The 72,089-nt window shown below is 45.3% G+C and overlaps 2 protein-coding genes and 1 pseudogene across 3 annotated transcripts; 1 reads left to right on the top strand and 2 right to left on the bottom strand.

Annotated features, from left to right (window-relative positions):
* Nucleotides 1-30,036: 30,036 nt before the first annotated feature.
* On the top strand, nucleotides 30,037-34,226 carry LOC109757796 (uncharacterized). The gene is made up of 5 exons (XM_020316632.4): nucleotides 30,037-31,757; nucleotides 31,873-32,023; nucleotides 32,929-33,076; nucleotides 33,159-33,404; nucleotides 33,769-34,226. Exons 1-5 carry the CDS (start codon nucleotides 30,149-30,151, stop codon nucleotides 34,030-34,032), a joined length of 2,418 nt encoding a protein of 805 aa, XP_020172221.3. The 5' UTR covers nucleotides 30,037-30,148; the 3' UTR covers nucleotides 34,033-34,226.
* Nucleotides 34,227-34,512: 286 nt separating this feature from the next.
* LOC109757805 (peroxisome biogenesis protein 16) lies at nucleotides 34,513-38,622 on the bottom strand. 2 transcript variants are annotated; one of them, XM_020316649.4, is made up of 8 exons: nucleotides 38,337-38,622; nucleotides 37,830-37,887; nucleotides 36,114-36,327; nucleotides 35,686-36,008; nucleotides 35,308-35,573; nucleotides 35,145-35,212; nucleotides 34,994-35,055; nucleotides 34,513-34,893 (listed from the first exon to the last, which is right to left on the bottom strand). In XM_020316649.4, the coding sequence occupies exons 1-8, from the start codon at nucleotides 38,403-38,405 to the stop codon at nucleotides 34,832-34,834; spliced, it is 1,122 nt and encodes a 373-aa protein (XP_020172238.1). In that variant the 5' UTR covers nucleotides 38,406-38,622; the 3' UTR covers nucleotides 34,513-34,831. The 2 variants fall into 2 exon arrangements, with proteins under 2 accessions (XP_020172238.1, XP_020172231.1); XM_020316642.4 differs by having other exon boundaries at nucleotides 35,308-35,576; nucleotides 38,337-38,619.
* A 28,844-nt stretch (nucleotides 38,623-67,466) lies between these two features.
* LOC109757854 (G-type lectin S-receptor-like serine/threonine-protein kinase At2g19130) lies at nucleotides 67,467-70,048 on the bottom strand (annotated as a pseudogene).
* Nucleotides 70,049-72,089: the final 2,041 nt, after the last annotated feature.

Below are 72,089 nucleotides of genomic sequence, written 5' to 3'. Positions count from 1 at the left end.
GGGGCTAGAAGATGGTGCGAGGGGCCGAGTGGAGGGAGACTATGAAGGAATGCACAAGTGCGAGATCGATATTTAGAGAGAGGGGGCGAACACGTGCGCTGTTGCGCGCAGTGGCGGAGCCATGAAAAATAAATGAGCTAGGGGGCCAAGCATTGCTAATCCTTTATGAGGAGGGTCAATTCATGAACTTAAACCATTTTTCGCAGCAATTGTCTAATGATCACATTCATATTAGCCTCGATATATAGTGATGTTAGGGGGGGAGGGGGCAGGGCCCTTACTGCCCCCTGTCTTCGCCATTGTGCACGCGTCTGAGAGATGAAGCGGAAGGCATGGATGATGAGAGGGGGACGTTGGATATATAATTAATGTGGGTGTATTAGCTATATATGTTAATCCTATATAGAGAGATATAGATTGATCGATGTGGACGTGGGAAATAGGTTGAGACCTCACTGGATATATCGATTGATCGGTTTGTGTGGAAAACTATGAAAGACCTAGCTATATACACACATACATAGAGGAACATCGATCGTTGCGCATGCACGCGTGAGAGATAAAGAATGTCCGATATGATGAAGAGGGGGATGTGTGTGGGTGTGTGCCTTCATGGGAGACCGACCTGAAGAAAAAGATTGTATGCGTGCGATGGATAATGCCGACTGGTAGTGTGTGTGTGCATGCATGCACGAGAGAAATTTAGTGGTACAATTATAAAGAGAAGACTACTATGTGGGTGTAAAAGAATAGGTGAGGTCATAATCAATGTAAAGTTGAATTCAAATATTTGAATAAGAGATCCTGATGTTTGAAATCCATGCATGCATGAATATAACGGAGATCTGCGCGGTGTGGTTTGGAAACGAGCATTGTAATGTATACACATTGAACAAGGTCAGACTGATTTGAATTTGAGATACCAATGGCAGACATCATTTGGCCACGTCGCATCCGTGCATGGACACACTATTCTAATTGGAGATGATGGGCGGCTTTCGCATCACATATCTATATCTATACCCCTATATATATATTATATTTTATATTTTTTTATATTGTGTGCGGGTAACTTTAACTTTGAAAGATGGTCGTTGGATGAGGCGAATCCGATGGTCCAAAGATGGCAAATTTGAGCACTACTGGCCATTGGATATCATCTAGATTCCACCAGATTTCGCCACATGTATAATCTAGAAGCCATCGCCTGCCCGTGAGAGATATTTCGAGGTCTCTGCGTGGCGGCGAGCCCTCTCTTTTTTTCGCAGCCTTGGTTGCCGCTCCCTTGTTACGAGTAGTTCTCGACCTAGAGCTCTGCTCACCGGCCATGGCAACGATGGACGAAGAAGAAGCACTTATGAGGAGGAAAGGTAGAGTCATTTTCGGTTAGGTAGTTCCCCTTTTTATAACCTAAGTACTAGCACTAGTACTAATACCTGCATAGTGGGAACACGTTCAGGTTTGGTACGTACTAGTAGGTGTGAGCAGGCTTTCGAATGTGATGGGGACAAGGTAAAGATTAATTGATGGCTTTGGTTTCGAGGCCCGAAACGGCTCCCGATGAGTTTAGCGGAACATAAATTTCAAGTACTACACTGCTCAAATGCGTAAATATTATGTTACTGTCAAAAATTGCCACAAAATACGAAGGAGATCAATGGAAGTACTACTAGCAACCCACGATTTAACTACTCGCATGCGCGCACTGGAGTAATAATGTCTTTCTTCCGCCCTCACGTCCACTAAATTTGCATGCGCTGTATTAATTGACCATCAATGAAGTGAACGACTTTACATGCGTCAAATTATCACATGGGGTGGATCTTGGTACAAAATTGTGTCCGCCCGTGTACCCGCGCGTGTGTGCGAGGGAATGAGTGTGTGCGTGGCGTGCGTGCACATCTTCGCTTCGTGCATGTACAACCAGTATGGCTCAGGGAGGACGAGTACATTCTTCTGGAACCAGCAGCATGTCACTGTGATCAATCCACGCAAGGAGGTCGCGACAATGCCTCCACATGTGCCATGTGGCTTCACGAACTGTAAGAGAGACACTGTGTAGCGTGCCATTGGTATTCTAATTTACGTGTTTTGCACATACTCAAAGTACTAGTAAGGTACACGTGCATTGCACGCTTCAGATTTTGCAACCAAATTATGAATAAATACCACACTATAGCATGTAAGCTCTGGGTCATATATGCCTGATGTAGCCCTTCGTTTAATTCTTATAGTTCATCTCATTAAAAATCAATTAGTTTATATAAAAAAGCTAAGAACGCGGGAATAGGAAAAACATGGGATTATAGTGGAATGTCGTCTTGAATCCTACAGGATTGTACGAGTGTTTGATTGTGCATAGAAAAACTCAGAATTCTTTCAAAGAGGTTTGAGTGGATGGGACGTTTCCTATGAAATCTAGTGCAAATGAATCATATGGAAAAATTCCTATGGTTTACAATCCTACGAATCAAACAACCAAGATAGGAAAAATTCCTAACGATTAGAATCCTCCAAAATTCCTTTGAGAATCCTTTGAATCAAAGAAGCCCTTAATCTATTTTATGATTCATGGAATTGTGCGTTGTAAAGCATAAAGTAAAAACAAATAATGGCAATTCAACTAGAAAAAAGTTTGGGCAGTTATGATACGGAAGATTCTAGAACAAAAGAGAACCACTGTTGTTTTGAGGTTTGTGCATTATGCTTAAGTTCAACCATGGAGTCTGCTAGATTGTACATGTGGCAAAATCCGGTGCGGGGCTAGAAGATGGTGCGAGGGGCCGAGTGGAGGGAGACTATGAAGGAATGCACAAGTGCGAGATCGATATTTAGAGAGGGGGGCGAACACGTGCGCTGTTGCGCGCAGTGGCGGAGCCATGAAAAATAAATGAGCTAGGGGGCCAAGCATTGCTAATCCTTTACGAGGAGGGTCAATTCATGAACTTAAACCATTTTTAGCAGCAATTGTCTAATTATCACATTCATATTAACCTCGATATATAGTGATGTTAGGGGGGAGGGGGCAGGGCCCTTACTGCCCCTATCTTCCCATTGTGCACGCGTCTGAGAGATGAAGCGGAAGGCATGGATGATGAGAGGGGGGCGTTGGATATATAATTAATGTGGGTGTATTAGCTATATATGTTAATCCTATATAGACAGGTATAGATTGATCGATGTGGACGTGGGAAAGAGGGTGAGACCTCACTGGATATATCGATTGATCGGTTTGTGTGGAAAACTATGAAAGACCTAGTTATATACACACATACATAGAGGAACATCGATCGTTGCGCATGCACGCGTGAGAGATAAAGAATGCCCGATATGATGAAGAGGGGGATGTGTGTGGGTGTGTGCCTTCATGGGAGACCGGCCTGAAGAAAAAGATTGCATGCGTGCGATGGATAATGCCGACTGGTAGTGTGTGTGTGTGTGAATGCATGCACGAGAGAAAGTTAGTGGTACAATTATAAAGAGAAGACTACTATGTGGGTGTAAAAGAATAGGCGAGGTCATAATCAATGTAAAGTTGAATTCAAATATTTGAATAAGAGATCCTGATGTTTGAAAACCATGCATGCATGAATATAACGGAGATCTGCGCAGTGTGGTTTGGAAACGAGCATGTTGTAATGTATACACATTGAACAAGGTCAGACTGATTTGAATTTGAGATACCGATGGCAGACATCATTTGGCCACGTCGCATCCGTGCATGGACACACTATTCTAATTGGAGATGATGGGCGGCTTTCGCATCACATATCTATATCTATACCCCTATATATATTATATTTTATATATTTTTATATTGTGTGCCGGTAACTTTAACTTTGAAAGATGGTCATTGGATGAGGCGAATCCGATGGTCCAAAGATGGCAAATTTGAGCACTACTGGCCGTTGGATATCATCTAGATTCCACCAGATTTCGCCACATGTATAATCTAGAAGACTCCATGGTTGAACTTAAGCATAATGCACAAACATCAAAACACAAGCACTTCTTATTTGTTCTAGAATCTTCCGTATCAGAATTGCCCAAATGTTTTTCTACATGATTTGCCATTATTTGTTTTTAATTACTTTATGTCTTACGACACACAATTCCATGAATCTTAAAATAGATTAGCTTTCTTATAAAAACTAGATGATTTTGAATGAAATGAACTATAAGAATTAAACGAACATCTACATCATGCATATATGACTCAAAGCTTGCATGCCATAATGTGGTATTTATTCATAATTTGGTTGCCAAATCTCATGCGTGCAATGCACGTGTACCTTACGCTAGTCTAAATGGTGTTTGTGTGTGTGTTGTGCGTGTTGAGGTGCAAATTGTCTTTTTTTATACACGTTAAGCTTGTTCTTCTGAAATTTCAAGCCGCGCCATGTTATGCCGAAAATTCAAGCTAGCGTCTCTGTCTATCGTGCTGCGAAACTCCCGCCTCTTCAACCCGCGCCTTGTTAGCCCAAAATATTTAAGATATATCTTTGTCTCGTTGTGCTCCGACAACTCCCTCCATCTCAACCCGCGCCTTGCTATTCCGAAATTACAACGCACGTGAAAACTCCCACCTCCTGTGAAATCCCGACACACGAAATGCCCGTGGTACCCCTGAACCGAAAGAACCGCCTCAAATTGGTGGGGGTACTTTCGTAACTTACCCCACATTTCGGACAAGCGCGTCTCTAAGCGATGGTTCCCCACTGCCATCCCATCCGCCCACCCATTCATACACCGAGGCCGCGAAAACCCGCGACAAAACCCCACACCCTGCTCCGTCCGCCACCCAGCCGGAGCCTCTTCCCCGAGGACGTCGTCCACAGCAACACCTCGACGTCCCTCATCCACCGTACCGGATGAGGATCCATCGTCGATCTCATCGTCCCGCCGGTTTAGCCGCCCCGTCCTCCACCTCCAAGGAGCTTCCCCGACGTTCCCCTCGTCTTTCGCGCCACCTCCATTCCCACACCGCCGTCTTCACCTGCACCACCGGAAGAGCATCATCAACACCGTTTCCTCGGATGAAGCTGCGGCCTAATCGGCACCACCAAAGAGGTTGTACACTAATCGCCGCATTTTCTTCTTGATTCGATCTCACGGTGCTGCCGGCGCTCGGTCCCGAGCCGACACGGCGCGGCTCCATCCACGGCGGCGTCGCCGGCCACTTCCTCCACGGTGTCGCTCCCTCGGCGGCGACGTCCACATCAGTAGGAGCTGCTACTGCTTTAGCTCTCGCTCGCGTTGCTGCTCTGCTCTTGCTCTCGATCCCCTGCCTGGTCTGCTCTTGCTATTGCTCTTGCTCGCGCTGCTGCTCTTGCTCTTGCTTGCGATGCTGCTCTGATTTAGCTACACTTCAGTCGACTGAATCGACTTTTGGGTCAGTCGATTTTCAGGGGGTGGGGGGGCTCGCCGGGGTGAAGGAAGAACCAGCCGCAGTGGGGAGGGGGGCTCGCCGGAGAGGTACCCCACTATCTATCTTAGGGTTCAGGATGGGGGCGTTGGTCGCCGGCGGTGGCGGGGCGTTGGCGGGGCGGTGGCGTGGGGATCGCCGGAGAAAAAGCTCGGCACGGGGGGGGGGCTAGAGGGATGGCCGGGGCGGCGGCGGACCGGTGGTGGGGAGTGTTTTCGGGGCGGGCGGGGCGGCACACCGCGGGCGGCGGGGGGCTGCTGTTTGGCCGGTGGTGGCTGGCGGCTCAAGGGGTGGAGGTTGAAGATGAACCGCAGGCCCTTGATTTCGTATCCAACAGCTGCAAAATTGACTGACCAGAGATGAAAAAGTCAGTCGACCGACGTGTAGCCTCACCTTGCTAGTGCGTTCAGTTTCGACAGCAAAATTCAGTTTCGACAGTTAAGTTCAGTTTCAACAGTTAAGTTCAGTTTTGACAGTTAAATTCAGTTTCGACAGTTAAGTTCAGAGATGAGCGGCTGATGTATTTTACATCTAGCACTTTGTGGTTATGTATTTTACGTCATGTATTGGAGATGCTATTAGAATTCCACTCAGGTTAACGTTGTTTGTTGTCTCTCTTGTCCTGCTTCAGCCTCGGCGTCGTACAACTCATCGGAGCTGCTCCAACGACGAAACCCTCCATCATAGCGGAGCAGTACCTCGGGCTCCATCTCCAGACGCCTAAGATCTTCTTCCCCTCCTCCGACAGCCAAGTCAGCCGGAGCATCCTCACCGGCCAACCCAATCACGCCGAGATCGACATGGCTTCGCCAAAGAGGTTGTACACTTGTTGCATCTCTTTTTTACTCTACATGTTATATATATTGTCCACTGAGCACTCGTAGTAACGGGAAATACGATTATTTTATCCTACTATATGACAAGCAGTGAGGTACCAGGCAACTTAGCTATCCGTGATGGACTCTCTTGAACGCCATCATTATTTATCTCTGCGCGTTTGAGCTGTGCATTTGTCGATGGGCCTGGGAGTTGAGCTAGTATGGCAGTGGCCTGGGTCCAAAGTAATAGAAGTAGCACAAAAACATTTTTTTTGTGTAGGATTTTCCTTGCTCAAGCCTGCCTACTAGAATCGCCAGTGCTTGAAAGGAAAAGTGAATGAAAAACATCGGAATTGGAAAGTTTCCTATGGTACTACTTTTCATGAATTTGGTGCAAAGGAATGGAGCAAAGGAAAACTATAGGATTTGTTCCTTTAGTGTCTCCTTGAAAGAAAAACCGTAGGAATTCTAATTTCCACTTCTCCTCCTTTTCATATTCCTATTCATCAAGCACAAGACTAAGAGATAGTAGCATAATAGAATTATAACCGTACATTTTCTTGTGGTTTGACTTAATCTCACCATGCTTTTTTACATCCTGTGATCTTCCAATTGTTGTGAATCAAACACCCAGATTGGCAGAAATCCTGTGTTTTTAAATTCTCTGTTTTGCACGTGCATTCCTATCATATTCCTGTCTATTTCCTATCCCTGCATTGTTAGAATCCTCAAATTCAAACAAGCCCTTACTCAATTACTTCTGTTACAGATATGTGTCAAAGAAAACCTTGTGTGGTTTGTCCTGCTCCTGCGGCGCTGTGTTCCACCCCAGCTCAGCTGCTCCAACGATGGAAGGGTTCACCACAGCAGGGATCCGCTCTCCAGACTGTCTTTCACCGCCTCAGATCTTCTTCCCCGCCGCCGGCAGCCACGGCAACTGCATTACCATCATCAACTGAGTAGATGACCTTGAGGACTACACGGGTCCGCAAGAGAGGTCGCACTCTTCCGTGTCTGCTTACGTTATGCGTCGCTTAATATGATGACATGCTACATTATCGTCGTGTTCACCTATTAGACTCCGAGTCAGGTCCAAACTAATGCTGAAACTTGAGTTTTTAAATGGTTGTGGGGTACATATTGGGGCAGCAATCAGTACTATCTGTCTACTATCTAGTTAATCTCCGGTGTCTACTATGAGTTTCATGTTGGGTGCAAACAAACATTAAAGGAGCCATTATCTGTATTTTTTAACTAAAGCTATTATCTGCCTGCTATCATTGGTTTTGGGTCTATCCACAGTTTGCTACCATCACTCTGGATTTGTGCATGCACTCCTTACATAATCTCACTATGTTTTATTCCTATGCATGCCAATTATTGTACACAATGGAACTGATCATGTAGAGCAAAAGAGACGAGCCTTGCGTGGCAATAAAATTTCATGCAGACGTCGTTCCATGGTGGGTGCAAAGGAAGCCCCCCCTCCACCCATTTCGGATCGTAATCAAGAGGAAGATAACTGTTCTGAGGGGGATTCAGAAGGAGAAGACCACTCCTATTTATCCCATGAGGTCTTCGCTCTAACTTGGCATGCTGATGTTGGTAATATCATGCATATGGTGCCTTGCATTGCTTACTGTATACATTAAAGATGTCATCTGCTTAGTTTAGACATGCTTTGTGTCAATGCCATCTGTTTAGTTTCTTTATCGTATATGTGAATCATGCAATGCCATCTTGTCTAGCCAGGCATCACATATGTGAATTTTGCAATGCCACCCTGGTTAGCCAGTCATCTTATATGTGAATTACATCATGCCATCATTTTTTTATTACGTGTTAAATTTGTCAACAATTTTAGTACATTCAATTACTCTTCCTGTGCATCAGCCATTCGGCACGGTCATGGAAAAATCTGGAGTGGAAACAAGGTCTTCAGAGCAGACAATGCTATCTGACGAAGCGCATGTCTTGCTGATTATCGATAGCTCCTTAGAGGAGGATTCAGAGACAGATGACCAGTCATATTCCCCCCCCCCCCCCCGAGGTGCATGCCCTAACTTGGCAGGGTTATGTTACTCATATCGTGCGTATGGTATCTTGCATTGCTATGTCATTTGCTTAGTTTAGACATGCTTTGTGTGAATGCCACCTGTTTAGTGTCTAATTACCATATATGTGAATTATGCAATGCCATCTTGTTGCAAGACATTATATATGTGAATTATGCAATGTTATCTTGTTGCAAGGCATTATGTATGTGAATTATGCAATGCCATGTTGTTTAGGCAAGCGTCATATATGTGAATTATATCATGTCGTCCTTTTTTTTGTATTTCTCATTGCTTTTGTCGACAATGTTTGTATATTCAACTGCTCTTCCTATGCATCAACCATTTGAATTGGTGATGGAGAAATCTGGAGTGAAAACAAGGTCTTCAGAGCAGACAATGCTACCTGCTGAAGCAGATATCTTGCTGGTTACAGATAGCTCTTCAGAGGAGGATTCAGAGGCAGATGACCAGTCCTATTATCCCCCTGAGGTGTATGCTCAAACTTGGCAGAGTTATATTACTCATATAATGCATATGTTGTATTGCAATGCTTAGTTTTTACATCATATACACAATATTGAATGCCATCTCCTTAGTTGACACATCATATATGCGATTGCCCTCTGCTCACTTCCTTAGTATATAAATCATATATTTGAATTATGTCATGCCATGATGTTTACATAGACAGCATGTATCTGAATTATGGCATGCCAACCCATTTTCTAAAGACATAATATAGTTATATCATCTCATCCTGTTTACATAGTCATCATATTTTAAATTATGTCATTCTATCCGTGAATTATATCATGCCATCATGTTTCCATCGACGGCATGTTTGTGATTTATGGCATGCCAACCACTTTAATAGACACATCGTGTAGTTATATCATGTCATCCTGTTTACATAGTCATCATATTTTGAAGTATGTCATTCTATCCTGTTTAGTTAGCCATCATACATGTGAGATTGTGTCATGCTATCCTGTTTAATTAGCCATCATATATGTGAAATTATGTCCTGCTATTCTGTTTGCTTAGACAACATAAATGTGAATTATTTCATGCCCTGTTTTCTTCCCTACTATCCATTGCACCTTCTATCTTACAATGTCTGTACATTCAATTACTTTTCTTGTTTATCAGCCATTTCAATTGGAGGGAGTGATGGTAGTATCTGTGGGAGTAAAAACACGGTCTTCAGAAAAGATCGTGCTACGTGTCGATGCAGATAGAACCACGGTTGTACTTGCCCAAGAACCAGCCCCACCACACATAACCCACACTCATGCAGATTGTACCCCTACCCAGTTGGATAGAGAACCAGCTACACCCCTTCTAACCCCAACCCCAGCAGATAGACACCCAGTTCCCGTTGACACAGCACCGTCTCCACCACAGAGCACCCAAACACGAGCAGTTAGTAAGGCAACTGCAGTGCCCAAATCACGAGGACCACCACTCCGAACCCGAAGTCAACGCTTAAAGCAGAAGAAGAATTGTTCTCAGGTCAGGTTCCGTAGCTATGGTTCATACTACTTTGCTCTTGCATCACTGTATTTACTGATACCAACTAATTTCAAATTTGAAGGATGCAATTGAAACTCCAATGGCGCAACAGGTATGTTTTAAACCTGTTTCTTCAACGTGTTTGGCTGTTTGCTGTTGTAACTTGCTCTATGTTGATTTCAGTTTCAATTGAATAAACAGTTATGTTCTCATTCCATGCACATTACAAGTGTTGTTATTGCTGTGTAGTTTCCCACACTTATATTCTGTCTATGCTGCTTTGTCTTAAATAGATATGATTCGAACTGTATCTATCTTGATTTGGCAACATAAACTAGAATGATATAGACCATACAGTGACCATACTACATAGATATATGTTTGTTTCATGCTGTTATCATGTCCACCTTACTACTGAACTGGTTTACCAAAATGAGTTTCATATACTACATTGTAAACCTGAGATGTGTTTGTTTGTTTCTCTTTTAGAACGTGGATAAAATATTGGAGAAGAGTACCCTGTTATGCAATGGTAAAGGAAGTAATGCAGATAAGGTTCAAGATAGTGAGACATCCCTATTGGTCTCCAAGAAAGCTGATAAAAACTATATTGAAGACACTGAGACAACCCCAAAGTCCTGTCTTGATGTAGTGTTCGAGTTACTGGCTACCACTGCTGGCACCAGCTCTTCGAACTCGTTGCTTGAATCGGTTCGGCTTCTTGAGTCTCAACTTCAAGTTGAAAGACATCGATCAGATGTTATGCGATAGGACGCCGAAGGACTGATGAAGTCCCTGCAGAATTCGGATGCATACTTTCTGGTGCAATAGCAAGCGCTGGAGGACTTAAGCGCCAAACAAGAGAAAGTTAATAAGCTTGCTAAGCATCTTACCAGCATTATGGGTACCCAGGATATTGTTTCTTGAGCTCTTCTGAAGTGGTTTCAGTTCTGGACTTGTTTTGCTGCGGTGTTTATATGCTACTGTGTTCCCTATATTTGCACTGGTGGCGAACTTTGATGCCTAGTGGATGTAATATGTGTAATAGCCGTGATAGCCTAGTGTAAGTTGCTTGCTTATTTATTTCCTTGTTGTCTTGTTTATTTGTTTGCTTGTAGTCAGTGCAGTTCTTTTTCTGCGGTTTGCTAGTGGCTGCAATAACCTATTTTTTAAAACTAGGCCACAATAACCATGGGCTAATATTTACTGTAGTGACACTGGGCCTCCTACGGGCCGTAGAAACAGTGGGCCTTCTACGGGTCGTATAAACAGTGGGCCTTCTATGGGCCGTAGAAACAGTGGGCCTTCTACGGGCCGTAGAAACAGTGGGCCTTCTACGGTCCGTAGAAACAATGGGCCTTCTACGGGTCGTATCATCAATGGGCCTTATACGGGCCGTATGATCGATTGGCCAAACATGGGCCAAATAGACCGCATTCTGGCCGTAAACGGGCTAGAGTTGGAATCGTTCGTTCATGGGCCGACCATAACGGGCCATCGTTAATAGGCCGTATTTGATGACGCTATGAAAACGGCCCAACGTATTAACAAACCACAAACGGGCCAACTGTAACGACGGGCTGAATTTGGCCCACAAGCAGAAAATGACAGTAATGGGCCGTAAGTAAACGAATGCTGGAAAATAGCCCAAGAATAAATGGGCTCTGAGAAGGCCGAAAGATAACATGGGCTGGAAACGGCCCAACGGAATAACGGGCCGTTAATGGGTATAAAGTGATATACTGTTCATTACGGGCCAGTTTCACCACGGGCCGTTAATGGGTGTAAAGTAATACACTGTTCATTACGGGCCAGTTTCAGCACGGGGCGTTAATAGGCCAAGAGTTACATAGGGCCTCATATGGGCCGAAAGACGTCATGGGCCATATATGGGCCAGAAGTGAAAATGGGCTGGAATCATATTGGATAGCCCAGATGACGCTACTGGGCCTAATTCGAATAGGGCGTAACGGGCCCTGGGTTAGCGGGCTGTAAATGGGCTATATGCGAACAGGCCGTTAACAGGCTTTCCATGGGCCGGCCCGCCAGCTTTTGACCAAGTCAAACGGGCCGGCCTTTTCATAGGAATGGGCCACTGTTGGGCCGTGCCACGTGTTGACGTATCATAGGCGCCTTCTGTCCAATGAGTGGATGACATCTGTCCCAGCGATGAGCCAACACGTGTTTCCTCCAGCCAATGATGATTTTACACATGGAAAATCCCCATTGGTCGGGGCTGTTAACGGGTTATCGGATCCAAAACCCGACTCGATAGCTTAACAGCGTTCCGTTACGGTGGATGCCACGTGCCGGTCACCCTTGACGAAAGCACTTCTGTGACGCGCGATTTATCGTCATGGAAGTGGACACTTCCGTGATGATAATTTTGGTAATGTCATGGAACACTTCTACGATAGCACAGGTATGACTATCTTGATTCTATCATAAATTTGTCATGGATGTACATGCATGACAAAAAACGCGACCTATTGTGACAAACACGTATCATCACGGAAGTGTATTTTTTCTGTAGTGCTTTAATCGTTCTGTAATGCATCATCCCGCAACTAACTCATTAGTCACATTGCTTGCAAGGCTTATAGTGATGTGCATTACCGAGAGGGCCCGGAGATACCTCTCCGACAATCGGAGTGACAAATCCTAATCTCGATCTATGCCAACTCAACAAGTACCATTGGAGACACCTGTAGAGCACCTTTATAATCACCCAGTTATGTTGTGACGTTTGGTAGCACACAAAGTGTTCCTCCGGTATTCGGGAGTTGCATAATCTCATAGTCATAGGAACATGTATAAGTCATGGAGAAAGCAATAGCAGTAAACTAAACGATCAAGTGCTAAGCTAACGAAATGGGTCAAGTCAATCACATCATTCTCCTAATGATGTGATCTCGTTAATCAAATGACAACTCATGTCAATGGCTAGGAAACTCAACCATGTTTGATCAACGAGCTAGTCAAATAGAGGGATACTAGTGACACTATGTTCGTCTATGTATTTACACATGTATTATGTTTCCGGTTAATACAATTCTAGCATGAATAATAAACATTTATCATGATATGAGGAAATAAATAATAACTTTATTATTGCCTCTAGGGCATATTTCCTTCAGTCTCCCACTTGCACTAGAGTCAATAATCTAGATTACACAGTAATGATTCTAACACTCATGGAGTCTTGGTGCTGATCATGTTTTGCTCGTGGAAGAGGCTTAGTCAACGGGTCTGCAACATTCAGATCCATATGTATCTTGCAAATCTCTATGTCTCCCAGCTGGACTTGACCCCGGATGGAATTGAAGCGTCTCTTGATGTGCTTGGTTCTCTTGTGAAATCTGGATTCCTTTGCCAAGGCAATTGCACCAGTATTGTCACAAAACATTTTCATTGGACCCGATGCTCTAGGTATGACACCTAGATCGGATATGAACTCCTTCATCCAGACTCCTTCATTTGCTGCTTCCGAAGCAGCTATGTACTCCGCTTCACACGTAGATCCCGCCACGACGCTTTGTTTAGAACTGCACCAACTGACAGCTCCACCGTTCAATATAAACACGTATCCGGTTTGCGATTTAGAATCGTCCGGATAAGTGTCAAAGCTTGCATCGACGTAACCATTTACGACGAGCTCTTTGTCACCTCCATAAACGAGAAACATATCCTTAGTCCTTTTCAGGTATTTCAGGATGTTCTTGACCGCTGTCCAGTGATCTACTCCTGGATTACTTTGGTACCTCCCTGCTAAGCTAATAGCAAGGCACACATCAGGTCTGGTACACAGCATTGCATACATGATAGAGCCTATGGCTGAAGCATAGGGAACACTTTTCATTTTCTCTCTATCTTTTGCAGTGGTCGGGCATTGAGTCTGACTCAACTTCACACCTTGTAACACAGGCAAGAACCCTTTCTTTGCTTGATCCATTTTGAACTTTTTCAAAACTTTGTCAAGGTATGTACTTTGTGAAAGTCCAGTTAAGCGTCTTGATCTATCTCTATAGATCTTGATGCCCAATATGTAAGCATCTTCACCAAGGTCTTTCATTGAAAAACTCTTATTCAAGTATCCTTTTATGCTATCCAGAAATTCTATATCATTTCCAATCAACAATATGTCATCCACATATAATATTAGAAATGCTACAGAGCTCCCACTCACTTTCTTGTAAATACAGGCTTCTCCAAAAGTCTGTATAAAACCATATGCTTTGATCACACTATCAAAACATTTATTCCAACTCCGAGAGGTTTGCACCAGTCCATAAATGGATCACTGGAGCTTGCACACTTTGTTATCTCCCTTTGGATCGACAAAACCTTCTGGCTGCATCATATACAACTCTTCTTCCAGAAATCCATTCAGGAATGCAGTTTTTACATCCATTTGCCAAATTTCATAATCATAAAATAGGGTAATTGCTAACATGATTCGGACAGACTTAAGCATCGCTATGGGTGAGAAAGTCTCATCGTAGTCAACCCCTTGAACTTGTCGAAAACCTTTCGCAACAAGTCGAGCTTTGTAGACAGTAACATTACCGTCAGCGTCAGTCTTCTTCTTGAAGATCCATTTATTCTCTATAGCTTGCCGATCATCGGGCAAGTCAACCAAAGTCCACACTTTGTTCTCATACATGGATCCCATCTCAGATTTCATGGCCTCAAGCCATTTCGCGGAATCTGGGCTCACCATCACTTCTTCATAGTTCGTAGGTTCACCATGGTCAAGTAACATGACCTCCAGAATAGGATTACCGTACCACTCTGGGGCAGATCTTACTCTGGTTGACCTACGAGGTTCGGTAGTAACTTGATCTGAAGTTTCATGATCAACATCATTAGCTTCCTCACTAATTGGTGTAGGTGTCACGGGAACCGGTTTCTGTGATGAACTACTTTCCAATAAGGGAGCAGGTACAGTTACCTCATCAAGTTCTACTTTCCTCCCACTCACTTCTTTCGAGAGAAACTCCTTCTCTAGAAAGGATCCATTTTTAGCAACAAATGTCTTGCCTTCGGATCTGTGATAGAAGGTGTACCCAACCGTCTCCTTTGGGTATCCTATGAAGACACATTTCTCCTATCTGGGTTCGAGCTTATCAGGTTGAAGCTTTTTCACATAAGCATCGCAGCCCCAAACTTTCAGAAACGACAACTTTGGTTTCTTGCCAAACCACAGTTCATAAGGCGTCGTCTCAATGGATTTCAATGGTGCCCTATTTAACGTGAATGCAGCCGTCTCTAAAGCATAACCCCAAAACGATAGCGGTAAATCAGTAAGAGACATCATAGATCGCACCATATCTAGTAAAGTACGATTACGACGTTCGGACACACCATTACGCTGTGGTGTTCTGGGTGGCGTGAGTTGCGAAAATATTCCGCATTGTTTCAAATGAAGAACAAACTCGTAACTCAAATATTCTCCTCCACGATCAGATCGTAGAAACTTTATTTTCTTGTTACGATGATTTTCCACTTCACTCTAAAATTCTTTGAACTTTTCAAATGTTTCAGACTTATGTTTCATTAAGTAGATATACCCATATCTGCTCAAATCATCTATGAAGGTGAGAAAATAACGATACCCGCCACGAGCCTCAACATTCATCGGACCACATACATCAGTATGTATGATCTCCAACAAATCTGTTGCTCGCTCCATTGTTCCGGAGAATGGCGTTTTAGTCATCTTGCCCATGAGGCATGGTTCGCAAGTACCAAGTGATTCATAATCAAGTGATTCCAAAAGTCCATCAGTATGGAGTTTCTTCATGCGCTTTACACCAATATGACCTAAACGACAGTGCCACAAATAAGTTGCACTATCATTATCAACTCTGCATCTTTTGGCTTCAATATTATGAATGTGTGTATCACTACTATCGAGATTTAATATAAATAGACCACTCTTCAAGGGTGCATGACCATAAAAGATATTACTCATATAAATAGAACAACCATTATTCTCTGATTTAAATGAATAACTGTCTCGCATTAAATAAGATCCAGATATAATGTTCATGCTCAATGATACGTCTCCAACGTATCTATAATTTATGAAGTATTCATGCTATTATATTATCCATCTTGGATGTTTTATCGGCTTTACTATGCACTTTTATATTACTTTTGGGACTAACCTATTGACCCAGAGCCCAGTGCCAGTTTCTGTTTTTTCCCTTGTTTCAGTGTTTCGCATAAAAGGAATATCAAACGGAGTCCAAACAGAATGAAACCTTCGGAAAAGTTATTTTTGGAAAGAAAGCAATACGGAGACTTGGAGTGCACGTCAGGGGATCAACGAGGAGAGCACGAGGCAGGGGGGCGCGCCCACCCCCCTGGGCGTGCCCTCCACCCTCGTGGGCCCCTCGTGGCTCCCCTGACGTATTTCTTCCTCCTATATATACCAATATACCCTAAAACCTTCGGGGAACAGAATAGATCGGGAGTTCCGCCGCCGCAAGCCTCTGTAGCCACCAAAAACCAATCGGGACCCTGTTCCGGCACCCTGCCGGAGGGGGGATCCCTCACCGGTGGCCATCTTCATCATCCTGGCGCTCTCCATGACGAGGAGGGAGTAGTTCACCCTCGGGGCTGAGGGTATGTACCAGTAGCTATGTGTTTGATCTCTCTCTCTCTCTCGTGTTCTTGAGGTGGTACGATCTTGATGTATCACGAGCTTTGCTATTATAGTTGGATCTTATGATGTTTCTCCCCCTCTACTCTCTTGTAATGGATTGAGTTTTCCCTTTGAAGTTATCTTATCGGATCGAGTCTTTAATGATTTGAGAACACTTGATGTATGTCGTGCGTGGGATAACCGTGGTGACAATGGGTTATTCTATTGATTCACTTGATGTATGTTTTGGTGATCAACTTGCGGGTTCCGCCCATGAACCTATGCATAGGGGTTGGCACACGTTTTCGTCTTGACTCTCCGGTAGAAACTTTGGGCACTCTTTGAGGTTCTATGTGTTGGTTGAATAGATGAATCTGAGATTGTGTGATGCATATCGTATAATCATACCCACGGATACTTGAGGTGACATTGGAGTATCTAGGTGACATTAGGGTTTTGGTTGATGTGTGTCTTAAGGTGTTATTTTACTACGAACTCTAGGGCTGTTTGTGACACTTATAGGAATAGCCCAATGGATTGATCGGAAGAATAACTTTGAGGTGGTTTCGTACCCTACCATAATCTCTTTGTTTGTTCTCCGCTATTAGTGACTTTGTAGTGACTCTTTATTACATGTTGAGGGATAGTTATATGATCCAATTATGTTATTATTGTTGAGAGAACTTGCACTAGTGAAAGTATGAACCCTAGGCCTTGTTTCCTAGCATTGCAATACCGTTTACGCTCACTTTTATCATTAGTTACCTTGCTGTTTTTATAATTTCAGATTACAAAAACCTATATCTACCATCCATATTGCACTTGTATCACCATCTCTTCGCCGAACTCGTGCACCTATAAAATTTATCATTGTATTGGGTGTGTTGGGGACACAAGAGACTCTTTGTTATTTGGTTGAAGGGTTGTTTGAGAGAGACCATCTTCATCCTACGCCTCCCACTGATTGATAAACCTTAGGTCATCCACTTGAGGAAAATCTGCTACTATCCTACAAACCTCTGCACTTGGAGGCCCAACAACGTCTACAAGAAGAAGGTTGCATAGTAGACATCAAGCTCTTTTCTGGCGCCGTTGCCGGGGAGGCTAGGTAAGCGGCACTCACACCCCGTCAACTAAGCAGTTTTTGGCGCCGTTGCCGGGGAGGTGAGTGCTTGAAGGTATATCTTTAGATCCTGCAATCGAATCTTTTTGTTTCTTGTTTTATCACTAGTTTCTTCTATAAAAGAAAACTACAAAAAATGGAATTAAGGGTGCCTCATATGCTTCATCTTTTTAATGTCTTTCGTGAAAATGATGGGAAGGAAAATTGTGCTCAAGTACTAGAAGAAGAATTACATAGAATGCTTGGCATAAAATATGTGAATGATGAGCATGATTGCAATGTTTTTGGTATGAATTCTTTGAATACCCATGATGCTAATGATATGCAAAGCCACAAGCTTGGGGATGCTATGTTTGATGAAGATGATATGTTTAGTCCCCCAAGTTTTGATGAGCAAATTTATTATGATGAAAGCATGCCTCCTACTTATGATGATTATTGTGATGACACGTATGCTATAAAGAATAAAGATAACCATGAAAATTGTCATCATGATTTTAGTTAATTGGATTATGCCTCACATGATAATTATTTTGTTGAGTTTTCTCCCACTATTATTCATAAGAAGAATTTTGCTTATGTGGAGAGTAATAAAAATACTATGCTTGTAGATCATGAAAAGAATGCTTTAGGTGCTGGTTATATGGTTGAATTCATTCATGATGCTACTGAAAATTATTATGAGAGAGGATCATATGCTTCTACATATTGCAATAATATCAAGTTTCCTCTCTATGTGTTGAAAATCTTGAAGATTTGCTTGTTTTGCCTTCCTATGCTAGTTGATTATTGTTCACATAATTTGTTTGCTCACAAAATCCCTATGCATAGGAAGTGGGTTAGACTTAAATGTGCTAGTCATATTCTTCATGATGCTCTCTTTATGTTTCAATTCTTATCTTTTATGTGAGCATCATTGAAATCATCATGCCTAGCTAGGGGCGTTAAACGATAGCGCTTGTTGGGAGGCAACCCAATTTTTTATTTTAGTTTCTTGCTTTTTGGTTCTGTTTAGGAATAAATAATACATCTAGCTTCTGTTTATATGTGGTTTTGTGTTTTAATTAGTGTTTGTGCCAAGTAGAACCTTTGGGAAGACTTGGGTGAAGTCTTTATGATCATGCTGTAAAAAACAGAAACTTTAGCGCTCACGAGATTAGCTAAAACTTTTTACTGGAGAGTGCTATTTAGTTGATTCTTTTTGCAGATGATTACTAGACAAATTCCTCAGGCCCACCAATTTATTTTAGAATTTTTGGAGTTCCAGAAGTTTGCGTTAGTTACAGATTACTACAGACTGTTCTGTTTTTGACAGATTCTGTATTTCGTGTGTTGTTTGCTTATTTTGATGACTCTATGGCTAGTAAAATAGTTTATAAACCATAGAGAAGTTGGAATAAAGTAGATTTAGCACCAATAAAAATAAATAATTAGTTCATTACAGTGCCATGAAGTGGTGTTTTGTTTTCTTTCGCTAACGGAGCTCACGAGATTTTCTGTTAAGTTTTGTGTTGTGAAGTTTTCAAGTTTTGGGTAAAGATTCGATGGACTATGGAATAAGGAGTGGCAAGAGTCTAAGCTTTGGGATTCCCAAGGCACCCCAAGGTAATATTCAAGGACAACCAAGAGCCTAAGCTTGGGGATGCCCCGGAAGGCATCCCCTCTTTCGTCTTCGTTCATCGGTAACTTTACTTGGAGCTATATTTTTATTCACCACATGATATGTGTTTTGCTTGGAGCGTCATTTTATTTTGTTAGTATTTGCTTGCTTTTATTTAGAATAATGTTTTGCATCTCTATTTTCAATAAAAATGTCAAGGATAGCCTTTACCATGCTTATTTTGCAAGTATACATGTTGCTGTTTCAAAACAGAAAGTTTACCGCTGTTGCAAAAATTCCCTAGAAAAGTCAGAATGTGATAAAATGTTGAAACCTTTTGCATAATAAGCTCTGATAAATTTAATAGAGTGGGAATTTTCTTTCATAATGTTTGGAGTTAGGGAAGTATGATGAATCTTGCATTCCTTACAGACTGTACTGTTTTGGCAGATTGCTGTTATCTTTGCATATGTTTGCTTGTTTAATGATTCTATTTGAGAATAGGAGTATTAAATATGCAGAGGCATTTAGTATGCAATGTTGAATAATAATTTTAGTGATTTGCTACAGTATAGTATGATAAGGTTTTTGCATTGGTTTATACTAACTTATCTCACGAGTCCTTGTTGAGTTTTGTGTGGATGAAGCTTTTGAGATTTAGGAAGACCGTGATATGAGAGGAATTAAGGAGACACAAAAGCTCAAGCTTGGGGATGCCCAAGGCATCCCAAGATAATATTTCAAGAAGTCTCAAGCGTCTAAGCTTGGGGATGCCCCGGTTGGCATCCCACCTTTCTTCTTCGACAATTATCGGTTAGTATCGGTTGAGCCTAAGTTTTTGCTTCTTCACATGATGAGTGCTATCCTTGAAATGTTGCTTTATTTTGTTTTGCTTGCTGTTTGAATAAAATACCAAGATCTGAAATTCTTAAATGAGAGAGAGTCTTCACAAAGCTACATAGTTATTTAACTACTCATTGATCTTCACTCATATCTTTTTGGAGTAGTTTGTCATTTACTCGTGTGCTTCACTTATATCCTATGAGTAAATGGTTGAATGATTTGAATATCATAAATCTGAAATTATATATGTTTCATATGCCTTTCCCATGGGGAGTAATGACTTTACATATAAGAAGTAGAGGTGGTAAATTTTTTGAAGGTTAGCAAACATTTTATTGGTCACTTGAACAATTCATGAAAGAATATTGAAGGAAGAGAGATTTCACATATAAATATACTATCTTGGACATCTTCTATGATTGTGAGCCCCATTAATTATTTTCAAACCTGAGCAAATTAGTTGAAGTTGGACAAGGAAGACAACATAATGAGTTATGCTTGGGTATATTTGTATAGAAGTTATATTGTTATGGATCCTCTAACATGTGGTGCTTGCTATTTAGAATCCTTTGCTAGCCAAAATATCTGTACTAAGCGAGAATACTGCTTGTGCATCCAAATTCCTTGAACCAAGTTTCTTCCATGTGTGTCCACCATATCTACCTATATGCGGTATTTACCTGCCGTTCCAAGTAAATTTGCATGTGCCAAACTCTAAACCTTCAAATAATAATCTGTTTTGTATGCCCGAATCGCTCATGTAGCGACTAGGGACTGTCAGTATCTTTCATGCTAGGTGGGTTATTCTCACGGTGAGTGGACTCCGCTCATCATTCACGAGAAAATGGCTAGTAACTGGGATGCCCAGTCCTATGATCAAGAGATCAAAAACAAATTCGCAAATAATTTAAACAAAACTCCCCCAGGAATGTTGATAGTTGGACGGCACCCGTTTTTTCGAACAAGCCGTGGAGTGTGAATGTTGGTGGAGGGGAATTAAAAACTTTACCTTTCTGCGTGGGAACCGCCTATAATGTATCTAGTATGGAAGATATTGGGAACTCTTGGTCGTTATGTTGACAATGAAAGCATACCTCTCAAAATTATTTTCATATTTGTTTTTGCTTCGAGCTCTGGCACCTCTGCAAATCCCTGCTTCCCTCTGCGAAGGGCCTATCTTTTACTTTTATGCAAGAGTCAGTAGTATTCCTTCTCATTCCAACCTACTCTTTAGTTGGCAAGCATCATTTGATGGAAAGATCTAAGCATATATGGCCATTCAAATATATTTGATCATGAATTATTATTGTTGACAATTATCTATATGATAAATAAGTTGGGAGGCGAAACATTAAGCCCCTATCTTTCTCTGTGTTCAATGGATGCTATTTGTTCTAAAAATATGCTTTGAGTGGTAGCAATCATGGAAGACTAAAAGATAGTTGAGTATGTGAAGTTTGCTGAATCAAAGTTCTGACATAGACTCTTCCTGAAAATAAGATGAATTGTGATTGTTTGATGACTAATAACACGGTTTGTTAGTTTTCAAGAAATTTTATGATCTATACTTTAACATGTGAATAGCTTGTTACTTGATCATGAAAAGTTTTATGAGTTGAACTACTGTTATGACATATAATGATGCTAGAAAAGGTGATTGAAATTATCATTGATCAAACTTATGCACCTGCTAGCATTCACACTTCATAAATTCTTTCTTTTATCATTTACCTACTCGAGGACGAGCAGGAATTAAGCTTGGGGATGCAGATACGTCTCCAACGTATCTATAATTTATGAAGTATTCATGCTATTATATTATCCATCTTGGATGTTTTATGGGCTTTACTATGCACTTTTATATTACTTTTGGGACTAACCTATTGACCCAGAGCCCAGTGCCAGTTTCTGTTTTTTCCCTTATTTCAGTGTTTCGCATAAAAGGAATATCAAACGGAGTCCAAACGGAATGAAACCTTCGGAAAAGTTATTTTTGGAAAGAAAGCAATACGGGAGACTTGGAGTGCACGTCAGGGGATCAACGAGGAGAGCACGAGGCAGGGGGCGCGCCCACCCCCCTGGGCGTGCCCTCCACCCTTGTGGGCCCCTCGTGGCTCCCCTGACGTATTTCTTCCTCCTATATATACCAATATACCCTAAAACCTTCGGGGAACAGAATAGATCGGGAGTTCTGCCGCCGCAAGCCTCTGTAGCCACCAAAAACCAATCGGGACCCTGTTTCGGCACCCTGCCGGAGGGGGGATCCCTCATCGGTGGCCATCTTCATCATCCCGGCGCTCTCCATGACGAGGAGGGAGTAGTTCACCCTCGGGGCTGAGGGTATGTACCAGTAGCTATGTGTTTGATCTCTCTCTCTCTCGTGTTCTTGAGGTGGTACGATCTTGATGTATCGCGAGCTTTGCTATTATAGTTGGATCTTATGATGTTTCTCCCCCTCTACTCTCTTGTAATGGATTGAGTTTTCCCTTTGAAGTTATCTTATCGGATCGAGTCTTTAATGATTTGAGAACACTTGATGTATGTCTTGTGTGGGATAACCATGGTGACAATGGGTTATTCTATTGATTCACTTGATGTATGTTTTGGTGATCAACTTGCGGGTTCCGCCCATGAACCTATGCATAGGGGTTGGCACACGTTTTCGTCTTGACTCTCCGGTAGAAACTTTGGGGCACTCTTTGAGGTTCTATGTGTTGGTTGAATAGATGAATCTGAGATTGTGTGATGCATATCGTATAATCATACCCACGGATACTTGAGGTGACATTGGAGTATCTAGGTGACATTAGGGTTTTGGTTGATGTGTGTCTTAAGGTGTTATTTTACTACGAACTCTAGGGCTGTTTGTGACACTTATAGGAATAGCCCAATGGATTGATCGGAAAGAATAACTTTGAGGTGGTTTCGTACCCTACCATAATCTCTTTGTTTGTTCTTCGCTATTAGTGACTTTGGAGTGACTCTTTATTGCATGTTGAGGGATAGTTATATGATCCAATTATGTTATTGTTGAGAGAACTTGCACTAGTGAAAGTATGAACCCTAGGCCTTGTTTCCTAGCATTGCAATACCGTTTACGCTCACTTTTATCATTAGTTACCTTGCTGTTTTTATAATTTCAGATTACAAAAACCTATATCTACCATCCATATTGCACTTGTATCACCATCTCTTCGCCGAACTAGTGCACCTAGCTATACAATTTATCATTGTATTGGGTGTGTTGGGGACACAAGAGACTCTTTGTTATTTGGTTGCAGGGTTGTTTGAGAGAGACCATCTTCATCCTACGCCTCCCACGGATTGATAAACCTTAGGTCATCCACTTGAGGGAAATGTGCTACTGTCCTACAAACCTCTGCACTTGGAGGCCCAACAATGTCTACAAGAAGAAGGTTGCGTAGTAGACATCACTCAACGCTGGCACCAAATAACAATTATTCAGGTCTAAAACTAATCCCGAAGGTAGATGTAGAGGTAGCGTGCCGACCGCGATCACATCGATTTTGAAACCATTTCCCACGCGCATCGTCACCTCGTCCTTAGGCAATCTTCGCTTAATTCGTAGTCCCTGTTTCGAGTTGCAAATATTAGCAACAGAACCAGTATCAAATACCCAGGTGCTACTGCGAGCATTAGTAAGGTACACATCAATAACATGTATATCACATATACCTTTGTTCACCTTGCCATCCTTCTTATCCGCCAAATACTTGGGGCAGATCCGCTTCCAGTGACCAGTCTGTTTGCAGTAGAAGCACTCAGTCTCAGGCTTAGGTCCAGACTTGGGTTTCTTCTCCTGAGCAGCAACTTGCTTGCCGTTCTTCTTGAAGTTCCCCTTCTTCCCTTTGCCCTTCTTCTTGAAACTAGTGGTCTTGTTGACCATCAACACTTGATGCTCCTTCTTGATTTCTACCTCCGTAGCCTTTAGCATCGCGAAGAGCTCGGGAATCGTCTTATCCATCCCTTGCATATTATAGTTCATCACAAAGCTCTTGTAGCTTGGTGGCAGTGATTGAAGAATTCTGTCAATGACACTATCATCCGGAAGATTAACTCCCAGTTGAATCAAGTGATTATTATACCCAGACATTTTGAGTATATGTTCACTGACAGAACTATTCTCCTCCATTTTACAGCTATAGAACTTATTGGAGACTTCATATCTCTCAATCTGGGCATTTGCTTGAAATATTAACTTCAACTCCTGGAACATCTCATATGCTCCATGACGTTCAAAACATCGTTGAAGTCCCGGTTCTAAGCCGTAAAGCATGGCACACTGAACTATCAAGTAGTCATCAGCTTTGCTCTGCCAGACGTTCTTAATGTCGTCAGTTGCATCTGCAGCAGGCCTGGCACCCAGCGGTGCTTCCAGGACATAATTCTTCTGTGCAGCAATGAGGATAATCCTCAAGTTACGGACCCAGTCCGTGTAATTGCTACCATCATCTTTCAACTTTGCTTTCTCAAGGAGCGCATTAAAATTTAATGGAACAACAACACGGGCCATCTATCTACAACAACATAGACAAGCAAAATACTATCAGGTACTAAGTTCATGATAAATTAAAGTTCAATTAATCATATTACTTAAGAACTCCCACTTAGATAGACATCCCTCATAATCATCTAAGTGATCACGTGATCCATATCAACTAAACCATGTCCGATCATCACGTGAGATGGAGTAGTTTTCAATGGTGAACATCACTATGTTGATCATATCTACTATATGATTAACGCTCGACCTTTCGGTCTCAGTGTTCCGAGGCCATATCTGCATTGCTAGGCTCGTCAAGTTTAACCCGAGTATTCTGCGTGTGTAAAACTGGATTACACCCGTTGTATTTGAACGTAGAGCTTATCACACCTGATCACCACGTGGTGTCTCGGCACGACGAACTTTCGCAACGGTGCATACTTAGGGAGAACACTTATACCTTGAAATTTAGTGAGAGATCATCTTATAATGCTACCGTCAATCAAAGCAGAATAAGACGCATAAAGGATAAACATCACATGCAATCAATATAAGTGATATGATATGGCCATCATCATCTTGTGCCTTTGATCTCCATCTCCAAAGCACCATCATGATCACCATCGTCATCGGCGCGACACCTTGATCTCCATCGTAGCATCGTTGTCGTCTCACCAACTATTGCTTCTACGACTATCGCTACTGCTTAGTGATAAAGTAAAGCAATTACAGGGCGTTTGCATTTCATACAATAAAGCGACAACCATATGGCTCCTGCCAGTTGCCGATAACTCCGTTACAAAACATGATCATCTCATACAATAAGATATAGCATCATGCCTTGACCATATCACATCACAACATGCCCTGCAAAAACAAGTTAGACGTCCTCTACTTTGTTGTTGCAAGTTTTACGTGGCTACTACGGGCTGAGCAAGAACCGTTCTTACCTACGCATCAAAACCACAACGATAGTTCGTCAAGTTAGTGTTGTTTTAACCTTCAACAAGGACCGGGCGTAGTCACACTCGGTTCAACTAAAGTTGGAGAAACTGACACCCGCCAGCCACCTGTGTGCGAAGCACGTCGGTAGAACCAGTCTCGCGTAAGCGTACGCGTAATGTCGGTCCAGGCCGCTTCATCCAACAATACCGCCGAACCAAAGTATGACATGCTGGTAAGCAGTATGACTTGTATCGCCCACAACTCACTTGTGTTCTACTCATGCATATAACATCTACGCATAAACCTGGCTCGGATGCCACTGTTGGGGAACGTAGTAATTTTAAAATTTTCCTACGCACACGCAAGATCATGGTGATGCATAGCGACGAGAGGGGAGAGTGTGTCCACGTACCCTCGTAGACCGAAAGCGGAAGCGTTATGACAACGCGGTTGATGTAGTCGTACGTCTTCACGATCGACCGATCCTCAGTACTGAACGTACGACACCTTCGTGTTCAGCACACGTTCAGCTCGATGACGTCCCGCGAACTCATGATCCAGTAGAGCTCGAGGGAGAGTTTCGTCAGCACGACGGCGTGATGACGATGTTGATGAAGTTACCGAGGCAGGGCTTCGTCTAAGCACCGCTACGATATGACCGAGGTGGATTATGGTGGAGGGGGCACCGCACACGGCTAAGAGATCAATGATCAATTGTTGTGTCTTGGGGTGCCCCTTGCCCCTGTATATAAAGGAGCTAGGGGGAGGCGGCCGGCCAAGGAGGATGGCACGCCAATGGGGGAGTCCTACTCCCACCGGGAGTAGGACTCCTTCTTTCCTAGTAGGAGTAGGAGAAGGGGGAAGGGAAGGAGAGAGGAGGAAGGAAAGGGGGCGCCCCCCCTCCTTGTCCAATTCGGACTAGAGGGGGAGGGGCGCGCAGCCTGCCCTTGCCGCCCCTCCTCTTCTCCAATAAGGCCCAATAGGCCCATTACACTCCCCGGGGTTTCCGGTAACCCCCCGGTACTCCGGTATATGTCTGAAACCTCCCGAAACACTTCCGGTGTCTGAGCATAGTCATCCAATATATCGATCTTTACGTCTCGACCATTTCGAGACTCCTCGTCATGTCCGTGATCATATCCGGGACTCCGAACTACCTTCGGTACATAAAAACATATAAACTCATAATACCGATCGTCACGGAACTTTAAGCGTGCGGACCCTACGGGTTTGAGAACTATGTAGACATGACCGAGACACGTCTCCGGTCAATAACCAATAGCGGAACCTGGATGCTCATATTGGTTCCTACATATTCTACGAAGATCTTTATCGGTCAAACTGCATAACAACATACGTTGTTCCCTTTGTCATCGGTATGTTACTTGCCCGAGATTCGATCGTCGGTATCTCAATACCTGGCTCAATCTCGTTACCGGCAAGTATCTTTACTCGTTCCGTAATGCATCATCCCGCAACTAACTCATTAGTCACATTGCTTGCAAGGCTTATAGTGATGTGCATTACCGAGAGGGCCCAGAGATACCTCTCCGACAATCGGAGTGACAAATCCTAATCTCGATCTATGCTAACTCAACAAGTACCATCGGAGACACCTGTAGAGCACCTTTATAATCACCCAGTTACGTTGTGACGTTTGGTAGCACACAAAGTGTTCCTCCGGTATTCGGGAGTTGCATAATCTCATAGTCATAGGAACATGTATAAGTCATGGAGAAAGCAATAGCAGTAAACTAAACGATCAAGTGCTAAGCTAACGAAATGGGTCAAGTCAATCACATCATTATCCTAATGATGTGATCTCGTTAATCAAATGACAACTCATGTCAATGGCTAGGAAACTCAACCATGTCTGATCAACGAGCTAGTCAAGTAGAGGCATACTAGTGACACTATGTTTGTCTATGTATTCACACATGTATTATGTTTCCGGTTAATACAATTCTAGCATGAATAATAAACATTTATCATGATATGAGGAAATAAATAATAACTTTATTATTGCCTCTAGGGCATATTTCCTTCACAAAGTTCCTCCACGAAGGATGAAGCTTAGTGATGATACCTCCGGCAACAAACTTGTCCGGTGGCATACAACTGAAGTGCTCAAGTTCTCTAGCAAATGACTGTATCTCATGAGCTTTCTCAACCACGCAGCACTCTTCAGTCATCCTGTAATCATAGAATTGCTCCATGATGTACAGCTCAGTGCCAGCATCCGAGACCCCAAACTTGGCCTCGAGTGCATCCCACATGTCTTTTCCATTATCAATTGACGCATAAGCATCAACTATGTTCTCACCAAGCACACTCAAGAGAGCAGCCTTGAACAGAGTATCTATTTTCTGAAAAGTTTGTGCCTGATGAGCATCAAGCTCTCCTTCAGGTTTGCCAAGAGTGGCGTCATAGCAACTCATGGTTTGAAACTATAAGACTGCTCTCACGCGCCACCTCTTATAGTGGATACCCTCAAACATAGGAGGTTTCATGGAAGCAGCAAAACCACTCGGGGTAAATTGCCTACAATAAGGTTTTTGGATTGTTGGAAATATGAGCAATTTACCGAATGATTTTATTAACAGAAATATTAGATAAAGCATGACTAATATAGCAGAGATAAAACAAGTCATGTAATTTGACAGAGAGAAGGTAAATAGCATCTGCACATATGAACTAGAACCGAACACATCTAGAACGGACACTAGAGCAAGAAGTTGTGACAGAACCTCTAGCAGGAAAAGTATGAGAACGTACGGAACGGGAGCAGATGCACCGGTCTTGGGGTCGGTGTCCTCGCCAGCCATGTCATCGAGGAGGTTGTCGACGTCGGGGAAGAAGTCGTCGAAGTCCGGGAAGTAGTCGTCGGAGTCCGGGGCGTCCGTGACGAAGAAGTCAGTAGTCGCGCTGAGCGCTCCCCAAAAACCTTATCACCCTTCTCCCGTACAGGACTCAAAAGGTGCGGTTTTGGAGGCCTACTGTCCCGACCTGCGGTGCACGCCGCAAGCTGGGATGGGGAAGAACGTAGCAGCAGCGCAGTGCTCATGAACTTGTAGCGAGAGGAAGAAGAGTTTCTGGTGCGTCTCTCTGAGAGGAGCGACCTCCCTTTTATAGGCGCAAGAGCAGGAGGCGAGAGGCTGCGCCGGGAGCTGAAGAGAACGAGGGAGACGAAACGAACAGGCAGCGAGCGAAGTGGTGCGCCGTTCGTATTCAATCTCCACTATAGCAAAAACGTTTCAGCTTCCGCGTGACCTTTCGTATACCCGTCGTGCGTGGTAAAAATTTAGACATCGGCTCGTTCCCGCAACCCCCGGCGCGTCGTGACGAGGCGTGGCATGGCGAGGCGGGCGGCGGAGGAGGAGCGCACGTGGATGTCCCTCTTGTTCTCATCCTCATACATGTGGAGAAAGAGCCTCCCTTATAAAGAGGTCCAACTCCCTCTAAACTAGCAATGTGGGGCTAAACTTTAGTTCCACCTCTTGCCTTGCACGAATGGGCTGCGTGGGCCCAAAATAGACAAAATTCCAGCACTAAACATGATCAATAAAATTTGGGAAAATGCTCGGCTTCATCCGGCTGATTTCTTGAAAGAAATCTGCCGCATCCGCTGGGTGGCACACGTCCTGGTGTGGACCACACACCGGTTGAGACCCGCTCACCTCCAACCTTATCTCTTAACTCTCTTTCCTACCTTTCTCCTTCACCTATATCTCCCTCAAATTGTCAAGCTCTTCGCTGCTACTCATGGTGACCTCAATTGGTGCTGGTGAAGGAGATATGAGGGGCATCTAGGTGCTTCAGGGGAACACCCGCTCTGCTGCGATGGAGGTGTTGGGGACGGGGGAAGCACCATGCGTGTCGCCGCCGTAGCCTACGTGCTTCATCGGTCCATCTTCAGATACATCAGGCGAGCTACTCACTAGGATTGCAACATAACCGGTGTTGCGGAAACATGGTCAGTGTTGTAGAAACAATAGTTGCTTCAAAGACATCCCTCGTGCTTCAACAACAACGGCAGAGCTGCAAGACAGAGGTAACCGCTACGGCGGATTGTTTCTGAAACATGGCCTATGGTGCAGAAGTCCATGAGACTACAAAAATGAATCTGCAACACAATCTTTGTTGCAAATGTTTCCGCAACACAAGCTCTGTTGCAAAAAAAATGAAGACAGAAAAATAAATTCCGCAACACGAACTATGTTGCAAAAATATCCCACAACACAACCTATATTGCAAAAAATACAACAACGAGATAATCCGTGTTACAAGTGTTTCTGCAACAAGGTCCCTGTTGCGAAGTAGAGAAAGACGTGCATCCGCTCAATTTATCAAATCCGACGGCTCGTGAGGCGGCGGATCTTTTAAAAAGATCCTCTGGCCGACGCGTAGCAGCCCCCTAAAATTTGTCACCGCTAAGTTTTATTTTTCAAATCCAAATACTATGAAAAGTTCAAAATAAAAATTATCCAAATATCGAGTTCAAAATTTGGCCGAAATTTATACATGAAAATATGAAATGCAAGCGGGCGCATTTGTTTGTGGCAGCCTGGTCTGCCAACTGCTCCGTTGCCTTTTCTCGAGAGTCCTCTCAAGTCTGAGGCGCGGCGGTGTCGTCATCGTCGCGTCAGTTCCAATTCCAATCCGAACCCCAGCCATGCCGCCGCCGGCCAGTCTCCCGCCGCCGGCCCCCGCCGGCACGCCCCTCGCCGACCTCCTCGAGCCCGCCACCTTCGCGCCCCCCGCGCCGGCTCCCCCGCCTCCCACCCCCGCCGCCATCCTCTCCGCGTGGTCGCACCTCCGCAGCGCCGCTCCCTCCCCCGCGGCCACCCTCGCCGCCCTCGAGACCCTCCACCTGCACCGCCGCTCGCTCCGTCTCAGCTCCGCGCACCTCGAGCTGCTCCTGCCGCTTCTCCCGCTCCACCCGCGCCTCGTCTCCCCGCTGCTCGCCACCTGCCCGCGTCTCCTCCTCAACTATTCGCTCCCCTTTGCCCCCCTCCCCCTCGCCCCTCGGCTGCTCCTCCTGGGGACGCTCGCCACCGCCAAGGGCTCCAAGAATTCCACCAGCAATGGCACCTCAGGGAGCCCCAGCACGGGGAATCTCGGGAGTGACCATGGTAGCGACGACCCCGTTGTGTCTGTGAGTCGCATTCTAGAGAATATGGAGCAGGGCAGTGAGAGCAGCGATGGTATTGACCACCTCGCGCTTGCTGGGATTGGGCATGCCCTGGCATGTGCAGATGAGCTGCACTTCGGAAGGATCCTTGTGTCCCTGGTTAGGATTTGCGGCAGGATCGGGGATGTGGGCGTTGGTGTTAGGGTGCTTAAGCTGGTGGATTGGCTGGTGTCGGGGTTCGTCGGGTCGAGGATGATGCGCAAGGTTCAGGTTCTGTTCGAGGTAATTTCACCAGAGAAGTGTGAGAGTGAGGGTTATGTGCTGTTTCCGGCGGTGATGGCGGCTTGCGGTGGACTACGGGCATTGAGGGTTGCTTCGGTGAGACATCGGTTGGACTTTGCCCCAAAATTGAAGGAGGCTCCTGAACGGACCATTTGTTTTGCAGCTCGGAGGGCAACTGTAGATGAGAGATACGACGATGATCAGCGACATGTCCTTCTTCAGTGTGTTGCATTAGGTTTGACACAGTGTGGGCCGGTAGCGCCTAATGATTCAGTGTTAAGGTGTGTTCTTATGGCACTGCTGGAGGAGCTCCTTCCTCTTCCACGTCTGCTTAGGATCTCAGTCAAGAGTCCAGATGGAAATTCAGCTGAGCTTGCCAAAAATCAGGTCAAGCAACACCAGGATAGTGTCCTGTTCAAAGAGGCAGGGCCAGTGACTGGGGTTCTGTGCAATCAGTATTCATTTTCTGATGAGAAGACTAAAGATTATGTTGAAACTCGTGTATGTGAATATGCGCAAGAGCTGTATCATCATCTTCGTGCAGCAGTGTTGCTGCACCAGGCAAAACGGAATGGTTTGCTTGCGGAGATTGATAAGATCGCTGAGGCGGCATTTTTTATGATTGTAAGCTTTGCGGCAGAGGTCGCGAAACACAGGTTGGATGCAAACTCCTCAGGGGGGTTCCAGCCAGAGGTTGCTGTTAGGATCTTGGTGGAATTCTCTTTTGTGGAACATCTGAGACGTTTGCGTCTTCCAGAGTACACTGAAGCAATCCGGCGTGCTGTTGTTGTTAATCAGGATAATGCGGCAGCCAGTGCTTTATTCGTTGAGTCAATGCCTTCATGTGCTGAATTGACAACCAAACCAGGTTATTTAATGCCACTCTCCTAATCTCCTTGTGCCAGTATGATTAAAACTTCTCATGTGTTTGCTTGGATGTGCTTGCAACTGTTGATTAAAATGGATCTTTGGTATTATTGTAGATTTACTAACCTTGGATGGAACAAGATATATCTGTTACGCAGATGAGGTTCAGACGTCACGCATCTTGTTTTATCTGCGGGTTATGCCTACTTGTATTAGCCTTATTCCAACTCATCTAATTCGGGATAAATTAGCTCCGGTCATATTCCTGTATCCTTTATAGACACCACTACTATTTGTCTTACTATTTATTTTTGATAGAATTCTATTTGACACTAGATAAAAATGTGCTTACCTATTTGGCCCTGGAAACAAATTCTTCCTTATTTGGCACTCGGTCTAAATTTCTTCCTGGGGTTAAACTGTCTTTTCAGTTCTCACTTAAGGGCCTGTTTGGGACTGCTCCACTCCTCCAAATCCACTTTGGAGCAAATTCACCAAGGAGTTGCAGCTTTACCAAAGAGCAGTTTATCATGTTTGGCTTCCAACTAGCTTCAAGAATGAGAAATTTGGTGGGAAAAGTCTATTTGGCTGGGTGACGTGGGGAAATAAAGCAAAGGGGTATCCACTTATTGGTGGCAGTGGTGGGTTATTTTCCCCCAACTCCACGAGGACTCTTTGAACTAGAGTTTTTGGAGCACCCCATGAAGAGCTTCACGATAAACAGGGAGTTGTACCCTAGATTCTAGTTTTTTTTGCGGAGCGGGACATCGTGGAGCGGAGCAGTCCTAAACAGGCCCTTTGCCGCTGCTGCTGTACAGGCTAGAGGTCAGGATTGAGATTGGGAGGGCAAGTTTTTTTTTTTACTGCATAATTTTTGTATGACTCTAGGGAGAGCAAGTTAGGTCGTTGTTCGGGACAGTTTGGTTCCTGTTATCTTTTTTTTCCCAGCATTATACATCAGGGGGTAAAACCATCGTTTCAGCTCTCATTTAACACTGTTAGTAGCCAAAATGACGGAAGTGACACATTAGGGGAAAAACCGTCGTCAAATAGGGATTTCCAGGGCCAAATAGGGAGGCACATTCTTATCTAGTGTCAAATAAGGAATTCTCTGTTTTTTTCATTGGGTTATCTTGATTTACAAAATTGCCCCCCTTAATGCAATTTGGTAGATATATACAGCATTCAAATGAAAAAATAACACGTGCTGCGCACTCGGTGATGGTATCATTCCTGTCATCTGGTAATGATTCTGATCAGGACGATCGAGTGGCTTTGAAAGAGCAGCTTGCCTTTGACTATATCAGGAGATCCTTGGAGGTAGTTGGTTTGAAACCATTTTTCGTATTTTCTGTTCCTGACCAGGTGACTGACTAATTTCTCTACTTTCTTCATTTAATAGGCTTATCCTGGGGTAACTCCATTTGAAGGATTAGCGTCAGGAGTTGTGGCGCTTGTTCGGCATCTTCCTGCAAAAAGCCCTGCCATTCTTTTTTGTATCCATAGCCTTGTTGTGAAAGCCAAAGATCTTTGCACTACTGCGATGATTCAGGACAGATCGTTGTGGAGGTCATGGGAAGAGAGCACAGAGCCCTGTAAGAAAGTATTGGACTTGTTGCTGCGGCTCATCTTCCTTGTCGATATTCAGGTAAGATAAGATCACAATGTTCTTATTCTCTGGTTTTGTGTAGAGCAGTAACTTCTCTGAAATACGTATGGGTTGGTGGTTATCTCCTTTATGACATTCAGAATATGGCTAATCAATCCGCGAGGACACAAGGAACCTTTTTTCCCAATAGCAGAGACATTACAAACATCATTAGCTTCGAAACCCTGTCGAGTTTTTTCATGCGCTAACCTGATTGCTACAAAGATGAGTTGGACCATTGGAGCTTGATATTTGATAGCCCCAAATCACATTATTCCATGATTTCCTACTACGCATGCAGCACTGCTACCTATAGAGACTGCAGATTTTATTCCCTGAACACTCTTTTCTCCCGTTTCTGCAGTCATTCTCTTATCTGCTCAAGGAGCTGGCGGAATTTGTCACCTCACTGCCAAAGGAAGGCCAGGATGTGCTCCTCGATGACATGCACGCCCACGTCGCAGAATCTGACGATGTTGTACGGAAGCCTGTGCTCGTGTCGTGGTTGCAGTCCCTATCCTACATAAGCTCACAAGCTGATGTTCGTGAATCTCGCAATAACGCGAAAAATGCTCGATCTGCGGGTGGGGTTGAGCTGAGCCTGAACAGAACTATTGCACGCTTGTGACACTATCTTGCTCATGCTTGTCGAGCTTGATCATGTTGTACATTAACAGTGCATAGAATAGAATGAGATAGATACATGTTGCAAGTATAGTACTGCCTTTTTCATATTGACATCATGCTGGTACGTATTTGCTTGTCTGATTCAACATTTTGAGATAAATGTTGCGATGACAATATGAGAGATTTGATGATTCATGTTCCTTGAATCTGAAATGCTTCATGGACATCTCCAGCCAAAGGATGATCCATGCTAAATCCAAACACAAATCAAGTTGAGATACACCGCACATTATCAAGATGCATCACCAACAGAAGGAAGATTCAGTTATCTCCAGTAAGGATCAATGAGCAAACGAGGGGTCTTTTCCTTTTACTTCTCTCAATATATGAGGGGGAAAAATCAATGATCAAACACCGACAATTTAGTAGCATACCATAGATAGAGAAATGCCAGATCACGTCACAATCAGAAACTTCACAGTTTAAAGAACGAGCTTATTATGATTTTCATTTCTGGTAAATACAACGGTAATGCTTGCGTGCCTACTCATGACATTAGACCGATGTACTGTATAATTACATTCCCAGCTGCCACCAGGGGTGAGGCTATGTGTCTGCAACTCATCAGCCAAGGTCTCGAGACAGCGATGCCAGATCTGGCTACGAAATGGCAAAGCACAGACAGGGTTTCGCTCAAATCCTCATCTACTGAAAACAAACTCCAGGAACCAGCAAAAGTCCAGTATGGCAGATCAGCAAGGAAGCTCTCCAGCAGCAGGTAAATCTATCCCAACCCTCATCTACGAGCCTGATGTATATGTATACCGCGACTGAGCCCCCTCCAATAGTTCCACGAGTTTACCTGCAATAAATCGAGCATGTCAAAAATATTGCAAAATGCTTCCTCCGCAAGTTTTTGTAGGAACGAGATGCATCGTAGATACGGGGGAAAGTTCACACACCTGTGATGAAACCGATAAGCGGCACTGGATTCAGTGCTTTCTCAGCCTTCTCAAGATGACGCCTGTTAGGACTCAAGTGTAAGTAAGGGCATATAGGAAGGGTAGAATCAAGAGCTGAGACAGTAGCGTGTTAGTGTGTAATGCTCATTACCTGGTGTAGCTGGCAAAGAACGGATCTCTCATGACATAAAGTGCCCACATCATTTTTCGCCTTTTCAACTGATGGAATTGAGCCAAGGAAGAATAGCCAAGTCAGCAACCCAGAGAACATAACCAAGAAACTATAACACAATAAAGAACTGAAATCATCTCACCTCATCCCTCTCAGCAGACGAGAGCTGATGAACTCTCCCAGCTCTATGATTCAGATCTGTTGCATGCGAATGAATGCCAAGGCTTGCGAGCTCCACAGCTAATGAGACCAACCACGGGGTCCAAGATTTGATGCCAAACTTTCTAATCAAGAGTACGTATACAAGTGGTCTGAATATGTGGACGGCCTCCCCTAACATGAATAAGCGCCCAGAAACCCCTTTAGAAGACCAAATGGTTGCGAAAGTTGGCTTCTCAATCTCCATCACTGCTGACACAAGGAAATACGATCTGATAAGTAAGCTAACAACACTTGAGAAAAATAATAGGTAAATGTCTCAATGGAGAACCATATTAATGTTTTAGTAAAAACAAGTTACCAGGAGGAACAGGAGAAGGTTGGAGCCTGCTCATCCACGTGGGATCTGACAACATCTTTGCATTCTGACCAAACCTGTTTAAAGCAGCTACTGCTCTTCCCTCCAGACTCTTAGATATAATTCCAGGTTTTCCATCCGGACCATCAGACGTAATCCAATGGCCATTTTGGGAATGTCCATTGACCGGATAGATTACTGGCACTCCATTAGTCTTGACTCCCTGATTGTCTTCAAGAACATCCTCCTCTTCGTTTTCCACCTCCCCTCCTTGTAAGAGCATCCTGTAGCCACTCTCCCTGAAAGCGGCTAACCTGACACATGCTCTGAAATGTTGCACAACAGTTATCAGTCATCCAGACAAAACCAGAAATGCATGGCAATATCAGATATGCAAGCAAGGAAAAACAATGCATAATCGATCATCTTACTTCACTGCTTCTGTAACAGCAAGGAAGCCCCATTTGCGATCATCTCCAACAAAGTGCTGGGCGGCAACTTCAACAACTGCTTCCACATCCTTGAGTATAGATACAACAAGAGCCCATGGGATAGATTGTTCCTTGGAGGCCAGTGAGTGACCATCATTTGGTGTCTCAATTATATGCTGGTTGACAGAACTTACAATGCCCAGAAGTGCATATACTGTTCAGAAAAAAGCAATGCCGCCTTAATGTCAAATAATCAAGTTCTTACACACAAAACAGCTTCATGAACAACAAAAATACATACTGTCTCATGGAAGTCATCTTACTATCTTAGTATATACTCCCTCCGTTCGGAATTACTTGTCTCGAAAATGGATGTATCTAGAACTAAAATACGTCTAGATACATTCATTTTTGCGACAAGTAATTCCGAACGGAGGGAGTAGATGTTTATAAAGAACAAAAGTATTTGCTTCCCAGGGTAAGTTTCGTTGGAAAAAATTTAGCAACTTAATGAACTAAGCTCTATATTTCTTTTTTTCAGATTAGAAACAAAATTGCTAGGTAAGTATCCCGGACTCAGTAATAGCAAGCAAATGTGCTTCGGCATCATATATTATACGCAGATGCAAATACATGTTCACTAAATATATGAACCACAAATAATGAGATCTTCTTAGGTTTAGTTTGTGGTTGTTGATCTGTGCTGTGCTTATATTATTTAGTGAACATGTATAGGGTGTTTGTGGTTGTTCACTAAATAATATGAATAACAAAATTGGTAGGTAAGTCTGCTGTAGAAATTTTGCCACAAAAGTAGGCAAACACGGGTCAATCAAAAACTAAAATAGGAAAAGGCTGGTGTGGCAAACAGGATTATCATAATCCACCAAATGCCAAACGTAGACTTAGGAGGTTGAATGAAAGGAAGATTTATAGGCCAAGGGCAGTCATCTCATGTTGTCAGCAAAAAATAGGGTGTATTCCACATTCAACAAGCTTCGATATATATTGGTAAGTTCTAATAATATCCTATCAAGTATGGCGCAATAGTTAAGTTTTTTAGCCAACAGTGACATGCCAAGTGATGACAGAAAAGGTAAGGCAAATTCTACGTTGGGCGTAATCACTTGGTGCTATGCCAGCTAAGGCAGTTGCATTTAGTCGTACAAAATATTTAGGAGCAAACAGTAGTGAATAATATTTAATGTGATGGCTCAAAAAACTAGTTTAGTATCTGCATTTAACAGTTTTCAACTAGAAAGTGTACAAAGTGCAACAGACAGATTATTTCGACCCCCCAAACAATAATGATAACATTCTTGTCCTGAACTACAAAATGCTCATGGTTTCATCTCCCATACATTAACTCGGCATACATTGCTTATTCTACATGTCAAAAATCTTGCATGCAAAATTTCACAATTGAGCCTACCATGCCAGTACCTATACAACCTTATACCTCTTTGATCACAATTATTATGGTGTATTCTACTTTCTAGCAGTCCAAAATGTATGTGTCAGACTTAACTCAGTTAAATGTTATCTGCACACCCTATTCTTTTTATCTGACACAAAGTAGACATTTCAACACTCGCATTTGCAAATATAACACCATGGGACACTTCAACTAGGTACTTCTCGAAGGACAAACACCAAGAGAGATTCAGACAAAAAAACGTGCAGCTGAACCAAATGTTACGCCTATTGAAGCAGTACCTGCTTCTGGGGCAATCTCGGAGTTAGCGAAGCGCTCAGGAAGTATCCATGTGACTCCCTGCAAGTCGTTGAAGCAAAAATAAGCATTTTTATTCTAGAATGAAGCAAACATAAGCAGAAGCTGCCATTTCTAGCTACTCGTTCCATTGACAGCCTATCCTGTTAGGAAATCGCGACCGCAGTTCATGATCCTAACCCATGGCACCAGAGCACAACCAGCATGGAATTTCGTAAATAAATAATAATGGGAAATTAAAATCCTCTACGGCCTGCCAAAGCCAGGAGATTCCAGGAAGCAGCCAAACCTGCACGAATTCGCGCAAAACCCCAGGTGAGGAGCCCTAAGGGATCACCGAATCACACGATTGAACCTGCCCCAACCACAACCAGAACCCCGAATCGACGGGCCCCACGCGGATTAGGGATCACGAGCTCCCGAGGACAGCGGGAAGGGAGGCGCGTAACGGAACAAGTAGGAGAAGAAGCTGCTCGGGGTAGGGAGGTTACGTTGGCGAGGGACTCGAGGGAGCGGACGAGGTCCCGGTTCTTCCGCACCCAGACCTTGTAGGCCTCCATGGCGACTCGGCGACTCGGCCGCCTCTGGAGAAGCTAGGGGTGGAAGAAGAGGAAGGCGACGACGGCGATGAGGACGAGGCGGCGGCACTGGCTCGGGAGACACGGCGTCGGGGCAAGGGCGGCCGTCCGATCTCCGGCGGACGGCGGCGGTGAATCGCGGTGGCCGGCCGCGGCGACAGGTGGGGATTTATTTGGTGTTTGGGACTCCACCCCCTTCACCACTGTCTCGCGAGCTATATACCTCGGCTGGGCCTGGATGGTGGGACCCGCCGGTCAGCGAGTCGCGCCATTCTTTTATTTGTTCTTTTTGGACCTGTTTGGAAAGGAAATTTCGTTGAACTTGGTTCGACCTGACTTCCAAAACTTTGAATTTTTTTCAAAGTTTTTGGATAAGAAATTATTATGTTATGAGGTGTGAACACACACAAATGTGACCGAGAAAACACATGCATGTTTAGAGCATCTCCAGCCGCGCCCTCAACAGGCCCTTCCCAGACGTTTTTTTTCCGCGCCGGCACGCAAAAATTGGCCCAGTCGCGCTCCAGGAGTCCGATTTTCGCCGGTTTTGGGCCGAAACTGGCGCCAGGGGACCCAGGCCGAACCCGGCACGCTGGGGGCGCCCGGGGGCGCGGAGGCGAGCGGTTTTGGCGCGAAAGCGGATGGGCCCACCGAGTCAGCAAGACGCCGCTTCATCGCCATCATCGCCTCGGTTCCCGTGGGAATCAATGCGAAGGCTGTCACGCCTCCATTTATGCCTCACGAGCGGCGTAGTGAACGCGCCGCGACGCGCGTCCAGCCACGCGTCGCCCGGCATGCAGCCCGTCGCCGCACCGCTATGGCTATAAAAGGCGACCTCCCCGCCGGTGGACGCCACAGCTCTCATTTCACCCCCTCCTCCCTCTCCGGCATAGATAGCAACACTCCCCTCTTCCCGCCGACGAGAAAGATGGCCGAGAGGTACGCAGGCGACGGCGCGGTGGCGAACGGCTTCGACCGCCGCCACCTTCAAGAGCCGGAGGCGCGCCTGCTCTACGAGGTCGAGTACCCGGCGCCCCCGAACATGTGGGTGCCGGGGACGTGGAGGCTGAGCACCGGCGGCGTCCCGGTGCCACCGGTGCCCGAAGAGGCGGCGCGGCAGGCCGAGATCGCCCGCATCCGCTCGTCCCTGACACAGGAGCAGAGGGACGAGCCGCGCTACGCCACTGACAGCCACACCCTCTGGGCCATGTACTTCCAGCGCCGCCACGAGGAGCAAATCCCGGCCACCAACGGCCTCATCCTCGCAGCTGCTTCAACGCCGACGGGGCGGCACGAGTGGTGGGGCGAGCCAGGCCGTCCTCGACCACATCGAGACTAGCAACGTGCCGCGCCTCGAGTACCCGCAGCGGCCGTCCTTCTCTCGCCGCCTGGTAGCTCTTGGACGCCACGGTGGATGGAGCCGGGGTCGTCCTCGTCGTCGGGTTCCGCCTCGCCGGCCGCGCTCTGCCCCGTCAAGCCCGAGCCGAAGGAGACGCCGCTCGGGCGCTGCACCCGCAGCGGCGCCCTCATCATCAACGAGGGTGCCCGGCCCTCCCCGCCTGGTCCGGCTCCGGGGAGGCGCTCCCTCCGCCTGGTCCGGCCGAAGCCCGAGCCGGGGCTGCTCCCGGTGAAGCCGGAGCACGTCGAGATGGCAGTCCCCGATGACGAGTCCGCCCTCAAGTGGGCGAAGGAGGACTACGTCGGGGAGCAGGTCCGCCGGGCGTACGCGGAGCTCCAGGCCCGGCGCCGCGGGCGCGAGGAGGGCGGCGTCATCGTCCTCGACAGCGACGAGGAGGACGAGGTCGGGTCGTCCAGCGCGCCACCACGCCTCGGCGACCCTGGCCAGGGCTGCAGCAGGAACGTCGCCGGCCCAAGCCAGTCGCGCGACGACGACGACGATGACGGCGACGGCAGCGACTACACCCGCTTCTACAGGCTTCTCGGCATGTAGACACCGGCGACGACGGCGACTGTGGCGGCTAGGCGTAGTTTGGCGTAGTTTGCATGTTTTCATGTTTTCTGTACAAATTTCAATGAAGTTTCGCCGAGTTCGTGTAAAAGTCGCCGAGTTTGCATATATTTTATACGCAACATCGCCGAACCCGGGGCGACCGGTGGGCCGACGACTGGGAGCTAGGTCGCCCCCACGCGCCAATCTAGTGCCGGCTCACCCCGGGGGGGCTCTTTTTTGGTGTCCTGGGAGGCCGAACGGCTGGAGATGCTCTTACCATTGGATCTCCAAGGTACTTTCTTATGGGGAAATTAGGATGTATCACGTGGAATTCATCTGTGATTGTTCTTACACAGCCGAGTGATAAAGCTGTTGTTCCTTTTTCTTCTTCTTTGCATCGAATAAACCTCTCCGTTCGCCCAGAAAAAAGAAAAGAATTTGTGTGTCCTTTTTATTTGCCTATAAGAGGTATTTTTGCATCTTCGGCTCGCTTTACTGTTTGTAGTCGTCGTCAGGTGGTCTACGAATCTAGATGTAAATCTTATTTCTAGTGTTCTTTGTATTACCTTAATAGTTGATGAATAGATGAGAAGTTTTCTTGTCTCAAAAAGATGATCATTTTGATAAAAAAATTAAAACTCACGCACAACATTCTTTTTCTTTTTTGATGTTCGCTGATCGACGTACTTCTGAATCTAATTTTAAATGTATTTTCTTTTCGTGAATACATTTTTGGATGAATTATTTCACTTTACAATACGTATGTTTACATGTATCATGCATATTCTCTTTTTTGGTAAACTTTTAATCTATTCATCAACAATCATAATAGTACAACAAATACCAAAAATCATAAAAATTACATCCTGATCTGTAGACCATCTAGCGACCGACTACACGAACTCACACGAACAAAGACTGGATCCACGTGGATCCTCCGAAAACAAACGCCGACTGAATCCCGTGAGATCTGCCATACATATCTCCACACATTGTCCGATGACGCTTAGAAGCATCACCGGGGCGGGGGCTAGGCAGGAAGAACAGAGAATCTTATTCCATCTTCACATAGGCACCACCGCCTTATCTCCTTGAGCAGGACACAAACTCTAAGAAAAACTCGGAAAAGCATATACTCCCTCCGTTTCTAAATATAACTCCTTTTTTAGAGATTTCAATACGGACTACATGCGGATGTATATAGACATATTCAAGAGTGTAGATTCGCTCACTTTGCTTCATATGTAGTCCATATTGAAATCTCTAAAAGAACTTATATTTAGGAACGAAGTGAGTAGAAACAATGCCCTCCCACCGGCAAGGGTCGAGTTCCACCACACCTCAAAGGCTCCAACAGGCGCGCTTCGCCTCGGCGTGGTATAATTTTTTTACAGCGCCAAAATAGTCTTTTTGCGCACGGGAGCGACGAAGAGGTTTTTCAGATGCACAATAACAGTGTAGCAGCCCCAAGCCTGCGGCCCCACCTGCAGCAGCCCGTGCGCGCAATCCGGCGCCCCAAATTTACAGTGCAGCAGCCCACGCACATATCCATGCGCTAAAGCTTTTTGTGCACGCTCTATTTTACAGCGTCTGCTGGAGCGTTGCTTTCTGTCTCCGGCGCACAAAAACGACTGTTTTAAGTGCGTGAAGCATTTTTAAGCGCCCGTTGAAGATGCTCTAAGCGCCGAGAAGATGACGAGGCAGACCGGCACCGACGCTTGTTCGTGTCGTGTAGCTACATGAGGAAACAACAGCAAGCGTATTTCGTTGTACTCCATACAATACGTACTCTTAGATCTATATATGGTTTGGAGTGCAACTTACATTTACCCCGCTTTATTTCGTTGATTGTGTAGTTCTCTTTACGGATGGAGAGTAGGCTGCTTTGACGTAGAATTTGTGTGCGTTCGTGTTCCATTCGTCAAAGTCACATTTTCTTTCACCCGACAACGGTCCACCTTTGGCGTTGGCATTCAGGGTCCGGTCATGGACGTGGCAAACCTTATGGTTTCTCAAGTCACCGGAACACCGTCGAAAGAACCACGTGGTATTTCAAGCCGGTCAGCCTCTGGTTGTTGGGCTGTGGTCGCCCCACGTGCGGCGGCCGCCGAAGCACGGCGCGCGGGTGGCTGGGCTGTTTCTGGGCCAGCTCGACCGGTCACGGTCCACACGAGACCACAACGTGAATTTGAAAGTGGTGCTGACCGGCCAGCGCGGGTGGCTGATTTCCACCTACCGGAGACGGGGTTGAGATCCTTTTGCAGTACTGCAGAAGTGCAGAGGATCACGAATCACGACCCCCCGAGATGGTGTAGTGCAATGATTTTTTCTGCAGAAGTTTGATGGTGTTAGGGTAATTTTTTTTTTTTTTGAATAGCGAGGGGAAAGGCCGCCCGCAAAGATACTGTTCAGAGCTCCCTCTCGGTGTACAACTTGGTTAACCAGGGGAAGCTACATCTTTACAAGTTACGATTACCACGCTTCTTAGAAATAGAGACCCGTGAGAGATTCAAGCTTTTTTTTCCCCTTGAAGTGGACCCCGCATGTAAGGGTCCGGTTGGGACGTGGTTCCGCATGACGGTATCATAACTGACATTCTATTAAAATACTTTAAAAAAATAAAAACACTCAGGACTTTCCACGCATTTTCCAAAATGTTCACGAATTAAAAAAAATCGAATTTAATAAATATTCATAAATTAATTATTTTATTCACAAATATGAAAACAATATTGATGGAGTCTAAGAAATGTTCGCTAGATTTATAATTGTTCATGAATTTTTAGAAATGGTCACGAATTTTAAATAATTTTCATGGATTTTAAAAATATGGAAAAATCTTCACAATTTTGAAGAAACCATGTGTGAGTTTTAAAAATAATAAATAAATAAATAAATTATGTTCCTAAATTTCAAATATCGTTTAAAAAATATATAAATATTCCAAAAAATATAAAAACAAATAGAGAAAAAGACAAACAAAACCTCCCAAAATTAGAAGGACCGGCCTACATGGCCAACTCAATAATGCCCATGGGGGTCTGTGTTTGCTAGACTGCCTCCGCGGTTTACACCGAATGTGAATTGTCCTAATTACTCTTGGAAGAAAATTAGAAATTAATTCCAAAACCAAAGAACAGCGCGGCAAAGCGGACTCTGCAACGTAATTTTTTTTTACATCTTCCCTTTGTCTTTGCCAACCCTTTCTCCTTCTTGTTCATCTTCTCCCTTTCCCATCGCCAACAATTCACCAACGCCACCCAGTCCGCATAATTGCTACTATCAACTTTCAACTAAATTTTCTCTAGGAACATATCTTAGTAGAACTAAAGCGTAAGCTACGACATTATTTGCAAAGACCTTTTGACTATGTTCATGATAATTAAGTTCATCTGATTATTTAATGAACTCCCACTTAGATAGACATCCCTCCAGTCATCTAAGTGATACATGATCCGAATCGACTAGGCCGTGTCCGATCATCACGTGAGACGGACTAGTCATCATCGGTGAACATCTCCATGTTGATCGTATCTACTATACGACTCATGTTCGACCTTTCGGTCTCTTGTGTTCCGAGGCCATGTCTGTACATACTAGGCTCGTCAAGTCAACCTAAGTGTTTTGCTTGTGTTCCGAGGCCATGTCTGTACATGCTAGGCTCGTCAACACCCGTTGTATGCGAACGTTAGAATCTATCACATCCGATCATCACGTGGTGCTTCGAAACAACGAACCTTCGCAACGGTGCACAGTTAGGGGGAACACATCTCTTGAAATTTTAGTGAGGGGTCATCTTATTTATGCTACCGTCGTTCTAAGCAAATAAGATGTAAACATGACAGACATCACATGCAAATCATAAAGTGACATGATACGGCCAATATCATCTTGCGCCTTTTGATCTCCATCTTCGAGACGCGGCATGATCACCTTCGTCACCGGCATGACACCATGATCTTCATCATCGTGTCTTCATTAAGTTGTCTCGCCAACTATTACTTCTACTACTATGGCTAACGGTTAGCAATAAAGTAAAGTAATTACATGGCGTTTTTGATTGACACGCAGGTCATACAATGAATTAAGACAACTCCTATGGCTCCTGCCGGTTGTCATACTCATCGACATGCAAGTCGTGATTCCTATTACAAGAACATGATCAATCTCATACATCACATATATAATTCATCACATCCTTTTGGCCATATCACATCACATAGCATACCCTGCAAAAACAAGTTAGACGTCCTCTAATTGTTGTTGCATATTTTACGTGGCTGCTATGGGTTTCTAGAAAGAATGTTTCTTACCTACGCAAAAGCCACAACGGTGATATGCCAATTGCTATTTACCCTTCATAAGGACCCTCTTCATCGAATTCGATCCGACTAAAGTGGGAGAGACAGACACCCGCTAGCCACCTTATGCATCAAGTGCATGTCAATTGGTGGAACCTGTCTCACGTAAGAGTACGTGTAAGGTCGGTCCGGGCCGCTTCATCCCACAATGCCGCCGAATCAAGATAAGACTAGTAACGGTAAGCAAATTAAACAAATCATCGCCCACAACTAATTTGTGTTCTACTCGTGCATAGAATCTACGCATAGACCTGGCTCTGATACCACTGTTGGGGAACGTAGCAGAAATTCAAAATTTTCCTACGTGTCACCAAGATCAATCTAGGAGATGCTAGCAACGAGAGGGGAGGAGTGCATCTACATACCCTTGTAGATCGCGAGCGGAAGCGTTCAAGTGAACGGGGTTGATGGAGTCGTACTCGTCGTGATCCAAATCACCGATGACCGAGCGCCGAACGGACGGCACCTCCGCGTTCAACACACGTACGGTTGGGAAGACGTCTCCTCCTTCTTGATCCAGCAAGGGGAGGGAGAGGTTGATGGAGATCCAGCAGCACGACGGCGTGGTGGTGGAAGCAGCGGGGATCTCGGCAGGGCTTCACCAAGCTCAGCGAGAGGGAGAGGTGTCACGGGAGGGAGAGGGAGGCGCCAGGGGCTTGGGGTGCTGCTCCCATGCGCCTCCCCACTATATATAGGGGTGGAGACGGCTGGTTTCTTGCCCTCCAAGTCCATTGCGGCGTTGGCAAAGGTGGGGGAAAGAAATCCCATCATTTTCCTTCCCCACCGATTGTTATCCCCTTTTTTAGGGATCTTGATCTTATCCCTTCGGGATATGATCTTATTCCTTCTAAGGTGGGATCTTGGTGCGCCTTGACCAGGGGTGTGGGGCCTTGCCCCCACTACCCACGTTCATGTGGGTCCCCCCATGCAGGTGGGCCCCACTTCGGAACCTTCTAGAACCTTCCCGGTACAATACCGAAAAATCCCGAACATTTTCCGGTGGCCAAAATAGGACTTCCCATATATAAATCTTTACCTCCGGACCATTCCGGAACTCCTCGTGACGTCCAGGATCTCATCCGGGACTCCGAACGACTTTCGGATTTCCGCATACTAATATCTCTACAACCCTAGCGTCACCGAACCTTAAGTGTGTAGACCCTACGGGTTCGGGAGACATGCAGACATGACCGAGACGACTCTCCGGTCAATAACCAACAGCGGGATCTGGATACCCATGTTGGCTCCCACATGTTCCACGATGATCTCATCGGATGAACCACGATGTCGAGGATTCAATCAATCCCGTATACAATTCCCTTTGTCAATCGGTACGTTACTTGCCCGAGATTCGATCGTCGGTATCCCAATGCCTTGTTCAATCTCGTTACCGGCAAGTCACTTTACTCGTACCGTAATGCATGATCCCGTGACCAACCACTTGGTCACATTGAGCTCATTATGATGATGCATTACCGAGTGGGCCCAGAGATACCTCTCCGTCATACGGAGTGACAAATCCCAATCTCGATTCGTGCCAACCCAACAGACACTTTCGGAGATACCTGTAGTGCACCTTTATAGCCACCCAGTTACGTTGTGACGTTTGGTACACCCAAAGCATTCCTACGGTATCCGGGAGTTGCACAATCTCATGGTCTAAGGAAACGATACTTGACATTAAAAAAGCTCTTAGCAAACGAACTACACGATCTTGTGCTATGCTTAGGATTGGGTCTTGTCCATCACATAATTCTCCTAATGATGTGATCCCGTTATCAATGACATCCAATGTCCATGGTCAGGAAACCATAACCATCTATTGATCAACGAGCTAGTCAACTACAGGCTTACTAGGGACATGTTGTGGTCTATGTATTCACACATGTATTACGGTTTCCAGTTAATACAATTATAGCATGAACAGTAGACATTTATCATGAACAAGGAAATGCAATAATAACCATTTTATTATTGCCTCTAGGGCATATTTCCAATAGTCTCCCACTTGCACTAGAGTCAATAATCTAGTTCACATCACCATGTGATTAACACTCAAAGTTTACTAGAGTCAATAATCTAGTCCACATCACCATGTGATTAACACTCAATGAGTTCTAGGGTTTGATCATGTTATGCTTACGAGAGAGGTTTTAGTCAACGGGTCTGCAACATTCAGATCCGTGTGTGCTTTACAAATCTCTATGTCATCTTGTAAATGTAGCTACCACGCGCTACTTGGAGCTATTCCAAATAACTGCTCTACTATACGAATCCGGTTTACTACTCAGAGTCATACGGGTTAGTGTCAAAGTTTGCATCGACGTAACCCTTTACGACGAACTCTTTTACCACCTCCATAATCGAGAAAATTCCTTAGTCCACTAGATACTAAGGATAAGTTCGACCGCTGCCATGTGATCCATTCCCGGATCACTATTGTACCCCTTGACTAACTCATGGCAAGGCACACTTCAGGTGCGGTACACAGCATAGCATACTGTAGAGCCTACGTCTAAAGCATAGGGGACGACCTTCGTCCTTTCTCTCTCTTCTGCCGTGGTCAGGTCTTGAGTCTTACTCAATACTCACACCTTGTAACACAGCCAAGAACTCCTTCTTTGCTGATCTATTTTGAACTCCTTCAAAATCCTGTCACGGTATGCATTCATTTGAAAGTACTATTAAGCGTTTTGATCTATCCTTATAGATCTTGATGCTCAATGTTCAAGTAGCTTAATCCAGGTTTTCCATTGAAAAACACTTTTCAAATAACCCTGGATGCTTTCCAGAAATTCTACATCATTTCTGATCAACAATATGTTAACAACATATACTCATCAAAAATTCTATAGTGCTCTCACTCACTTCTTTGGAAATACAAGTTTCTCATGAACTTTGTATAAACCCAAAATATTTGATCATCTCATCAAAGCGTTCATTCCAACTCCGAGATGCTTACTCCAATCCTTAGAAGGATTGTTGGAGCTTTCCATACTTGTTAGCATCTTTCAGGATTGACAAAACCTTCTGGTTGTATCACATACAACCTTTCCTCAAGAAAATCATCGAGGAAACAATGTTTTGACATCCTATCTGCAAGATTTCATAAATAATGTAGTAACTGCTAATATAATTCTAACAGACTCTTAGCATCGCTACGAGTGAGAAAGTCTCATCGCAGTCAACTCCTTGAACTTGCCGGAAAACATCTTAACAACAAGTCGAGCTTTCTTAATGGTGACACTTACCATCATCGCCTGTCTTCCCTTTAAAATCCATCTGTACCCAACAGCCTTACGACCATCAAGTAGTTCTTTCAAAGTCTATACTTTGTTTTCATACATGGATCCTCTCGGATTTTATGGCCTCGAGCCATTTGTCGGAATCCGGGCCCACCATCGCTTCTCCATAGCTCGTAGGTTCATTGTTGTCTTGCAACATGACTTCCAAGACAGGATTACGTACCACTCTGAAGTAGTACGCATCCTAGTCGTCCTATGAGGTTTGGTAGTGACTTGATCTGAAGTTTCATGATCACTGTCATAAGCTTCCACTTCAATTGGTGTAGGTGCCACAGGAACAACTTCCTATGCCCTGCTACACATTAGTTGAAGTGACGGTTCAATGACCTCATCAAGTCTCCACCATCCTCCACTCAATTCTTTCGAGAGAAACTTTTCCTCGAGAAAGGACCCGTTTCTAGAAACAATCACTTTTGCTTTCAGATCTGAAATAGGAGGTATACCCAACTGTTTTGGGTATTCTATGAAGATGCATTTATCCGCTTTGGGTTCGAGCTTATCAGCCTGAAATTTTTTCACATAAGCGTCGCAGCCCCAAACTTTTAAGAAACGACAGCTTAGGTTTCTCTAAACCATAGTTCATACGGTGTCGTCTCAACGGAATTGCGTGGTGCCCTATTTAAAGTGAATGCGGTTGTCTCTAATGCCTAACCCATAAACGATAGTTGTAATTCGATAAGAGACATCATGGTATGCACCATATCCAATAGGGTGCAGTTATGATGTTCGACACACCATCACAATATGGTGTTCCAGGCGGTATTAGTCATGAAACAATTTCCATAATTTCTTAATTGTGTGCCAAACTCGTAACTCAGATATTCATCTCTATGATCATATCACAGACATTTTATCCTCTTGTCACGACGATCTTCAACTTCACTCTGAAATTACTTGAACCTTTCAATAATTCAGACTAGTGTTTCATCAAGTAAATATTCTCAGCATCTACTCAAATCATCTGTGAAGTAAGAACATAACGATATCCACTGCGTGCCTCAGCACTCATTGGACTGCACACATCAAATGTATTACTTCCAACAAGTTGCTCTCTTGTTCCATCTTACTGAAAACGAGGGCTTTCAGTCATCTTGCCCATGTGGTATGATTTGCATGTCTCAAGTGATTCAAAATCAAGTGAGTCCAAATGATCCATCTGCATGGACTTTCTTCATGCATATATACTAATAGACATGGTTCGCATGTCTCAATCTTTTCAAAAACGAGTGAGTCCAAAGATCCATCAACATGGAGCTTCTTCATGCGTTTTACACCAATATGACTCAAGTGGCAGTGCCACAAGTATGTGGTACTATCATTACTATCTTATATCTTTTGGCATGAACATGTGTATCACTACGATCGAGACTCAATAAACCATTCATTTTAGGTGCAAGACCATTGAAGGTATTATTCAAATAGACAGAGTAACCATTATTCTCCTTTAATGAATAACCATATTGCTATAAACATGATCCAATCATGTCTATGCTCAACGCAAACACCAAATAACAATTATTCAGGTTTAACCCCAATCGCGACGGTAGATGGAGCATGCGATGCTTGATCACATCAACCTTGGAAACACTTCCAACACATATCGTCATCTCACCTTTAGCTAGTCTCCGTTTATTCCGCAGCTTTTATTTCGAGTTACTAACACTTAGCAACCGAACCGGTATCTAATACCCTGGTGCTACTAGGAGTACTAGTAAAGTACACATTAATATAATGTATATCCAATATACTTCTGTCGACCTTGCCAGCCTTCTCATCTACGAAGTATCTAGGGTAGTTCTGCTTCAGTGACCGTTCCCCTCATTTCAGAAGCACTTAGTCTCGGGTTTGGGTTCAACCTTGGGTTTCTTCACTAGAGCAGCAACTGATTTGCCGTTTCATGAAGTATCCCTTCTTGCCCTTGTCCTTCTAGAAACTAGTGGTTTTACTAGCCATCAACAATTGATGCTCCTACTTGATTTCTACTTTCGCGGTGTCAAACATCGCGAGTTGCTCAAGGATCATCATGTCTATCCCTGATATGTTATAGTTCATCACAAAGCTCTAATAGCTTGGTGGCAGTGACTATGGAGAACCATCACTATCTCATCTGGAAGATTAACTCCCACTCAATTCAAGTGATTGTAGTACTGAGACAATCTGAGCACATGCTCAACGAGTGAGCTTTTCTCCCTTAGTTTGCAGGCTTAAGAAACTTGTCAGAGGTCTCATACCTCTTGACGTGGGCACTAGTCTGAAATCCCAATTTCAGTCTTTGGAACATCTCATATGTTCTGCGACGTTTCAAAACCGTCTTTGGTGCCACAATTTTAAACCGTTAGCATCACACACTGAACTATCACGTAGTCATCAAAACGTGTATGTCAGATGTTTCGCAACATCTACAGACGACGCTCGAGGTTCAGCACACCGAGCGGTGCATTAAGGACATAAGCCTTCTGTGCAGCAATGAGGACAATCCTCAGTTTACGGACCCAGTCCGCATAATTGCTACATCAACTTTCAACTAAATTTTCTCTAGGAACATATCTTAGTAGAACTAAAGCGTAAGCTACGACATTATTTGCAAAGACCTTTTGACTATGTTCATGATAATTAAGTTCATCTGATTATTTAATGAACTCCCACTTAGATAGACATCCCTCTAGTCATCTAAGTGATACATGATCCGAATCGACTAGGCCGTGTCCGATCATCACGTGAGACGGACTAGTCATCATCAGTGAACATCTCCATGTTGATCGTATCTACTATACGACTCATGTTCGACCTTTCGGTCTCTTGTGTTCGAGGCCATGTCTGTACATGCTAGACTCGTCAAGTCAACCTAAGTGTTTTGCTTGTGTTCCGAGGCCATGTCTGTACATGCTAGGCTCGTCAACACCCGTTGTATGCGAACGTTAGAATCTATCACACCCGATCATCACATGGTGCTTCGAAACAACGAACCTTCGCAACGGTGCACAGTTAGGGGGAACACATCTCTTGAAATTTTAGTGAGGGATCATCTTATTTATGCTACCGTCGTTCTAAGCAAATAAGATGTAAACATGACAGACATCACATGCAAATCATAAAGTGACATGATATGGTCAATATCATCTTGCGCCTTTTGATCTCCATCTTCGAGACGCGGCATGATCACCTTCGTCACCGGCATGACACCATGATCTTCATCATCGTGTCTTCATGAAGTTGTCTCGCCAACTATTACTTCTACTACTATGGCTAACGGTTAGCAATAAAGTAAAGTAATTACATGGCGTTTTTGATTGACACGCAGGTCATACAATAAATAAAGACAACTCCTATGGCTCCTGCCGGTTGTCATACTCATCGACATGCAAGTCGTGATTCCTATTACAAGAACATGATCAATCTCATACATCACATATATAATTCATCACATCCTTTTGGCCATATCACATCACATAGCATACCCTGCAAAAACAAGTTAGACGTCCTCTAATTGTTGTTGCATGTTTTACGTGGCTGCTATGGGTTTCTAGAAAGAATGTTTCTTACCTACGCAAAAGCCACAACGGTGATATGCCAATTGCTATTTACCCTTCATAAGGACCCTCTTCATCGAATTCGATCCGACTAAAGTGGGAGAGACAGACACCCGCTAGCCACCTTATGCATCAAGTGCATGTCAATTGGTGGAACCTGTCTCACGTAAGAGTACGTGTAAGGTCGGTCCGGGCCACTTCATCCCACAATGCCGCCGAATCAAGATAAGACTAGTAACGGTAAGCAAATTAAACAAATCATCGCCCACAACTAATTTGTGTTCTACTCGTGCATAGAATCTACGCATAGACCTGGCTCTGATACCACTGTTGGGGAACGTAGCAGAAACTCAAAATTTTCCTACGTGTCACCAAGATCAATCTAGGAGATGCTAGCAACGAGAGGGGAGGAGCGCCGAACGGACGGCACCTCCGCGTTCAACACACGTACGGTTGGGAAGACGTCTCCTCCTTCTTGATCCAGCAAGGGGAGGGAGAGGTTGATGGAGATCCAGCAGCACGATGGCGTGGTGGTGGAAGCAGCGGGGATCTCGGCAGGGCTTCACCAAGCTCAGCGAGAGGGAGATGTGTCACGGGAGGGAGAGGGAGGCGCCAGGGGCTTGGGGTGCTGCTCCCATGCGCCTCCCCACTATATATAGGGGTGGATGGGGCTGGTTTCTTGCCCTCCAAGTCCATTGGGGCGTTGGCAAAGGTGGGGGAAAGAAATCCCATCATTTCCCTTCCCCACCGATTGTTATCCCCTTTTTTAGGGATCTTGATCTTATCCCTTCGGGATATGATCTTATTCCTTCTAAGGTGGGATCTTGGTGCGCCTTGACCAGGGGTGTGGGGCCTTGCCCCCACTACCCACGTTCATGTGGGTCCCCCATGCAGGTGGTCCCCACTTCGGAACCTTCTAGAACCTTCCCAGTACAATACCGAAAAATCCCGAACATTTTCCGGTGGCCAAAATAGGACTTCCCATATATAAATCTTTACCTCCGGACCATTCCGGAACTCCTCGTGACGTCGGGGATCTCATCCGGGACTCCGAACGACTTTCGGATTTCCGCGTACTAATATCTCTACAACCCTAGCGTCACCGAACCTTAAGTGTGTAGACCCTACGGGTTTGGGAGACATGCAGACATGACCGAGACGACTCTCCAGTCAATAACCAACAGCGGGATCTGGATACCCATGTTGGCTCCCACATGTTCCATGATGATCTCATCGGATGAACCACGATGTCGAGGATTCAATCAATCCCGTATACAATTCCCTTTGTCAATCGGTACGTTACTTGCCCGAGATTCGATCGTCGATATCCCAATGCCTTGTTCAATCTCGTTACCGGCAAGTCACTTTATTCGTACCGTAATGCATGATCCCGTGACCAACCACTTGGTCACATTGAGCTCATTATGATGATGCATTACCGAGTGGGCCCAGAGATACCTCTCCGTCATACGGAGTGACAAATCCCAGTCTCGATCCGTGCCAACCGAACAGACACTTTCGGAGATACCTGTAGTGCACCTTTATAGCCACCCAGTTACGTTGTGACGTTTGGTACACCCAAAGCATTCCTACGGTATCCGGGAGTTGCACAATCTCATGGTCTAAGGAAACGATACTTGACATTAGAAAAGCTCTTAGCAAACGAACTACACGATCTTGTGCTATGCTTAGGATTGGGTCTTGTCCATCACATCATTCTCCTAATGATGTGATCCCGTTATCAATGACATCCAATGTCCATGGTCAGGAAACCATAACCATCTATTGATCAACGAGCTAGTCAACTAGAGGCTTACTAGGGACATGTTGTGGTCTATGTATTCACACATGTAATACGGTTTTCAGTTAATACAATTATAGCATGAACAATAGACATTTATCATGAACAAGGAAATGCGATAATAACCATTTTATTATTGTCTCTAGGGCATATTTCCAACATAACCTCGCCGCTCTAAGGAAATGATAGAAATCTACGCTAAAACTCCGTCCTAGTGGACGCATTCTGCAAGGATCAAAGCCCAGAGGACTAACTACAAGACGAAGCACCATCATCCGTCTGAGCGTTGTACATGCATGTGAGGACTAAAAACCCTAAACTAAACATAGTTGAAACATGATCATTTTGATAAAAAATAAATACTCACCCACACCACCCTTTATTTTGCGTGTTTTGCAGATCATCGTACTTTTCGTATCTACATATTTAGATGTATATTTCATTGTACATAACGTATTTTCAGACCTATATATGGTCTAAAATGCAATTTATTCTGTTTATTTCATGGAATGTGGAATTTTCTTTTTTTACGGATGGAAAGTAGGCTGCTTGACGTGGAATTTGTGTGTGTTTTCCTTCCGTCAGTCACATTTTCGCCCTACCACGGTCCTCCTTGTCGTTGGCGTTGGCGTTGACCAGGGTCCGGTCATGGGTCATGGTAAACCTTGATACAGTTATGAGAAGCTTAAATTACCTAATCAGTCGTACTTCGCAATTAACACGTGGTTTCTTTCACGGGGAAGAGAATACTGACAAGAAAAAAATTGAGGGGGAAGAGAATTTTTTATATTTTTTTGAACTCAGGGGGAAGAGAATACTAACACATGGTTTCTCAAGCCACCACCGTCGAAAGAACCATATGGTCTGTGGTCGCCCCCACGTGCCACGGCTGCGGCGGCCGTCGAAGCACGGCGCGCAGGTGGCTGGGCCGTTTCTGGGCCAGCCCAGGAAACGGAGCGAAGAGCGCGGATAGCAAAAAATGTGGTAGAAACGGGATTCGAACTCGCACCTCCAGAAGCCAAATCTTCGAACTCAGCCACTAGGCCACAATTCCTTAGTTGTTCATTTTGAGGACAAACGAGCTTTATTATATACCCAGCCTATTATGCGTATTATTTTATGATAAAATAAAAAATGAATGCACCATATAAAAACGTGAATTTCGAGAAAGTTCATAAAATTTAAAAGGTGCGTACAAACTGAAGTAAATCATGAATTTGAAAAAAGTTCACAAAATTTAGGATAAAGTACATCAAATTTTGGCAAAAAGTTCATCGATTTTGAAAAGAGTTCACCGATTTTGACGAAAAAGTTCATCGATTTTGAAAAAAGTTCATCAAATTTGCAAAATAGTTCACCGATTTTGAAAAAAGTTCATTGATTTTGAAAAAAGTTCACCAAAAATGGAAAATAAGTTCACCGATTTGGAAATAGTTAATCAAAATTGAAAAAAAGTCCATCGAATTTGAAATAAAGTTCATCAGTTTTATAAAAAAGTTCATCGAAATTAAAAAATTAGTTCATCAAATTTAGAAATAAGTGCGCAAATTTTAAAAAAGTTCATCCATTTTAACAAAAAGTGCGAACCAGGAAGAATAAAAAGGAAAAAAAGAAGAAGGAGAAGAAAAGAGGAAAGATGAAAAGAGTGGAAAGATGAATGTTTTCACTTTGGGTGTGGTGGCGCAGTGGTATGTCGATGCTAGCTCGTAGGATGAGGTCGCCGGTTCGAGTAGCAATACATACTTCTTTTTCGTTCTGAAAAACAAAAATTATTAGATGGGCCGGCCCAGCTCCCAGCGCTGCAGGCGCCAGTTTGCAATATGAGCTATAACTGGCGCCTACAGCACCAAACAGGAAACGCCACCGCCACTACTAAAGCACCGTCTTGGAAATCACTATGAAAGACTCAGGTCTCGGGCAAAGTACGAATGTTTCTGTGGCGACTATTCAAGCATTCTCTTCCGACAGAAGACGTAAGGGAACATCGAAATATGTCAACATCAGCGGCGTGCGGCCTATGTGGTGCACCGAATTCATGGAGTCACTCTTTAATTGAGTGTACACACTGCGTATGGGCACTGGTGGATGAAGAATTGGGACAGAGCTTAGTTGAAAACGCGCAGCCGAATGCAAAAAAGTGGCTGTTCTCACAGCAGGAATCATTATCACATGCGCTGTTTGTGAGTTTGGCTATTACATTATGGGCTATATGGTCATCGAGGAGAAAGGCGATCCATGAAGGCGTGTTCCAGAGCCCCCACTCTGTGCATTCGTTCGTCACCAGATTCATAGCAGAGTTCGAAATGATAAAGGAGACCAAACCATCTAGCAACACCAACAACCAAGCTCGGGTTAGACTGGAAGAGGAGGCTCGGCGTAGTTGTCTGCCGTGATCACAACGGTACGTACCTTGGGAGTTCCGCTCTCGTTGTGGCGGGTGTTTACGATCTGGCCACAGTTGAAGCAATAGCCTGCCGGGAAGCACTGTGCTTAGCGGAGGATCTCCATCTCCAACAATTTATTGTGGCCTCTGATTCTAAGCAAGTTATAGGAGACATTGTGAATGGAGATCAAGGTAGATATGGAGCGATAGTCTCTGAGGTTAAAGGATGAGCTTCACTCTTAAGCTGTAAATTTATTTTTGAAGGTCGGGTTAGTAATTATGAAGCGCATAGTTTAGTTAGATTTGCTATTTCGTTAGCTCCCGAGCGTCATGTGTGGTTTGGCCTACCACATGACAAGAACTCCATACCACATTCTGTGGTCTTTGATGAATAAAGCCAGGCCTTCCCCTAAAAAATGCCGAGTGGATTTCCACCTACCGGAGACAGAGACTCAAAACGTGATTTGGTCAGTTGGGATCATCCGGTGCACCAGATACATTCCCGTAGTGAGCCCTAAAAAATACATCCCCGTAGTCGGGATCCTCTCCAATAACACAGAGGATCACGAATCGCGACCCGCGGAGATTGTGTAGTACTACAAGAATTTTGTCCGAATTTTGATGGTGTAAAGGTAATTTGAACAGCACCGCATGACACATGTAGTAAGAAAATCCAAACTATTCAAAAATATAATTTGAACAGCAAGAGGAAAGGCCGTCCATGAAGGTATTTTTCAAAGCTCCCTCTTGCTGTACAACTTTTTCCTTAGGGAAAACCAGTTGGCACTTTATCACTGGTTCGAAAAGGTTACATCCTTTTTAAGACATGAGGAAGAAGAAAGCTAGGTGGATCATCATCAGTACATCAAATTTAAATCATAAACATGTCTAGCAAGGAAATGTGCCAACGTGTTGGCCTCCCGAGGGCAATGCTCGAAGCTTATAGACGGCATTTCGCGAGCCAAATGGAAGCAATCCGCTGTTGGAAATATGCCCTAGAGGCAATAATAAAATGGTTATTATTATATTTCCTTGTTCATGATAATTGTCTATTATTCATGCTATAATTGTGTTATCCGGAAATCGTAATACATGTGTGAATACATAGACCACAACGTGTCCCTAGTAAGCCTCTAGTTGACTAGCTCGTTGATCAACAGATAGTCATGGTTTCCTGACTATGGACATTGGATGTCATTGATAACGGGATCACATCATTAGGAGAATGATGTGATGGACAAGACCCAATCCTAAGCATAGCACAAAGATCGTGTAGTTCGTTTGCTAGAGCTTTTTCAATGTCAAGTATCATTTCCTTAGACCATGAGACCGTGCAACTCCCGGATACCGTAGGAGTGCTTTGGGTGTACCAAACGTCACAACGTAACTGGGTGACTATAAAGGTGCACTACGGGTATCTCCGAAAGTGTCTGTTGAGTTGGCACGGATCGAGACTGGGATTTGTCACTCCGTATGACGGAGAGGTATCTCTGGGCCCACTCGGTAATGCATCATCATAATGAGCTCAATGTGACTAAGGAGTTAGCCACGGGATCATGCATTACGGTACGAGTAAAGTGACTTGCCGGTAACGAGATTGAACAAGGTATTGGGATACCGACGATCGAATCTCGGGCAAGTAACGTACCGATTGACAAAGGGAATTGTATACGGGATTGATTGAATCCTCGACATCGTGGTTCATCCGATGAGATCATCGTGGAACATGTAGGAGCCAACATGGGTATCCAGATCCCGTTGTTGGTTATTGACCGGAGAGGCGTCTCGGTCATGTCTGCATGTCTCCCGAACCCGTAGGGTCTACACACTTAAGGTTCGGTGACGCTAGGGTTGTAGAGATATTAGTATGCGGAAACCCGAAAGTTGTTCGGAGTCCCGGATGAGATCCCAGACATCACGAGGAGTTCCGGAATGGTCCGGAGGTGAAGAATTATATATAGGAAGTCTAGTTTCGGCCACCGGGCAAGTTTCGGGGGTCATCGGTATTGTACCGGGACCACCGGAAGGGTCCCGGGGGTCCACCGGGTGGGGCCACCTATCCCGGAGGGCCCCATGGGCTGAAGTGGGAGGGGAACCAGCCCCTGGTGGGCTGGTTTGCCCCCCATGGGCCTCCCCCTGCGCCTAGGGTTGGAAACCCTGGGGGTGGGGGGCGCCCCACCTGACTTGGGGGGGGGGGCAGTTTCCCCCCTTGGCCGCCGCCCCCCTGTAGATGGGATCCCAGGGGCCGGCGCCCCCCCCCCCAGGGGGTGAAAGAACATGCGGTGCCCCCATGTTTGGTTTTGGTAATTGATGACAATCTCTATGGACTAATGGTTGCCTTGAGTTATATTTGAAGGATTTGTCCATAGGCTTTTCTTGAAGTCCATGTGTTGGTTTCAAGGAGTTTATGTGGTGACCAAGGTGTTATTAAGAAATTATCCAAAGATTGGTCATGTGAGAGTAGAGCTTATTGCAAGCATGTCTTGAAGAAGAAGATTGTGTGATCATTCATGTTTACCTTCAAGACATCATTCAAATGAAGAGAGTTGGAAAGAGTCAAGGTTGATCAAGACTAAGTCAAGAGTGAATCAAGTTGATCAACACACAAAGCGCACAAGATGTACCGAGAGGGATCAAGCGATCCCATGGTGTGGTAAGCATTGTCAATTACGCTTTGTGTACTAACCCATGATCTTCGTGAGAGTTCTTTGTGGGGTTAGGTTGCGGTGTGCAAGTTCAAGTGAAGCATCATGAAGAGATCAAATGCTTGAAGCTTGCCGTCCATTGTGGCGACAATGGACTTGTGAAGATGTTGCGGTGTGCAAGTTCAAGTGAAGCATCATGAAGAGATCAAATGCTTGAAGCTTGCCGTCCATTGTGGTGACAATGGACTTGTGAAGATGTGCGGAAGAGTGGCTCACCCATAGTGGAGTATGGGGGAGCAATCAACTAGTCTTCATCGAGCCAACACAACCAAGAAAGGTGGTCCAACTTGAGGGAGTCAAGATCGTCATCATCTAGCTCAAGTGGACCATGTGCAAGGCAAAGGTTTGCTCTTGATAGGTTTTCTATTTTACCGGTCTCATGATGGTAGTTGGGAGACCGGGTTATAGGATCGATTACCGTACTATCAAGGGGGGCTCTCGATGAGTAGCTTGATCGTATCGTTCATAGAGAGCTCAAACCAGTGCATCCTTGCATCATCTTTGTTGGTTCTTGTTTGGTTCTTCTCTTTGTGAGTTTTGGAGCTTATGGTCATCTTGATGACAAGCTCGAGTTCATCGAAAACGGAGTTCACTCGCATCTTCTATGATGTTTTCGATGTTGGAGGTTATGCCGGTTCTTCTCGGTTGGAGGTTTCACTCGCTGTTTTGATGCTACTCATCGTCTTGTATCCAACAAGCTTGAGTTTGCTCAATTCGGAGCTCATATGAAGAAGTTATGGCAGTTCTGGTTTTCTCCCTGCGGTAGTACCGCGGCCAGAGCGGCAGTACCGCTTATCGCCCCAAGCGGTAGTACCGCTGTCCAAAGCGGTAGTACCGCCTATGGCCATAAGCGGTAGTACGGCTACGGTTCCGCGCTGGTACCGCCTCGATTTTGGGTCTTGCATTTTTCGTGTCGAGTTTTGTAGTAGTTGCACGGCAGTAAGGCACGGCAGTTCCGCCTATAAGCGGTAGTACCGCCTGTAAGCGGTAGTACCGCTCCGGTCGGGCGGTAGTACCGCTACTGCATTTTTGGTCCCGTGTTCTGCTCCTCCAGCGATAGTACCGCTGGGGTGCGCGGTAGTACCGCTTATAAGCGGTACTACCGCCCCAAGGTTCATGTTTGGTTGCTCCTTTTTCCCTGCTTCTTCCGCCAGAGCGGTAGTACCGCTCGTGGAGCGGTAGTACCGCTCGTGTGCGGGCTGAGCACATAACGGTTGGATTTTTCCCCTTCTATAAAAGGGGGTCTTCTTCCCCAATGAACCTTATCTCTTGAGCTCGTGTTCTTCCCCCATTGTTGACCTTCTTCGAGCTTGCTAACTCTCAATCCCTCCATGGATTCTTGCTAGTTTTTGAGGGAAAAGAGAGAGGAGATCTAGATCCACATTTCCACCAATCACTTTCTCCTCTTTGTGAGGGGAACCCCTTGGATCTAGATCTTGGAGTTCTTGGTGTTCTCCTTCTTGTTCTTCTTCTCATTTTCCTCCCTAGCATTAGTTGCTTCGGTGGGATTTGAGAGAGAAGGACTTGGGCACTCCGTGTGCCCTTGCCATTGCATTTGGTGCATCGGTTTGAGTTCTCCACGGTGATACGTGGAAGTTACAAGTTGAGAAGCTTATTACTCTTGGGTGCTTGGTGCCCTTGAGCTTGTTCCTCTTGGGTGCTTGGGCGCCCTAGACGGTTGGTGGTGTTCGGAGCTCAATCATTGTGGTGTAAAGCTCCGGGCAAGCGTCGGGGTCTCCAATTAGGTTGTGGAGATCGCCCCGAGCAATTTGACGGGTACCGGTGACCGCCCCCAAGGGTTGCCAAAGTGTACGGGTTCGGTGACCGCCCCCAAGGGTTGCCATTTGTACGGGTTCGGTGACCGCCCTCAAGGGTCCCTTTGTGGAATCACGGCATCTTGCATTGTGCGAGGGCGTGAGGAGATTACGGTGGCCCTAGTGGCTTCTTGGGGAGCATTGTGCCTCCACACCGCTCCAAACGGAGATTAGCATCCGCAAGGGTGTGAACTTCGGGATACATCGTCGTCTCCGCGTGCCTCGGTTATCTCTTACCCGAACCCCTTACTTATGCACTTTACTTTGTGATAGCCATATTGTTTCTTGTCATATATGTTGCTATCACCTAGTTGTTTATCTTGCTTAGCATAGGTTGTTGGTGCACATAGGTGAGCCTAGTTGTTGTAGGTTTTGTGCTTGACAAATTAACCGCTAGGTTTATTCCGCATTTGTTCAAGCCTAAACCGTAATTATTTTAAAGCGCCTATTCACCCCCCCTCTAGGCGACATCCACGATCTTTCAGGGGGCCTATATAAAGGGGGGGAGGGAGGGCTGCTGTACCCTAGCCCCTGGCGCCTCCCTATCCCTCCCGTGACACCTCTCTCTCCTGCTTGCGCTTGGCGAAGCCCTGCCGGGATCCCCGCTACTTCCACCACCACGCCGTCGTGCTGCTGGGTCTCCATCAACCTCTCCTTCCCCCTTGCTGGATCAAGAAGGAGGAGACGTCGCTGCTCCGTACGTGTGTTGAACGCGGAGGTGCCGTCCGTTCGGCACTCAGTCATCGGTGATTTGGATCACGACGAGTACGACTCCATCAACCCCGTTCACTTGAACGCTTCCGCTCGCGATCTACAAGGGTATGTAGATGGACTCCTTTCCCCTCGTTGCTAGTAGACTCCATAGATGGATCTTGGTGATACGTAGAAAATTTTAAAATTCTGCAACGATCCCCAACATCCGCAAGTATTGGCGAGTAAGGGACCAAAATATCCGCCTCTCGCCAAGGCTTCTGTTGCCGCTGCACTGGCAGTAATATCAAACCGTTCAGCAACACCCGCCACAACTTATCCTCTATTGTTCCTTATTGCTACGGCGCCCGACCCATCCTCAAAATAAGATGCATCAGTGTTCAATTTATAAGATCCGGCGTTGGGCTTGCCCAAGCCAGGTTTAACAAGGACACTCGACTGCTTCACTGCCGAGTTCGTCGTGATCACATGAATGGCAAAAGTTGTACTCTTTTGGAGTTTTCACAATCTCCCCTTTTCGTGCCTCCCGCCGCTCCCACCAAATGTACCATGACGCCACCGCCACTGTTTCATGTAATCCCAATTGACCAAGAACCGGAGAGGGACCTCTCGGCCTCTTGAGAATCTCCTCGAGCACCACTACTGAACCAGACCGATCAACATGCAATGCTTGTTCTATAATTTCATCCAGTCCAAGAGCACGCCAAACTTGGGAAGCACGTGGGTAGGAAAATGTCAGGTGCTTGATATCCTCTAAGCCTGTTTGAGATATTGGGCAGACCGGCGAGACCTTGATGTGTCTATGAGCTAGAACGGCCATACCCGGAATTAGACCATGGAGAGCCCGCCAAACAAAAATTGATTTTGCTGGGGACCTCCAATTTCCAGACTGTGTCCCACACCGGATTAAGTGTAGCTGAACCTTGGTTACTGTATATCCTCGCCCCAAACTCATTTTCCCATTCCTTGTAAAACGCATAATGTACAGAGAATGAAAAGGATTTGGTTTTGTTCCACGCCACAAAATCATCAACTAGGTGCTCTGGCAATGGAATTCGTAACATGTTCTCAACATCCATCGAATGAAAAACACTTCTGATCAGTGCTTCATCCCATATCCTCGTGTCAGGAATCATCAATTCATCCACTGTCTCAGCAACGTATTGCCTCTCCTAGTGAACACCATCCTTGTGGGGCTCGAGGGGATCCAATGATGGTCCCGGATACTGATTTTCTCACCTGATCCAATCCTCTAAACGTGTCCTCTCCTGAAAGTTTGCAAACCCACCCAGACGCTTTTCCATGTGTAGGAAGAACCTCTCTTTGGTCGTGCCTTGAGTATATTCCCGTCTGCAAAATATTTTGCTCTCAGCACTTGGGCACATAAAGTTCCAGGATGGGAAATCATTCTCCAGCTCTGTTTAACCAACATTGCTAAGTTAAAAGCATGGAGATCTTTGAACCCCATGGCTCCACTCAATTTTGGTAGACACAACTTTCACAAGGCTACCTAGTGCATTTTCTTTTCTTCTTCTGTATCTCCCCACCAGAAAGCTGCCATAGCATCTCTATTTTCCTTGCATACCTTCTTTGGTATCTTAAACACAGCCATAGCAAACACATAGATTGATTGGATGATAGCTTTCAACAAGATTTCCTTACCCACGAGGAATAACAATTTCTCCTTCCACCCTTTTAAGCGCTTCACCACCCTTTCCACAAGATGTGTAAAACTTTCACTCTTATCTAGCCCAATCATAGCTGGCAGACCAAGATAAGTATAAGAGAGGGCCTCTGTCATGATGCTTAATTCAACACAAAGTTGGGCTTTCACATCAACGTAAACATTGGGTTAAAAAATATACTACTTTTCCCTTCACTCACCATTTAACTAGAATTGGTGCAATAGTCATTCAAAACTTGTCTCAATGAGGTTGCATTATTCATGTCTGCTTTCATAAGGATCGGAGAATCATCAGCAAATAGTAAATGAGAGACTGATGGTACATTTCTACACACCCTAATACCTTCAATGCCACGAACCTCCTCTGCATGAGCCAGAGCACTAGAAAGACCTTTTGCACACATAGGAAAAAGATATGGTGATAAGGGGTCCCTTGCCGGAGCCCCCTCGTAGGGATAAACCCATCTGTTTATTGATCATTATACCTCACTTTGTACTTTACAGAAGAAACACAAGCCATAATGATATCAATGAACTCACTGTGAATCCCAATCTTTCCATCATTCCGTAAAGAAACCTCCATTCCACCCTATCATAATCTTTGTGCATATCAAGTTTCACAACACAATATTCCACTTTTCCCTTCTTCTTATTTTCATTGTATGAATACATTCATAAGACAACAATATATTATCAGTAATAAGCCTTCCTGGGACGAAGGCGCTCTACAATGGTGAGATAATTTCATCAAGACAAACCTTAATGCAAGAAGCCAACATTTTTGAAATCACCTTACAAAGCACATTACAGAGACTGGTGGGCCTATATTGGGTGATCCTTTCCGGGTTATTGACCTTAAGAATCAGGACTATAACCGTATCATTCCATCCATCCAGGATAACCTTGTTGTTTATAGCATTTAAAACCTCCATAGCCAAGACATCACCTAGAATATGCCAGCATTTCTTGAATGACCTGCAGAAGGGAATACATCCTCACAAGTTACAATTACAATGCTTCATAGGAATAGAGGCCTAGGAGAGCTGCAAGTTTTTTTCCTTGAAGTGGACCCTACGTCCGGGCGGGAGTGCCGAGCTAATGCGAGGCTCGGTGGTGTGGCGCGACTAGTCGGCCCGACGGTGTGCATGCTAGCAGTGCGACGATAGCAGGGCAGGCAGGTGTCGGCGCGACGGTTGAGTGGTCCTGGCCAACGGATTTGGTGCAGGCGGCTCACGATGATGGTTGGCGGCGATCCAACAAGTGTACAAGGTGGTGTGCGGTGGTGTGGTGGGCTCGATGGCTGCAACGGACTGCGAGGTTCCTTGTGGTGGTGCTTCAGAGTCGAGCTCTGGCATGCTCATGCTAGGGTCGGCACTAGATATGTGACCTCCCCTTTAGTGGCAATATGTCTTTGATCTAGTGCGATGGCGTTTGCGGGAGGCGCGCAACGCGTGCCGACTCTCCCCGAAGACTCGAATCATGGGTGCTCGGGCAAGGCTATGGCCAGCGACAGTCGTGGGGGTGTGCAGGGTTCTCGGGGCCGGTGGTGTGGCAAATTTAGGGTTAGGTTGTCTTGGACCTCGCAGGCTGGACCGATTCTGGCATGCGGAGGTCAGCCCCTCCAGCGACCCGTCTTTGAGGGCTGCCCCAGCGATGATGCCAGTTGACCCCAATGATTTGTGCCCCCACACAGGTGGGGTTCCCGACGCGTAAGCTGACATCGAGGACGACTGGCCCTACCGATGACGGTTCCACTCTATCGTTGTTCGTTTCATGGTGCCTAGTTCTCATACATCTTATTGTTCCAGTGGTGGTGGAGGTCCTGTCTTGGATGCAGGGCGGCGGCCCTGGGTGCTGGGTGGTGTGTCTGCACGATTGGCTCAGCGACAGGCAACATGGCAGTGGTGGTGGCATCTCCTCTTGGCTATGTGGATAGCAAGGGGATGGGAGGTGTGTGACTGGTATCGTAATGGCTTTAGCGGTGGAGGCCCTTGGTCGCGATATGAAGATCTTGCGTAGGTGACCACGAACCCACCTCCAAGGGTGGGTCGGGGACTTTGAGTCGGCTAGTGGTACTTGTGTGGCTCCGAGCGAAGGCTTTGTGCTCTAGCACCGACGCACCTATGAGTGTTGCTACCCTCTTGGGTGCGCTGTAGTGATTCCCATAATGGTGCTAGGGCTCTGGGTGAAAACCCTAGTCCATCTGGTGCCATCACCCTATTGAGGGTGTCGTTGTGCAGCCTCGGTCTCTCTTGATTGCAAATGGCATGCGTCGTCGATTTTGCCTTTCCCTCATGTGTTGCGTCCTCAACTCTGTCGAGGGGAGGTTTTGATGTTCTCCTATCTTTTAGACGTGTCCCCATGGTCTCTATTCTCTGTCCTTGTCGTCTCCTAGCAGGACAACGCTCCATGGCCTATAGCGATGGCCATGCATATGACATGGGGTATTATCTAGCCGACGATATCTATCCTTCATGGTCACCATTTGTTAAGATAATCTCAAAACCTCAAGGTAAGAAGCAATGTTGATTTGCTGCTTGTCAAGAAGCTTGCTGGAAGGACATTGAGAGAGCTTTTGGTGTGTTGCAAGCTCGGTTTTCTATAGTTCGAGGTCCTGCTCATTTTTCAAGTAAGAAATCTCTCACCAACATCATGACGGTTTGTGTGATTCTCCACAACATGATCATCAAGGATGAGAGGGACTTGAACTTGACATTTGAGTATGACAATGGGAGCTGTGTGAAACCTCGCAGGAACCCGGACCGGATCCAAGCTTTTCTTGAGACATACCAGAAGATTGAAGACCGGGCTTCGCATACCTAGCTTCGTGAAGATATCAGGGGATGGGGAGGGGCAATTTTTGTGCAAACGGAGCGCCAGCTCATGTCTTGGTATAAGGGCTACCAACAAAGGCACACTATAAGGAGGAACAGAGGGTGTAGATCATATCGAGTTGACATGCAAATTTGTATGAGAAATGAAAGGAGAAATATTTTTTGCGTACATGTTTTACAGTAATACCCTTAATCCCTTTTACAGTAATCTGCTGGAGTTACTCTAACAACCTATGCTACAGTCAGGATTTCAGCCACACGCCCAGGCCATGGCCGCTCTTGCCTGGGGCCTGGCTACCCCACTGTCTAGGAGGACAATTGGCTACCAAAGGGATAATAGAGATGCTAAGAACGCTGCACCCACGGTCGGCCACCCCTCTGGAGTTGGTTGAAGAATTCATTGATGGGGCGTCAAAAGACCACAACGCTGATCTAGTCCGGGGACATCTGCAGGCACCGGACGCACATGTTGTTCTCAGTATCCCGCTCAGCTCTTGGAATGTTGACGATTCTTGGGTATGGCATTATGAGCGCAACGAGTGTTCTCTGTCCGTTCGGCGTACCGGCTGCTCACTGATACGAAGAGGAGGACAGACTGGCTGGAAGAACGAGAGGCAACCTCTGACTATTTTTTTTATAGAAATGGAGGATGATCCCCGGCCTCTGCATCTGGGAGATGCATACGGCCACCTCTGACTATGCTACAACCCAGAAACAATGGAAGTCCTTATGGAGAGTGGAGGTATGAGGTCTCATCAGATTTCTTGCATGGAGTTTCTCTCTCGTCAACCTGTCAGATTAGATCCACGAATTTAGGGCCTGTTCGGCCTTCCGCCAGCTCCGCGGATCTGTGGAGCGCGTATTTTCCAGCTCCACTTTTTCAGCCTGCAGCTCCGCCGGCTCCGCGGGCTGACTCTGGAGTGGAGGGATTCCGAACGCTCCCTTAGATTCCACCATCTTCGGGCTTCGCTGAGGTGAATGTGGATGCTTTCGGTTTCAAGGAACCAGGAGAAAGGACCCATTGCGGCGGTGTGTCGGAACGAGGACATATCTGGGGGCTTCGGCTGTAGTGGTGAGCAACTTAACCGAACCAGAACCTTTGGAGGCGATGGCATACTTGGAGGGTCTTAATTTGGCTTCTCATCTCTATCTGAGAAAGATAATCATCGCAACGGACTGTCTGGCAACGGTTAATCACCTGGAGAAGCCATTCCTGGGCGTCAGCAGCACCATTATTCAAGACATCAAGGCAAAGAAAAGAATGAAATGAGGATTTTGAAGCACATGATCTGGCAAAGGCAGCGGCATCATTAGATCCTGGTCGTTATGTGTGGTTGTTAGGGACTCCTGGAATTATTCGTATCCCAGACTCCTTATTTGTTGAATATAAAAGTGTTTTCAACCCCCTAAAAAACTTAAAAAATTCCAACCAAGCTGAAAGCAGAGGCTGACGGAGTTTTAAAAAAATTACTTGCTGCTTGTTTTAGAGTTCTATTCTGAAGTGTCCATGGATCTAATCTAAATTCTGCGCATTACAGACAGCCAGAAATGTATTCATATCATTCATACTTTCATGTGGTTACCCAATTATTCACAACAACCTACAACCATGTTAACAAGTAAATTTAGCGCGTGGAAAAAGACATAATTGATATTCTGCAAACATGTGTGCTACTGCAGTGAACCATTGAGGACCCTGCTTCAAACAGCAGGATTACTTCATTAGTTTGTGGAAAGACGGGAGTATGCGGTGCAGTAAGTACATCTAGTAGAATTCATTCACCCCATATCTTGAACTCAGATTCATATAAAGAAAAATTCAAAAAAAATATAAATACATAAAGATTTACGGTTCTGATTGTCGAATGGTCAAGCCATCATGCCAACAGAGAAACAAGTGAAGGCACAATATCACAAGGCTATAATGATAGCAAATTGCAGTTCAGAACCTTGGCAGATAGGGGATAAGCGTAGTTTGGAGAATATAAAATACACATAACTCTGAAAACTTAATTCTTGACATAGATTTGGACAAACAGAAATAGATTTTTTTAGTCTTTCAGAGACAGTACAGGCCTGTAGGGCGAGTGCAATCAATCCTCCATGCCCACAAAATTCTGCAGTGACCTTGGAATGGGAGGTACTTCGACATCCAGAACACCTTCTAGCATCTGAACAACTTGCCCCATCATTGGCCTATGATCTTCAGCATCTTGAATGCACCAACACGCAATTCTGCAAGCTCTGCTCAGCTGCTCCAAATCCGCATCGCCTTCCAACCTGCTATCCAACAGGCACGTAACATCCCCTTCATGCACCTTGACTGCAGCAAAGATGGGAAAGTAAGTAAAGCTCCCTTCTTTAATTTTCTCCGCATTTCTTCGCCCTGATATGATTTCAAAAAGCATCATTCCATAGCTGTAGACGTCAGCCTTATGTGTGATCGGCAGCCCTGAGATCCACTCCGGTGCAAGGTATCCGATGGTCCCTCTCATTGTTGTCAGGGCCCTACTGAAATCTCGACCAAGAAGCTTCGCCATACCAAAGTCGGCAATCTTGGGACAGAACTGTGCATCAAGAAGTACATTGTCCGGCTTCATGTCGCAGTGTATAATGCAATCCTTGCACTCCTCGTGCAGATAAGCCAGGCCTCTTGCTGTTCCAAGTGCTATATGGTACCGCAGCTTCCAGCTCAGTTTTGCAGAATCCTTACGGAAGAGATGTGAGTTTAAAGAACCTTTTTCCATGTACTCATACACCAATAACCTGCTACTGCTATCAGCACAGAATCCAAGTAGACGAACAAGATTGTTGTGTTGAATCATCCCAATGGTCTGCACCTCTGCTCGAAACTGCTTCTCTCCTTGTCCAAGGCATTTTAGCCTTTTGACGGCCACTACAGCAGAACCTGGCAATGTCCCCTTGAAAACACAGCCAAAACCACCTTCTCCGAGTTTTTCAGAGAATTTTTTTGTTGAGTTCTTTATTTGTGCAAATGAGAAAACCACAAGGCTTCCATTTTCATACACAGTTCTTGCTCTGAATAACTTTGTTCTGCATCTCCACAAAACAGTCAGACCAATGACAATAACAATGATGGTTAACGCGGCCATTGCCGTTAGAAACAGAGGAGCAGCTCTGGAACCCAAATTTTCATCTTGTTGTTTGGTGGCAACACGTATGTACAAACGATTGCCATTTGAACCAGAGTCAAGCACTACCGTGTTCCGTAACTCCCAAAACCATAACAGGCATGTCATATTGTAAGCAAAGGCAGTACAGGTACAGTCCTTTAAGCAGGAGGCTTCACACTCTTTCGGATTTCTGGCATCAGAGGGCCAAGAATTCTTGGGGAACTTGCAGACGCCCTCTATTGGATAAAATGCCACTTCCCGATGAGTTCATAGGAATCTCCCTCGAACAGCTAAGGGAATTCTCTGATAGTGTGTTCAATGGAACAAAACCAGCAGGGCATATGCAGATGCCTGACCTTGTGCAGAGACCATATGGTCCACAGTAGGACTCAAAGTCGCATATACTTTCTGGAGCAGACCACAAAACAGAACTGCGCGCCTCTTGCTTAGCATATTCAACAAATCCAGAGCCATTTAAACGCATGTATGCATGTGCGTCTTTTAGTGTCAGAACAAAGTCTCTATCTTCACGAACTACCCAGCTAGGAAAGGTACCAGAAAACACTAAACCATAAGCATTCTGCCGAATAATAAAACCTCGCCTTCTTGTTGCATCCACTTTCAGAGTAAAACTTGTGATATGAACGTCATACTCACTATAATTACTAAGATAAGCCAAAAGGATCACGCTCTTGCCGATGATTGAATTGGACCCTAGGCGCATTCCAGGGAGCAGTGTACCAGTTGGGTAATCAAAACTCTGCCAAAGCACCTGCGAACTGTTTGCTTGGTCTCTTAAGCAAGGTTTCCGTTATCAAGAAGCACTGCAATGGCAGAGATAGAAGTGGTCAAAAAGACAGAGGTATAGCTGTCGGTTATATGTAGCGTGCCGTTCTCTGATAGGGTAGCTGATGATGAATCGCAATCAAAAGTCGCTTCCAGATCAGGTTGCCAAACCAGTGAATCATCATCATGGGACGATGAGTTAGTGAACCAGGTGCCAAAACGACAATACGGGGAAGGATCATATTGCAAGTTGAAACCCAACTTGAAGACACCATTGTTTGAGAGCAGGATCTGGGTAGCATTTAGAGATTGCCCAGGAAGGAGCGTGTCTCCTGCATCCGTGAATTTCCAGCCGGGGCACACAAGGTTGATGAGGAAGGGGAGTAGTAAAACAAAGGAAGACGGGGGCACAGACCTCCACTTGCTTGCTCTCGCCATTGATGAGGTATTTCTTGGTGAGAAATGGATGTGCTCCGTCCGTCCTGGCTGAATTTGATGAAGTATTTCTTGGTGACTAATGGATGTGCTCCGTCTGTCCTGACTGAACAGATAGGAACCGAGGAACACCTTTGGTTGCAAGTCAATGGTGTGCTATGTCATAGAGGAGTTGACCAGGTCAAAGATTGTTGGCGGTGTGGTTGAATTGATGGATAGCCATGCCAGTTCGGTGTGGAAAATGTTGAGCCCCCACATTCCGGTACACAGTCGACATCAGGCATGTTTGGCTAGTACTGGCATCTAGAGTCGTTCTCAGTTGAACAGCTCTATTGGGCGGGCGTAGACAGGACTGACTAGAACATACGGCAGTACAGTATTTGGTAAATTATTGGTGCATGCTGACATGAACTCTTACGGCAGAGAGTCAAAATCAAAAGAAGGTGCGCATCTTTCGATTCATAACTAAAGCGAAGGTACCCGTATTACCTCTTGTTGCTACCCTGACGCCGACTGAAGCGGCACAGGTTGAACGCAACCCCCACAAAACCGCTCGCTCGGTGAGGCATTTCATCACACACCCTGTGTGCGTGCCGCCTGCTTGGCCCCCGTGAGCGCTGGAACGGGGGCCCTGAAAGTCTGGGAATACAGGCCACAATCGTGAACCTTCCTCACACTCCCTCCCTTGCGGTTCATGTCTCGATTGATATCAAGTGCAAAGTCTGTCTCGGTGAGGAGGAGGACATGATGCATGCTCTGTTGAGTTGTTCCCGTGCGACAAGATTTTGGAATGAGGCGCCGGATTGGCTGGTGGGCAAAGGACGTTTTATGTGATCCCCTTTTTCGGAGACTGACAGGGCAGTACAGGAGCGCACATACACTCAGTTCCCATGAACTACCAGCACCTGCGAGAGACCGAGCCCACACATCATTTTAAAATTGATAAAGTCATCACACACGTCTTTGTAGTCGGCGGGAACATCTTCTTTCACTGAACGTACGTTGTTGGAAGCCCTGAAATAAATCCAGAAAAATACAAGTACCAGTGTCAAGTCTGAGACTTCAACTCTAGTGGACAGGGGATACCACTGTCCTCCTAACAATCCAACCACAGGTTGGTTCGCGGCAAAACTTGTTTCGACCATATGGTCGATCTGGACCTCACGTAAGATAATATTACTCATGATAAAGGGCGAACTTGACTTATAAACAGCGGAGTAAACTTAGTGGAGGATTTTTTACTCCACTAAATTTTGGCCGGACCTAGTAGAGCTCCTAAATTAAGCGGAGTAAAACCCAAATTTTCATAAGTTTAATATAGATTTGATTTAAACAACCGAAATTCGACACATAATGTACATAATCATCCGCGGAAACATAGTCTAGTTTTCAAACCTAAACATGAACTTGAACTTAAAACTAGACATGAACTTAAACTAAAACTAAACATCGTCACCCTTATAAAGGGCGAGTCAATCCGCTCGCGGCATCCCACCACTCATGGGGTTTGCCCGCACGCCGTCGTCGCCGCAGTCGGGGAAGATCATCTGTCATTCTTCAAGGTCGAAGTCCTCCTTTTCGTTGCCGCCGTGCTCCTCCTCGTCCGAGAGGATGATGACCTCCCCTTCGACCGCGCACCCCGCGAAGATCTTCCGCTCCACCTCCACCAGCTCGGGGTACTGGCAGCAGAGGTCCACCGTATACTCCTGTCGACGACCTCCGCCACGATGCACTCCCTCGCCTCTCGGTCCTCCCTAGCCACCACCGTAGACACGGCGTCGGTTCAAGCTGGAAGGCATTTCGCCCCATGGGAAGTTGAGGCGGGCAGCGACACCATGCAACCGAACCTGCCATAGGTCGTACTTGAGGGCAACAAGCTCGCTCATGTGAAAGGAGCTGGGCCAGTGCCACTTGTGGGTGTCGCGACTGGTGATCACCGCCACCCACCTCCTCCGCTCCCCGCTGCCAGATGCCGAGGTACTTCCTCTGTGGCTGCCGCGGCGCGGGGAGTTTGGGAAGCCGGCGAGCTGGCCCGATGAGGCTGCATCATCGTGGCGGCAGTGACTTGAGGACGTGCGGCTCTCATGGCAGCGTGGATCCGCGCTGCAGATGGGCGGCGGGGACAGGCGGCCATGGGATCCGGCCACTAGGAGAACAAGGGACATCGAGGGAGGGGAGGAAAGGAGGAGAGGCAGAGCGGTGAAGAAAAGGGTGGGAATTCTTTACTCCACC

Source organism: Aegilops tauschii, chromosome 6, assembly GCF_002575655.3.
Source record: "Aegilops tauschii subsp. strangulata cultivar AL8/78 chromosome 6, Aet v6.0, whole genome shotgun sequence".
In the NCBI taxonomy this organism is placed as follows: domain Eukaryota; kingdom Viridiplantae; phylum Streptophyta; class Magnoliopsida; order Poales; family Poaceae; genus Aegilops; species Aegilops tauschii.
The sequence above is the reverse complement of the archived record's forward strand: the minus strand, read 5'-3'. Positions and strand labels throughout refer to the sequence as shown.

Coding starts and splice junctions, on each gene's coding strand:
- LOC109757805 (XM_020316642.4), bottom strand. CDS start 38,405: ATGGAGGCCTACAAGGTCTGGGTGCGGAAGAACCGGGACCTCGTCCGC. Junction 37,888..38,336: donor CCCTCGAGTCCCTCGCCAAC/GTAACCTCCCTA, acceptor AACGACTTGCAG/GGAGTCACATGGATACTTCC. Junction 35,213..35,307: donor CGTCTGCTGAGAGGGATGAG/GTGAGATGATTT, acceptor CAATTCCATCAG/TTGAAAAGGCGAAAAATGAT.
- LOC109757796 (XM_020316632.4), top strand. CDS start 30,149: ATGCCGCCGCCGGCCAGTCTCCCGCCGCCGGCCCCCGCCGGCACGCCC. Junction 32,024..32,928: donor TTAGCTCCGGTCATATTCCT/GTATCCTTTATA, acceptor GCAATTTGGTAG/ATATATACAGCATTCAAATG. Junction 33,405..33,768: donor TCTTCCTTGTCGATATTCAG/GTAAGATAAGAT, acceptor CCGTTTCTGCAG/TCATTCTCTTATCTGCTCAA.